Genomic DNA, 70,722 nt, shown 5'->3' with positions numbered 1-70,722 from the left:
AATTGTTTTGGTATTAAAAATAATATGACAAAGATTATATTGTTACCCGCGTGGATAACACAAAAGTTGAAAAAAGAATGATAAAGATATTCATTACTAATGTGATTTTATTATAGTGACTGTGATTTGGGTATTTTGTGTTTTGTGATGACATTTGATTTGGAAATTATATAAGTGTTTGTTTGAGAATATTTTATTTTCTACATATTCTCTTATTTAGGTTGTTTATTCTCGAACTAATATAAACTATATTATTGTCCGCGTGGATAGAAGACAAAGTTAAAAAGAACGGGAAGAATATCACTTACTATACTATATTTGGTTTTGAAATTATAAAATTATGTGTTTGAGAAAATTCTATATATATATAAATATATATATATAAATATATATATAATTCTCCTTTCATATAATAATATATGTTTGCTTGTATGAATAAATTAAACTACAAGATTTTCAATTAATTTAATAAAAAATAAATATTAAAGTTAGATTGAAACTAAATTAATTAATGTACTTAATTTAATTTAGATTAAACCAAAGTTGATTATTAGGTTGACATTTTACTTGTGGAATTTCTAGTTGTCAATTTTAAGAAATATTATTAATATGTATATGTATATATAAATTTCATTATAATAGAACAAATTATAAATGCATAAAATATATTTTAAAATAAATGGGACTTTAATTATTAAAAAAGTTAATGAATTAATAATCGGAGGGAGGATGATTATAGGCGGTTCAAACAATAAAAAAAGTATAAATATAGATCCCTCTTCCATCTCTCTTTCTTCTGCGCCAGGTTTACGCCAAGCCAATTAGGGGAAAAGCAAGCGAGGGATGATCGATCGATCAGATCCACCACCGAAACCGCATCTCTCTTCTCGGACGGTCGAATCTCTGCGCCAGTTAAGAGGAAAAGTGAAATCCACCACCCGACGATCATTCCTTCCACATCTTTGATCCTCAGCAGGTCAGTCATTCAGTCTTCTCTAATCATTTCATTTCTTGTATGAAATAATCCTAATGGCTCAAGACAAACCCTAATTTCACAAACTTTCTTATCGTTTGATCAATCAATGTATATTCATTCGTCAATCAATGTGTATTCATTAATTGATCAATGAAACTCTTTCTTGACGGAAAATGGATCAAGGTTCGTCCCATTAATGCACCTCAAAACATTATTTCACATAAGGGTTTTTATGGGTCATGCTGATATTATTTTTTGGATTATGATCCAGATTTTTTATTTTTTGTTTCTGCATCAATATCCCTTAATTCAAATTGTAGTATAATATTGTTCTGCTTCATTTGGGAATTTATCTGTATCTTTTTCATATTAAAATATATTCTGCTGCGCTAAGAGCCCCTATGAGTGCACTGTTCAGAGTTACAGTCTGTTTGATGTACTATCAGTAAAAGGCAACAATGGAGGAAGACACATTTGCCACCCAGTATGAACATTACATAGAAAAATAGTCCAATTCAGGTTCATATCTTTAATTTAATAGTCAATTTTTTGATAGATTTATGCATTGGTTTTGTATTTTAATGTGGTTTCTTTATCAAATTAGTCTTTATGTTCAACTTTTTGTTTTCTTTATTGTGTTACTATTAAAAATTAAAAAGTAGTTCAGTTTAACCATATTTTCCCCATTTGTACGACGAGATAATGTGGATTATTTATAATTTTCAATACTTCTTTTGTTAATCTATCTGACCCTTGATAAACATGAAATCAGTTTTATCTCTGTGTGAAATGTTTAGAGGGTTGGGTTATAAGACACCGATTCCTTCCTTTCTTACTTATGATGATGTGTGATGAGCATTTATATAAGAAAAATAACCTATTGAGAGACATATGATAAAGTGTTTTATTGTTTCACACTATTGAGAGACATATGATAAAGTGTTTTATTGTTGCACACTATTGAGAGACATATGATAAAGTGTTTTATTGTTGCGTGTGCATAATATTCTACTGCGTAGATGTATATATATATCGAAAATATCTTTGTCTTCCTGAAAAAGTGTCGCGAGTTATTATACTCCAAGGCCATTTTCTGTAACAGTTATTCCTACCAAGAGTAGTATATAAAGGGTAATTGGTATTATGTTATGTTAGTTGAATATTGGAGCCACATTGACAAATCCTATATCACCTTATTCATAGTCTCATTATCCATTGTGATTTAAATTGGGACATATTATTATATTGGGTTTGAAATTATAAAAACTGTGTAAGAGAATACTTCATTTCTGCATATTCTCATACTTAGATGGTTTAGTCTATAAGACTATATTATTACGGCGTTGTTAGAAACACAAAATTTTAAAAGATTGAGAATTATCCCTTACTAAATTTATTTTATAGTGATTTTGATTTGATGTTTTTAGATATGATTGACTTGTGATTTGAGACGTATAATTATATTCGGGTTGACATTATAAAACTATGAATGAGAATACTTTATTTCTGCATATTCTCTAACTTGGTTGGTTTAGTCTTACAAATAATATGATAGTGATTGTGATTTGTGATGTACAATTATATTCAGTTTGAAATTATAAAAACTCGGTGTATGAGAATACTTTATATCTTCATATTCATATACATAGTTGATTTGATCATATAAATAATATAATAAGACTATATTGTTGCCGCGTGGATAAAATCACACAAATTCTAAATTATTGAGAACAGTCGTTTACAAAGGTTGGTTTTATAGTAATTGTGATTTGGTGGATTTAGATTTGAATGACTTGTGATTTGGGACGTATAATTATATTCAGATTAAAATTATAAATACTCCGTATATGAGAATACTTTATTTTTGTATATTCTCTTATTTAGTTTATTTAATCTTACAAATAATATGATAAAACTATATTGTTATTGACTGAAAATAAACATTTTTTTTTAAAGATTGAAAACGATCACTTACTATTGTTGGTTTGTGTTAGAAAATAAACCGTTAAGTCATATCAAGTATATTAATTGGTTTAAATATAACAAGAAGGTGTTGTAGCGTAGTGATAAACACCCATGCATGTCACACATGTGACCAGGGATCAAGTCTCACCGATAGCAAATAATATTTAAAGTTTTGCTATTTCAGGGAAGCTGAGCAAAATCCGAAATTTACCTATAGGCAAGATCGGCTCGACAATGTATACCGGTTCGGTCAAGAAGTTCAAAATCCGGACAGGTTCAACCTATGTGCAGAAATCCGGACAGGTTCAAGTTCAGGACCGGTTGAGTTATAAACCGAAAGAACGGTCAAGAAATCTAACCGGTTGAATATCAATCCGGTTAACCTGAAGCTATGAAAAACCTGAAGTCATCCGGTTAACCTGAAGCTATGAAAACCTGAAGTCATCCGGAACAGATAAAGAATTCAACCGGTCAAAGAACTCAACCGGTTAAGAAACTCAACCGGTCAAGTTATCAAACCGACCAGAAACATGACCGCACAAAGAAAGACAAGATCGGTCAAAATGAAGGCCGAAAACACCAGATAGTCGGTCATCCGGTTAAGACAAATAACCGACCAGAAGCCAAAGGAATAACCGGAAGCCATCCGGTTGAGAACCGGAAGCCATTCGGTTAAGTCAAATGACCGACCAGCATAAGAAGATACTTCGGGTATCTGTTGAGAATAATACCAAAGGAACAGACTGAACATTGCCATATTCATACAAGTCTGAGGACAGTCTGCAGGCTGCAGAAGACCGTCCTACAAGATCTTTCTATTTCAGGATAAATCAGAAAGGCAATCTTCCAAGTACAGACAACTGTCTAACCAACGGTCACCATATTGAGTAAAAGACAAACCTAGCAGGTTTGTCTTACACACTGGAAGATCAGACCATCAGGTCTGAAAGGTTGACCGCCAGGTCTGAAACACTGAACCTCTGCTCAGCCAATCAAATTCAAGGAAGTGAAATATGACCGTTTGCATATTTCACCTATAAAAGGAGCAGCTGAAGAAGAGTAAATGTGGGACACAAGAGATTTCAAGGGGGACACAGTGAACAATTAATTTACAAGTGATAAGATTGTGTTCTCTCTCTAGAAAGCATAAGTGCTAAGTTGAAGTGTAATATTTACAATTTCGGTGTAAATTGTACGGGTGTTATCGAGCAGGAAATAAGTCTCGATCGGATTGTGTTTGTATTCCTTAGTGAATATCCTTCTCGTGGTTTCGAGAGGAAGGGGTGACGTAAGAGTTTTATCTCCGAACATCCATAAAAACCTGTTTTGTTATTTACTTTCTGTTGGTTCTACATTCTAACCGACCTGTACTAACCTACCTACATTACTTTAACCGATTCTACACCTAAACCGAATCACCAAGTTACAAAACCGACCCGGCAACCTCCAAACATGTCTTATCAAAAAACCGGTTCTGCCTATCCTATAAGTGTGCTGCTTCAACTTGAAACAAACATCTTCTGCGCTTGAACCTGGTTCAAGGGTTTGTGACAGTTTGTGTAGTATTGAAACCCCGGTGTTAATCTCTAACCGGATTAATCACCACCCTTTGAGTGAGACGCGCTAACCGGCCCAACCCCGGTCCTCCAGCCGCGACCTAGATCCTAACAATTGGTATCAGAGCAGTTAGTTTCAATACTCAAGCAAGCATGTCTTTCGATAGGCCACCAATGCTAGAAGGTGATGACTTTGCCAACTGGAAGGCACGCATGTACCTGCATTTAATCACCATAGATGACGAAATGCAGTTCATCATAGCCGAAGGACCGATAATCATTGACAAGGACAGAAAGGACTGGACAACTGAAGATAGGAGAAGAAATAATCTAGATAACCATGCCAGAAACCGGATCTCCAACGGTGTAGACAAAAACACGTATTGCAAGATCAGAGACTGCAAAACCGCAAAGGAAACATGGGAAACGGTTATACAGATTCATGAGGGAAATGAAAAAACCAAGGAAAACAAGTGGGAATGCAGAAAACCGAGGAGAGATGACCGGAAACCGGACAATCAAAATAACCGAAATAACTATCAACAAACCGGTGAAGGAAGTGAGGTTCAGAAAGCACTGATAGCCGATGATGGAGGAAGCTTATGGGCTCACAGTGACAGTGATGATGAACTCACATGCCTTATGGCAAATGAGGAACAGGTATTTGACTCTCCTTGTGAAGAATTTACTAAAGATGAGTTATATAATGCATTGAATGATATGGTAGAAGAGTATAAGAACCTACTAACTCTATTACCTAAGCAACCCAATTTTAGAGCCGACCTCATAGTACCCATTCTGACCGAACCAAAGATCATACAACCTGATGAAACCCCTACCTTAGAAACCGAGTCAGCACCTGAACTACCCTCTGAAACCGAACAGCTCAATGAGCCAGTTAAAGAATTGACCGAGGAAGAAAATGTCCGCCTCCAGTATAGAATGGCCGCATAGAAAAGATCTAGTGAAATGGTAAGAAAAATGTGTAGTTACAAAAGACACCCTACTTGCATGTTTGGTCTAGGTTACAAAAACAATAGATCCCAAAGCCAAAAACACTTAGACAAAGTAAGGCTCACAAAGAATGATCTTCCCTTTGTAAGTTTTATAAGAAGCTCCTTAACCGCTGAAGAGGAATTAACTGCCTATTATACGGAAGACAAATTAACCTATGTAGGTCCGACTGATTCTGAGAAATGGCTTCACCCTGAGAAAAGGAAAGCCAATCGGTTCAAAAGTAGGCAAGCCAATTCTCAACCGCATAGGATAAACCAAAGACCATCCCCAAATAAGACACTCTTAAGACAGCAGAAAGATGTCAAGTCTTGCACAGGAAAACTAATTAGAACCATAACCGGGAAAGCTATCTGATCTATTAAAGTTTGGATACCCAAGGGACTAATCAACCGCGGACCCAAAGAAAAATGGGAACCAAATTTTCTATTGTCTATGAATGTAGGTAAATCAAGACAAAGGCTTGGAAAAGACAACATTGCATTCGGACAGCCGGGTGCTGACAGACACATCACATGAAGGGAACAAGCATGAAGTGGTTAACATCCTCACAAAGCCACTTCTCGAGTCTAAGTTTTCTTCCCTTAGAAATATCTTAGAATTGTTAGATTACAAAAATTTTCATACAAAATTCTTCTTCAAATAATGTTCTCCTTAAACCAAACCGTTTTTCCAAAACCGACCAAACAAACATAAGCTTTTCTAAATCGGCCAAACAAACATAAGATTTTTAAACCGGCCTACTTCTTACTTCTTGCATGGTTTTGAATATTTATTCTAAATAATCAAAAAGGGAGAAATTGTTAGAAAAATTAAGTAAGTTAATTTTAAACCGGCCAACGATTACAAGTTTTGAATATTTATTCTAAATAATCAAAAAGGGAGAAATTGTTAGAAAATAAACTGTTAAGTCATATCAAGTATATTAATTGGTTTAAATATAACAAGAATGTGTTGTAGCGTAGTGGTAAACACTCATGCATGTCACACATGTGACCAGGGATCAAGTCTCATCGACAGCAAATAATATTTAAAGTTTTGCTATTTCAAGGAAGCTGAGCAAAATCCGAAATTTACCTATAGGCAAGATCGGCTCGACAATGTATACTGGTTCGGTCAACCGGTTCGGTCAAGAAGTTCAAAATCCGGACAGGTTCAACCTATGTGCAGAAATCCGGACAGGTTCAAGTTCAGGACCGGTTGAGTTGTAAACCGAAAGAACGGTCAAGAAATCTAACCGGTTGAATATCAATCCGGTTAACCTAAAGCTATGAAAAACCTGAAGTCATCCGGAACAGATAAAGAATTCAACCGGTCAAAGAACTCAACCGGTTAAGAAACTCAACCGGTCAAGTTATCAAACCGACCAGAAACATGACCGCACAAAGAAAGACAGGATCGGTCAAAACTGAAGGCCGAAAACACCAGATAGTCGGTCATCCAGTTAAGACAAATAACCGACCAGAAGTCAAAGGAATAACCGGAAGCCATTCGGTTAAGTCAAATGACCGACCAGTATAAGAAGATACTTCGGGTATCTGTTGAGAATGATACCAAAGGAACAGACTGAACATTGCCATATTCATACAAGTCTGATGATAGTCTGCAGGCTGTAGAAGACCGTCCTACAAGATCTTTCTACTTCAGGATAAATCAGAAAGGCAATCTTCCAAGTAGAGACAACTGTCTGACCAACAGTCACCATATTGAGTAAAAGACAAACCTAGCAGGTTTGTCTTACACACTGGAAGATCAGACCATCAGGTCTGAAAGGTTGACCGCCAGGTCTGAAACACTAAACCTCTGCTCAGCCAATCAAATTCAAGGAAGTGAAATATGACCATTAGCATATTTCACCTATAAAAGGAGCAGTTGAAGAAGAGTAAATGTGGGACACAAGAGATTTCAAGGGGACACAGTGAACAATTAATTTACAAGTGATAAGATTGTGTTCTCTCTCTAGAAAGCATAAGTGCTAAGTTGAAGTGTAATATTTACAATTTCGGTGTAAATTGTACGAGTGTTATCGAGCAGGAAATAAGTCTCGATCGGATTGTGTTTGTATTCCTTAGTGAATATCCTTCTCGTGGTTTCGAGAGGAAGGGGTGACGTAGGAGTTTTATCTCCGAACATCCATAAAAACATGTCTTGTTATTTACTTTCTGCTGGTTCTACATTCTAACCGACCTGTACTAACCTACCTACACTACTTTAACCGATTCTACACCTAAACCGAATCACCAAGTTACAAAACCGACCCGGCAACCTCCAAACCTGTCTTATCAAAAAACTGGTTCTGCCTATCTTGTAAGTGTGCTGCTTCAACCTGAAACAAACCTTTTCTGCGCTTGAATCTGGTTCAAGGGTTTGTGATAGTTTGTGTAGTATTGAAACCCAGGTGTTAATCTCTAACCGGATTAATCACCACCCTTTGAGTGAGACGCGCTAACCGGCTCAACCCCGGTTCTCCAGCCGCGACCTAGATCCTAACAGTTTGGTTGTGTTGTGATTGTGATTGTGATTGATGACTTGTGATTTGAGACATATAATTATATTCGGTTTGAATTATAAAAATTTTATGTATGAGAATACTTTATTTTTGTATATTCTCATATTTATTAGTTTAGTCTTACAAATAATATGAAAAGATTATGTTGTTTCCATGTGGATAAAAACACAAAAATTCTACAAGATTGAGAACAATCACTTATTAATGTTAGTTTGAGAACAATCACTTATTAATGTTGGTTTATGTTGATTTTGATGTCATTCACGTTTTTTCCACCAAGAACATTTTATAAAACTCTTTGACCCCAGTACATAAAATATAAATACTGAAAGAAGAGGTTGTGGCGTAAAATTATATTCGGTTTGGATTATAAAATTTTTGTATATGAGAATACTTCATTTCTGCATATTCTCCTACTTAGTTGATTTAATCTTACAAATAATATAGTAAGACTATATTGTTGTCGCATGGATAGAATTACAAAAATTATAAAAGATTGAGAATGATCATTTACAAATTTTGGTTTTATAATGATTGTGATTTCGTGACTTGTGATTTGTGGCGTAAAATTATATTATGTTTGGATTATAAAATCTCTATGTATGAGAATACTTCATTTCTGCATATTCAATCTTACAAATAATATAATAAGACTATAATGCTTCCGCATGGATAGAATCACAAAAATTCTAAAAGATTGAGAACGATCATTTACAAATATTGGTTTTATAATGATTGTGATTTGATGACTTTAGATTTGAATGACTTATGATTTGGGAGGTATATTTATATTTGGTTTGGATTATAAATATTTTGTATATGAGAATACTTTATTTATGCATATTCTCCTATTTAGTTGGTTTAGTCTTACAAATAATATGAAAAGAATATTTTGTTGCCACGTAGATAGAAACACAATTTTTTTTAAAGATTGAGAATGATCACATATTAATGTTCGTTTATGCTGATTGTGATTTGGTGACTTTTGATTTGTGACGTAAAATTAAATTCGGTTTGGATTATAAAAACTTTGTGTATGAGAATACTTCATTTCTGCATATTCTCCTACTTAGTTGATTTAACCTTATAAATAATATAATAAGACTATATTGTTGTTGCATGGACAGAATAACAAACATTATAAAAGATTGAGAACAGTCATTTACAAATATGTTAGTTTTATAATAATTGTGATTTGTGGCGTACGATTATATTCGGTTTGCAATTATAAAATCTCCGTGTATGAGAATATTTCATTTTTGCATATTCTCCTACTTTGTTGATTTAATCTTATAAATAATATGATAAGACTATATTGTTGTCGCGTGGATAGAATCACAAAAATTCTAAAATATTGGGAAAGATCATATACAAATGTTGGTTTTATAGTAATTATGATTTGGTGGATTTAGATTTGAATGACTTGTGAATTGAGACGTATAATTATATTCGGTTTAAAATTATAAATACTCCATGTATGAGAATACTTCATTTCTGTATATTCTTCTATTTAGTTGATTTAATTTACAAATAATATTTTTGTTGCGTGGAAATAAAAAAAAAATCTAAAAGATCGAGAACGATCACTTACTAATGTTAGTTTTATTGTGATTGTGATTAGTGACTTGTGATATGAGACGTATAATTATATTTGGTTTGGATTATAAAAGTTATGTGTATGAGAATACTTCATTTCTGCATATTCTCATATTTAGTTGGTTTAGTCTTACAAATAATAGGAAAAAAAATTTGTTGTTGCCATGTAGGTAGAAACACAAAAATTCTAAAAGATTGAGAACGATCACTTATTAACGTTGTTTATGTTGATTGTGATTTGTGGCGTAAAATTATATTCGTTTTGGATTATAAATAATCTGTGTATGAGAATACTTCATTTCTGTATTTTCTCCTACTTGGTTGATTTAATCTTACAAATAATATAATAAGACTCTATTGTTTCCAGGTGGATAGAATCATAAAAATTCTAAAAGATTGATAACAATCATTTACAGATATTAGGTTTATAATGATTGTGATTTGGTGACTTTAGATTTGAATGATTTGTGATTTGGGACGTCTAATTATATTCGGTTTGAAAATATAAAAATTATGTGTATGCGAATAATTTATTTCTGCATATTTTCCTACTTAGTTGGTTTAATCTAACAAATAATATGATAAGACTATATTGTTTGCTACATGGAAAGAGACACAAAAATTATAAAAGGTTAAGAACGATCATTTACTAATGTTGACTTATGATTTGAATGACTTGTGATTTGAGACGTATACTTATATTCGTTTTGAAATTATAAAAATTCAGTGTATTATAATACTTCATTTATGAATATTCTCCTACTTAGTTGATTTAATCTTACAAATATTATGATAAGACTATATTGTTGCCGCGTGGATAAAATCACAAAACTCTAAAAGATTGAGAACGATCATTTACAAATGTTGGTTTAAAGTAATTGTGATTTGTTGACTTTAGTTTTGAATGACTTGTGATTTGATACATATAATTATTTTCGGTTTATATTTATAAAAACTCTGTGCTTTAAAATACTTCATTTATGCCTATTCTCCTATTTAGTTGATTTAATCTTACAAATAATATGATAAAACTATTTTGTTTTTTTAGGAAAACAATTTAGCATAATTTTATTAAAAAACTCAAAAAGTGGGAGTGTCAAAAATCAAAATTAAACAAACTCTATCTTTGATTATAAGATGACTAACAAATGACCTTAGAGTTTCTGAATGGTAGCAATCAAACAATAGTACAAACAAAGATAACTATTAACATTCCCAATCTTTCATGGTTTTTTTATATTCGCTTTGTATGTAATGTTCTTTTTTCAATGTCCCCTTCTTCGCTCATATTTCACGAAAAGTGATTAAATTATAGAAGATAATGATGTTTGTTTTCTTCTATTGTTAAGCCACCTCTGTATGAACCTATACCGATTTGATAAAAGAATTTTTTTTTTTTAGAATTTCAGGGTTTTTTATCAATGTTTTTTTCTACTTTAAATTTTCGGGTTTGAGGATTAACAACCTTAGTTTTCTCCTCACTTTTATCCTATGTTATTTCTTTGCTTTCTTTTTTTAGTTGTTACTCTTTCTTGTCTTCAGATTTAACTTCTTCAGCATCCTCTATTTTTTCAATTTAATTACTTTTTTCCTTTTCTTATGATTCTTCCTTGCTTTTTCTTTTGTATTTTCCTTATTTTTGTCTTCTTTATCATTGTTCTTGACTTCCACAATATGCTCTTGTATTCTTGATTTCAGTTTCATTTTCCTACTCTTCCGCCTTTTAGGCTTTTAGGATTTTTTTTACTCTTTCTCAGTTGATTTTGCCATTTAGTACTAACATGTTGGAAAATATTGCAGAAAACACACCTGTTTGGCCTTCATTCATATGAGATTTCCATGACTGTGGTTTTTTCCTTCCTATTATTAATTGTTATATTCTTTGACAATGTACTTTGAGGATACACTTCAATACTTATTCTATCAAAAGTAAGACGTTCTTCTTCCTCTGTAATTGGGTCTATATATAATGATTATTCAATAGACTAGGTAAGTGATTAAGAACTTCTACATTATATGTGTGTGTTGGGATGTTCCTAAACTTGAACCATATTTGAGTTGTTTCATTTAGTTTTTTTAGAATGTTCAATTCTTCAGACCATCTCTCCAGCTTCATATAGTTGGATTCAATATAAGTATGCTCAATTTTCATAATATCATCCAAGTTCGTTACCTTTTTAAATTGTAGAAAATAGAGATCATGGATGTTTTCGAAAACCTTCTCTAGTCCATTTTGTTCCCATTGTTTCATTAGTGATTCCTTAATGATTGAGAAAGATACACAGTTCTTTTCTATGTAGTTCCCAACAATTATATTTTTTTCATTTTTTGACGCATTTCTCTTCCACTACAGTGGGAAATTTAAATTCAAAAAAAGAGTTGAGAATCTCGACTTTTGTTTTAAACTCACCCAAATAGATTTGACCTTTATTCATGATCCTCTACTTTCTTTTTTCATTCTTTTTTCTGACTTCATTTACCTTCCTACTGGAATTGCTTCAGATAGTATAGGTATTTGATTTTGGGGACTTCATTAACTTCCTCATTTCTAAATATCTTATTACTTAGTTGGTTTAATCTTAAAAATAATATTTGATAAACCTATATTGTTGTCCGCATGAATAGTAACACAAAAAATTTAAAAAATTAGAACAATATCACTTACTAATGTTCGTTTAAGTGATTGTGATATGATGGCTTGTTATTTGAATGACTTGTGATTTGGGATGTATAATTATATTCAGTTTGAAATTATAAAATCTATGTATTAAAATACTTCATTTCTTCTTATTTTCCTACTTAATTGGTTTCATTTTACATATAATATGACAAGACTATATTGTTGTCTAGGTGGATAGTAACGCAAAAGTTTAACAATATTGAGAACGATCATTTACTAATATTTGTTTTATAGTGATTTTGATTTTGGTGGATTTTGATTTAGATGAATTGTTATATGTGACGTATAATTATATTCGTTTGGAAACTATAGAAGTTTTGTGTTTGATAATACTTCATTTCTGCATATTCTATTACTTAGTTTGTTTAATCTTAAAAATAATATAAGATAAAACTATATTGTTGTATGTGTGAATAGAACCCCAAAAGTTTAAAAAATGGGAACGATATCAATTACTCTTTCCTTTTCGATCGAAACCAAAGGAATCCTAAAGAAATAACCAACATTAAATGCGCCATATCAAACCAAATCAAATAAGTCTTGAAAACTGAAATGTTCGCTTTCCAAGAAGCATGCTTAATCCGATTAGACCAGACAATCCATTACTTCCTTGAAAATTGATAAAACCTTTATGACCAGACATAAACGGTCTGATTTTTTCAAATATTCTCATTAAATGCAACCAACCGCCCACACTATAAAAGGGGCCTCATCCTTCTTCATCAAATCACACTTCAAATATTCTTTTCTCTCTCTAAGTTCGAAACTTCAAAAATATCATTCATTCATTGCTCATATTCTTTCCTAAAAAAAATGAATGCTGAGATGAGAAACACCATCATTGTCGACTTCCATGAAATGATGAATTCTCGGTTTCAAGAAACCATAGTCTCACCGATCGTAGAATCGGGGTTGCAAGGGTTTCTCGAAGGTTTGGACACTATCCTCGAAGAGGAGGTGTATGAATTCTTCAACAACGGACACATACTTGATGATGGTAGCATAAGGACCATCATTGACGGAAGATTTCTTCGGATCACCGAAGAACACTTTGCTCACTTCTTCGAACTCCCAATCGAATGATTTTCGGACTTTCTAACGCCGTATTTTCCGGCCAAGGAAGACTATGCCTTCATCTTCTCCTGCTCCATTCATCCGGTCCATGAACACGGAGAAAAGGACGACCTTGCTCCTCAATACCAAGTCTTTCATGACTTGGTCCAGCGGTCTATCATGGGCCGAATGCCTAACCAAAACTACAACCGGGAGGCTTTCGACATCATGATAGCCATCGTCAGAAAATCGCCCATAAACTGGGCTTCATATCTCTTCAATAACTTGAAGAAACTTGTCACAGCTCCCAGGGGAAGGATCGGCTTCGCTCCCCAAATCACCCGATACCTGGAAGTTCATCGTCACAACCTCGGACCCGGTGTTCCTGTCAGACCGGCCAACACCATGACTCGACCCATGTTGAACAGGTGGATATCGAGGATTGAGGAACGAACCGGCAACACTGTGGACGAGTGGGTTGACAGAATGATCGAGGGGGATTGGCTTGATCTTCTTTAAATTTCTGTAGTTTCCGGTTATCTGGTCATTTTGTTGTACGACTAGACAACCATTTAATCTCTTTTTGTTTCGGCTTAATATATAAAAATTCATATCCTTAAGTCTCCGGTTTTCACATAAGTCTCTCTCCAGTTCTGCTCTGACTAAATAAAAAGACTTCTTATTAATCAAAGCTTCCGGCTAACAAAATTTCCGGTTAATCAAAATCTCAAACCATATCTGAAAAATTTCAAAGCTTACCGCCCACGATTTACCGCCCACAATATTACCGCCCATAGTTATTCTCCGCAATTACCTCCTAAAGTTACTGCAGTAACTTTTGGAGGGAAATTTGGCGCCAAAACTCAAAACGAAGTGACGGTTCAACTTCTAACCGTTCAAAACCGCTCCCTATATAAGACTAAAACAGTTCATTATTTGCACACGCTTTCTCTCTCTAAAAACTTAAGCTTTCTCTTGCATTCCGATTTTCTCTGATCTTCATCTTCTTCATTCATAATCTCGCCATGGATCTAGATAAAGCACCATTTAAATACATCTTGCAGGTCGACTTCAACGACATTGATGAACACGCTGCAGAAGAACACAAGGTTGTGCTTCAATCGCTAAGAGATATATTTTGTAAAAGTTTTTATTTATTTATAAATATCCAAGTTATTAATTTAAATGCAATCTTGAATATTCAAATTATAATAATTTCCCCAAGTGTTGTAACTTAGACAAATTACTACCTTAACTTTATCAAGAATCCAAATTCAATTATTTTCAAAAATTCAATTGTTCTAAAAATAATCGTTTTTAAAATAAATCGTGCAATGAGCCTGTGAATGAATTCAAGAAACTTGTATAGACTCAGATTTATTAAAAGCATAAACTATAAAATTGGGGGGTGAAAAGTGAGTGTCTACAAGTGTGAATGTTGTACGGAGTAAAGATGCTTCAAAATTATGGCACAGAAGACTTGGTCATATCAGTGAAAAGGGATTGAATCTGTTGGTTAAGAAAAATGCTATTTCTGGTTTGAGTGAGACCGATTTGGAGAAATATTCTCATTGTGTTGCTGGAAAACAAACTAGAGTATCGTTCAAGCATAATCTTCCTTTAAGAAAGTCAAAAGTCTTAGAGTTGGTGCATTCAGACGTTTGTGGTCCTTTAAAGGTACAAACTATTAGTGGTGCTCTTTATTTTGTAACGTTTATTGATGATCATTCCAGGAAGCTTTGGGTATATGTTTTGAAGTCTAAAGATGAGGTCTTAGACGAGTTCAAAGAGTTTCATGCTCTTGTTGAAAGAGAGACCGGAAAGAAGATCAAGTGCATTCGTAGTGATAATAGTGGTGAATATTGTGGTCCATTTAATGCAACTACAGACAATAAGGGATCAGACATCAGAAAACACCTCCAAAGACTCCTTAGTTGAATGGCCTTGCAGAAAGGATGAACATAATAATTGTTGATAGGATTAGATGTTTACTTTTAGAAGCAAAGTTATCTCAAACGTTTTGGGGTGAAACATTACTCACAGTAGTACATGTTATTAATTTGAGTCCTACAGTAGCTTTGGACGGTGAAGTTCCAAATAAGGTATGGACTCGTAAAAATATTTCGTATGATCATTTACGAGTATTTGGATGCAAGTGCTCTGCTCATATTCCAAAGGATGAAAGATCAAAGTTGGATGTGAAGAGTCGAGAATGCATTTTCTTGGGTTATGGCCAAGATGAATTTGGTTACAGATTATACGATCCAGTTGCAAAGAAGCTTGTCAGAAGTCGTGATGTCATCTTTTATGAAGATGAGACTATTGAAAACATTGATAAAGCTAAAAATAGTGAGTTGAAGGAAAAGGTGAGTGGATAGATTCAGATCCAGTTCAATTATCTGAATTACCTAGTTCAACAAAAAATCAGCTGCAACAAGATGATTCTCAAGATGAACATGACGTTCAAGTGGAGAATATTAGTAACGAGCAAGAGGAATTATCTACAATTCCATCTAGAATATCAACAAGAGATAGAAAACTTTCTACGAAATATTCTATTAATGAATATGTTTTAGTGACTAATGGGGGAGAGCTAGAGTCATATGAAGAAGCTATGGATAGTGAATCCAAGCATAAATAGATTGATGCTATGAAAGATGAGATTCAATCTCTACATGATAATCATACTTTTGAGTTGGTAAAATTACCAAAAGGAAAAAAAGCTTTGAAGAATAGGTGGGTATACAAACTGAAGCAAAATGATCATACTTCAGCTCCACGATACAAAGCTCGTTTGGTTGTCAAAGGGTTTAGTCAAAGAAAGGGAATTTACTTTGACAAAATTTTCTCTCATGTTGTTAAGATGACTTCAATCAGAACTATATTGAGTTTGGAAGCTAGTTTTGATTTGGAAGTTGAACAGATGGACGTGAAGACGACTTTTCTTCACAGTGATTTAGAGGAAGAGATTTATATGAATCAACCTGATGGTTTTAAGGTCAAGGGTAAAGAGAATTGTGTTTGCAAGTTGAATAAGAGTTTGTATGGTTTGAAGTAGGCTCCACGACAATGGTACAAGAAGTTTGAGTTATTTATGAAGCAGCACGGATATAAAAATACTACTTTTGACCATTGTGTGTTTGTGCAAAAATTCTCTCCTGTTAATTTTGTTATTCTGTTACTTTATGTTGATGATATGCTTATTGTTGGTCAAAGTGCTGCGATAATTGATAGGTTGAAACAAGACCTATGGAAGTCCTTTGCAATGAAGGATCTTGGACAAGCAAAGTAGATTCTTGGAATTAGAATCAGTCGTGACAGAAAGATGAAAAAGTTATGGTTGTCTCAAAAAAAATATATTGAGAAAGTGTTACAAAGATTCAATATGGAGAATTCTAAAAGTGTCGGCACACCTTTAGCGGCTCATTTTAAATTGAGCTCCAAATATAGTTCTTCTAATGATGATGAGAAGGAATATATGAAGAATGTTCCCTATAGTTCAGCTGTTGGTAGTCTTATGTATGTTATGGTTAGCACGAGACTAAATTTAGCTTATGTTGTTGGTATTGTCAGCAGGTTTCTTTCAAATCTGGGAAAGAATATTGGGAAGCGGTGAAGTGGATATTGAGATATCTCAAAGGCACATCAAGTATGAGACTTTGCCTTGGAAATGAGAATTCGAATTTAGTTAGTTATACCGACTCAGATATGGCAGGTGATGCTGATTCAAGAAAATCCACTTCAGGCTATTTGATTAATTTTGGAGGGGGAGCTATTTCTTGGCAATCGAGACTACAAAGTGTGTTGCGTTATCAACCGCGGAGGCTGAACTTATTGCAGCAACGGAAACTTGTAAGGAGTTGATTTGGGTTAAGAAGTTATTATTTGAACTTGATATTGTGCAAGAAAGGTATGTGCTTCTATGTGATAGTCAAAGCGCTATTTATCTAGCGAAAAATTCAACATTTCATTCTAGATCTAAACACATTGATGTAAGGTACCATTGGATATAGGATCTATTAGATGAAAAGTTGTTGATTTTAGAAACGGTGCATACAGACGATAATGGCGCTGATATGATGACTAAGTCACTACCTCAAAGCAAGTTCAAGTTTTGTTGTTCAACCGCTGGGTTGACAACATCTTTCCCATAGTTGTGAGGGGGGAGTTTGTTGGGTTTTATTTGGGCTCCCAACAATGAAAAAGGCTCAATAGTGGTTCAAGTTCACGTTTAATTCATTAAGGGTATTATAATATTTTAAAGGGTTATGTTATAACCTAATTGCTCTAGTATTTAAAGAGCGATTTTCGTCATCAAAAAGCAGAAGTCAAAAAAAATTAAAAGAGAGGAAGAAAGAGAAAATTTTGTAGCAGATTTTCGCCTACAGCCGCGCAGGTTCATCAAACTCATGATCGAAGATTCAAACAGAGTTTTTCTAAGGCTTAAAAGTTCTTCCTAATTTGAGTTTTTTATTTGACTTGTTTGGGACCAAAAGTTGTATCTTTTTGGTTATGCCCTTTTATCTTTCTACGGTATTAAAAGGTTGTTATACCTTGTTTGTATTCCCGACTCTGATTATAATGAAGCTTGAACTGGACGTAAAGTCCCGTAGTTTTTACTCCTTGATTTTAGGAGGTTTTCCACGTAAAAATATTGTGTGTGCATTGTGTTATTTATTTCTGCTTTTACTTGTGTTTTATCTGATCCTAAGTTTTTCAATCAAGTAGGGAATAGAATATACTTTTTTTCCTAACAAAATCCTTACTTATAAAGATAGTCGACTCAAAATATTCTAAAGTAGCATGGGATACACTCGAAAAAAAAAACAAAGGAGACGAACGGGTGAAGAAAGTACGGATTCAAACCCTTAGGGGAGACCTGGAAAACATGAGGAATAAAGAATTTAAATACGTATTTAAGTTCATTATTCAGGTGGAGACCGTGGTGAACAAGCTGAATCAGAATTGTGAGTCTTTCATCAAATTGAAATGTTGAAAAGATTATGAGGTCATTGACAGATAATTTCTAGAATATTGTGTGCGCAATAGAGGATTCCAATGACCTATCAATTGATATTTAATTGTGTGCGCAATATCGTGTGCAACACTCACTCTTGAAGAGTTTGTTGGGTCTTTGGAAACTCATGAGCAGAGAAGGAAAAACAAGAAGGGAGAGTGACTTGAATAGACTCTCCAGGCGAAAGCAACAACAATAAAAGAGGAGAATGTGTTATATGTTTAGAGTATAAGAGGTAGAGGCTTAAGTGGTAGAGAAAGAAGAGGACAAGAAAATGAGTAAGTCGGCCAACAAAACTGGCATTGCTAAGGTCAAACTCGGGTGGTTGGACAAACATTAACAATTATTGATAACAAGAAGGCAAAAAGTACAAGTTGAAAGCACTTTGTTACTCTCTATATTTGTTCTTCTACATTTCAAATGGATTTGTTACAAAAAATATATATATGTAAATTATTTGTCTCTTCAAATACCAAAAATAAATCATGATGGCTATTAAATAGGTTTGTCACCCATATTTTTTGGTTATGTCACTCACGCCTAAAACCATTAATATTATTCTAGGAATACTCACTCACGCCTTAAACTATTAATATTATTCTAGAAATACTAAACAACAAAAATAAATTTCTTAATTTAAGTTTTACAATAAATCTCCCCCTTAAACTTAAATAACTTCATATCTCTCATTCCAAACAACCTTGTTCTCGTATAAAATGAAATCGGACGTCGATGTGCTTGCTCCTTCCGTGATTAACCGGGTTCTTTGCCAACTCAATCACTAACTTGTTATCAACTCGGATCACTCACAGATGCCTTAGTAATTTGAAATCAGACAAATGACACACGCTCAAAGAGGCCGTCATACACTCGGCATCGTAGGTCGACAGAGTTATAGTAGGTTCTTTCTTTGATTATAGAAGCATACATAACCCGAAGTACTTCATTTGATTAAATCATTATGGTTAAGAATACTTTTTGCATATTTTATTGCTTATTTGTTTAATTTTGATCCGAGTTTGTTGTCCGCCTGAAATACAAAAGTCAAAAAAATGGGAAATGTTAAATTTATAATATTTTTTTTTAGTTTGTGATTTGGGTCTTAGAAATCTATTGAGTCTGAAACTATAGAAATATTATGTTTGAGAATCAGTTGATCTACTCTTTTCAAAAAATATTATTTAAGCATGTTTTTTTTCTAATGCGATTAGATACAATAATAACATTTCGAAAATTATGAGGTGATATTATTTTATTATTGTTCTCCTTATAATATAGAGATTTTGTGACTTGTTATTTTGGACATGAGAAATATATCAAGTATCAAATGATTAATTATTATGATGGAGAATACTTAATTTTTATATATTCTTTTGGCCTATTATGATCACTTAACTTGTGATTTTGGATGCCTATTATGATTACTTAACTTGTGATTTTGGATTTGAGGAGTGTTAAGTATTAAATGATTAAATCACTATGGTTGAGCATACTTCATTTCAGCATATTCTTTTGTTTAGTGACTTTAGTCTTAAAAATAATATGATAAGATTATTTTGTTGCCTCGCGTGGATGAAAACACAAAAGTTAAAAAAAAATGGAACAATATGACTTACAAATGTTGGTTTTATAGTGATTGGTATTTTTGTGCCTTGTGTTTTTTTGGGACGTAGATTCGATTTGAAAGTATAAAAGCACTGTGTTTGAGAATATTCATTTTCTACCTATTCTTTTGATTAGTTGGTTTACTCTTATTAAAAGAATTAAATAGTCTTAAAAATAATATGAATGTGAATATAACAAGTTTTCTTGATAATGTGTTTGGGCAAAGGTACACTCATGTACAACTATCCTTAATTATCATACAAAAATATATTTTCAAATAAAGTTTATTTTTAAAATTTTAAAATTATAATTTTTTATAATTAAACAACCAATAAAAATAATGTTTAAGAACTCACCAAGGTAGCACAGTAGTAAGAGTCAGTTTAAAATATCAAGAGGTAATGAATTCGATTCCATCTGGAAATACTTTGAGTTGAAGCGGAAGGTCATAATTGTGGGGTGTCATGTTAGTTCTCTTTAATTAAAAAAAAAAATGTTGTGAAAAATGATGAAAAAAAAATCTTACAATTTTATCAACAAAAGAGTTCAAATTTGGTTGAACAAACAAATAAAACATTATCAAATAAAAAACTTTTCAGACCAAATAGTAGAAGATTACTATTATCATCCAAATGAGTATAACCAAATTTAAGTTCTTTTAGTAACAAGCAAATAAGACTTGATATGAAATGGTGATTGATGGGTGGATCATTAGTAGTATTTAGGATAATTATGTTAGTTTTTTAAGCTTATTTAGCTTAGTAATGTAAATAGGATCAAAGTCCCTTAATATGAAGAAGGGAAGTTTATCCAATTATGTCTCCCCCTTTTGAAAATGTAATTCTACAAACCCTATGAACACATTAAATTAGACTGAATGACACGTTAACCTAATTATAGAACACCTGTATGGAAATATCTCAATTTTGTATTTTAATTAAAACCTTGATAATAATAATAATAATAAATATATATATGGTATAAAATGGAGTGAATGGCTGTAGATTTTCGTGTCCGAAGTTTCCGTAGGAAAATGATGATGGCCTGCAAGAATTAGCTTTGTTGTTTGTTGTGATATTCTGGGTTCATAATATCTCGCATTATCTTTCTCTCCTTTCTCCTCTGCATGCATGCGGGTTAAACCTAATAAACCCATGCATGCCTGCTGATGCCAATGGACGCCTCAATGAACCCCTCAATGGACTTATATCAGCCTCCATTTTTCTTCCGTGCTCCAGGCGACAACCGTATCTGTTCAGGGAACCCCAATATTATTCATTCGCCGGCCATTTGGGATCAGAATGGAGCCAAACACTTTCTCGCCTTTGCCCTACCTCGCCTACAGCTTCAATTGGCAATCATCTTCGTTTTCACCTTCGCCCTTCACAACGTTTTTAAGCGCTTCAATCTTCCTCGTATCGTAGCCGAAATGATGTGCGGTTTCATCATAGGACCAACCTTTTTGGGTAGGTATTTCCCCACTGTCTGGAAATCTATATTCTCTTCGGATGGAAATCTATACATCGGTACCCTAGCTAAAGTAGGTTACATGTACTTAATGTTCTTGATTGGAGTCAAGATGGATCCTAGTAAGATTAAGGCATCTCAAAAGAAGGCTTGGATTATTGGAATTGTATCCACCGTTTTACCCGTGACAGTTGGTTTACATATATCTCCGTTTGTGGCGGCTAAGGTAGGTTGGATTAGAAATCCGGCTATTCGCTTCATTATCGGAACCCAAACTATAGCTCAGTTCCCTGTTGTAGTCGGTCTACTCACGGATCTTAAGATCATGAACACAGAACTCGGCCATCTTGCTTTGACCGTTGCTTTGATTCGGACCCTTCTCAGCATTTTACTCTCAATGCAGACCACTTATTTAAGAGTCACTGCACAAGGCTCCGCTGCCGTGGGTGCCCAATCCGCTGCCATTTATTTTACTTGGTTTCTTTTTACGCTCTATGTTCTGCGCCCAATTTTCCGATGGATGATACGCAGGACGCCCGAAGGGAAACAGGTTAGAGACGAGTACATTGCCTTCATTTGTTGTATGGTTTTGGCATCCGCAGTTATCAGTGACAACGTCGGAGTTCTCTATCATTTCGGCCCCATATGTCTCGGCTTGATCGTACCCGTCGGCCCGCCTTTAGGGTCGACACTAGTTGACAGGTTGGACACCATGGTCACCGGCTGGTTGGCGCCTTTGCTGTTCACTTTTTGTTCGCTTCAATCCGACCTCTTCGAGATTTACGATATGAAATTCCAGAAGCTGTTGATTGTGGTCCTTGTCCTCTCCAACTTCTTTAAGTTTGCCATAGTTTTTATACCCACAGTAATCTGCAAGGTACCTTTGAAAGATTCAATTGCCCTGTCCTTGATTCTCAGCGCTGAAGGCAACGTTGAACTGGCAGGATACCTGGCGTACAGGGAGAATGATACGTTAGATCTCCAGACATTTTCCACCGTGACAGGTTCGGTGCTGGTTTGCGCCATAATAATACCCATTCTTGTGAGGACTTGCTACGACCATGCCATAATCTATAGAGGGTACAACCAAAGAAACTTGGTACACAGTTCGGAAGAAACGGAGCTTAAGGTGCTGGTGAGCGCTCACAGGATAGACGACGCCATAGCGGCGGGAAACCTGTTAGAAGGCATGCACCCGACAAAGGGCAGCAACGAGCTGGGAGTGTACGTGATTCATCTGTTGGAGCTGGCAGGTCGGGCCTCTCCCCTTCTGATTAACCATCAGCTCGGGCAGAAGTCGTCCAGTAGGAGCGGTTCTCGGTCGCAAGAGATAATCGACCTGTTCCGTTCCTACGAGAGCAAGTTTCCTCACGGAGCCTTCTCGACTCAGATGTTCACGGCTCTGTCCCTTCCCAAGTTCATGCACGACGACATATGCTTGATGGCGTTTGAGAAACAGGCGTGTTTCATTATTCTCCCCTTTCACAGGAAATGGAGTGCCCAGGGCAGGTTGATACTGGATAACACGGTTGTTCGTAGCATAAACCAGAACGTTCTGAATATGGCCCCGTGTTCGGTCGGAATTCTGATAGACAGGAGGAAAATACTGGAGTTGGAAACGAAAGAGAGACACAGGATGGCGATAATCTTCATGGGGGGTAAGGACGACAGGGAGGCGTTGGCGGTGGCAAAGCGGTTGGCGAGGACGCCGGACTCTCAACTGACCATAATTCGTTTTATAGCGATGGAAGAATGGGAAAACAAGAATGCTTGGGACGCGGTTCTGGACATGGAATTTTTGAAGGATGTGAAGTTGAAAGCGTTGCATCAGGGACTTAGGATATCGTACAAGGAGGAAAACGTGAAAGATGGGGCGGATTTGGCTTCACTTGTTCACACAATTGCAGAGGTTTATGATCTCATCATTGTGGGGAGGCACGGCATTGCTTCAGAGTCTTCACCCATGTTAAATGGTTTAAGTGAATGGATGGATTTGCCTGAGCTTGGCCCTATTGGAGATATGCTTGCTTCTTCTGATATTCGCAGACCCGTCTCTGCCTTGATCGTACAACATCAATCACACCTTCACAATAAGTAAGTAAATAACACTTTCACACATTTTCCTTCTTTTCTCTTTTCTCTTTTCTTTTTCACTAGTTGATGATTCTCAGCAGAATCTCTACACCAAATTAAATATTGTTTCCATGTAATTAATTACATTTAGATTTGTAAAATAAGTGATATGCAGACCACAAATGTTGTGTTTCAAAAAAAAAATAATAATAATATTATAATATATTTTGGAACCACAATATTTATTGTAAGAAGTAGGAACTATATATTGTTTTATAACATAAGGAAGATGTGTGTTAAAACACAATCACACCCATATTTAAAGACGTGGATTAAGAAAATGATGTTACAACAAAAAGAGCTTCAACTGCCACATGCCATGCAATCTTCTCGGTTGGTCAAGGAACATACCATCTGTGACTTCTGGGTATCGAGATCATCATCTTCTTCTTCTTTCACCTTGGTCTTTCCCTGCATTACATTGCATTGCCAGATAGAACAGGGACATAATGATTATCTATAATTGCATTCTAAACTCAAAATGTATATATAAATATATTATTATTACTTGGAGAATGGTTGTATCAACTGTGAATTTTATTGCATCAGCAGCAGCACGGGTTCTCAAGTAATACATCCCTGTTTTCAAACCCTTCGCCAACCCCCAAAACAAACACATATTAGCACAACAGGATTTCCTACCAATCATTCTATTTATTTAGCTGTCATAATAATGTCAAAGTTAAACATTTACCTTTGACCAAGTATGGAAATGCAAGGAAGTCAGTTTTCCAAAATTTGGCTCGTCCATGTGGATATTAAGGCTTTGGCTTTGGTCTATGTAGCATCCACGATCAACTGACATATCAACTAATGTCTTCTGCTTAATCTCCCAAACAGTTCTGGAATGGAAACATATGTAATAGTTCAAATATGCAAACAGAATTGGGATGGGTACATTAATTAAAGGTCGAGATAATTTGCATACTTGTAAATTGGCTTTATCTCTTCAGAAATTTGACGAATTTTCTGAACAGAACCATTTTCATATATAATCTGATTCTTCAGAGCAGGAGACCATAGCCCCATCTCAGTTAAATCGTGAAGAAGATGCTTATTCACCACAACAAATTCCCCACTGGCATAAATAACCAAGATTAGCATGCAACAAAAAATACACGCCAAGGAACAACGAAAAAAAGCCAATGAAGAAATACCTTAAAACTCTGCGGCTGTAAATATTTGATGTGTAAGGTTCAAAGCATTCATTATTTCCAAGAATTTGGCTGGTTGAAGCAGTGGGCATGGGTGCTACAAGAAGTGAATTCCTCACACCATCCTTTGCTATCATAGCTCTAAGGGCATCCCAATCCCAGCGTTTTGAAGGTGTAACACCCCACATATCTGGCTGGAGTATACCCTGAAAAGAAGAATGCATCTAAGAAGCTACTAGGGGAAGGCCTTACTAAAAATATACTTATGAAAAGTTAACACAAAAAATTCACATACCTGGCTAACGGGACTTCCATTATATGTCTCATAAGCACCTACCTTTGCTGCCAATTCAGAAGAATCTTTGAGAGCATGGTAATATATTGTCTCAAAGATGTCTTTGTTAAGCTGTTGTGCCTGCATTTCATAACCAAGCCAACAATCAAAACATGAGTGTAATCATCAATAGCTTAAGAGAAAGGCCTTATGAGATTCAGCTTCTTGCCTCTGGTGACTCAAATGGCATGCCTAGTAAGATGAAAGTATCTGCGAGGCCCTGAACTCCTATACCAATTGGCCTATGACGCATGTTTGACCTTTCAGCAGTCTCAATAGGGTAGTAATTAACATCAATTATTTTGTTGAGATTTGTAGTCACTGTAGCTGTAACCTATCAAAAAGATAATAGTATTCAACTCAGTATAACTCAACCCCATATATCATTAAGATGTGGTGATTAGGAATAGACTGGAGACAAACCTCTGCTAGTTTGTCAAAATCAAAATAGCGGTTTCTAGAACCTTTGCTGCCAACAAGTTTAGATGGATGTGATTCCAGTGGAACACCCTACAAAAGGCAGACCAATACAATGGAGATGTATAGAACAGACTAAAAATTGGGAGCATAATAAAACAAAAGCTGCTTAATCAAATAAACACCTTCTCTCTAACAAATCGTGGTAAAGCTATTGATGCTAGATTGCACACAGCAGTTTCTGTTGGACTTGTGTATTCAATTATCTCCGTGCACAAGTTTGAAGATTTAATAGTTCCCAGATTCTGTTGGTTGCTCTTTTTGTTGCAAGTGTCCTGAAATCAAAATAAATGCTTAGAAAATTATCAAATAAGCACAGTCAAGGTAGAGGAATGTCAGAGATAGGATACCTTATATAACATGTATGGAGTCCCAGTTTCTACTTGGGATTTCAATATCTCAAACCAAATATGTTGTGCTTTCACAACTTTCTTTGCCTTCCCCTGAGAATATAGGATGTTATTATCATATAGACTAAAAAAAATCAATAACAAAACATGACTTAAATCAACAAAGATGAGCCAAGTTCACCTCTCTCTCGTACTTGGTGTACAGGGTCACGAATTCTTCACCCCAACAATCAGCCAAACCTGGTGCCTCGTTTGGACAGAACAGTGACCAGTTCTCGTTATTTTGGACTCTTTCCATGAAGAGATCAGGTACCCATAGAGCAAAAAACAAATCTCTAGCTCTGTGCTCTTCCTGCAAGTTGGTTTAGTTAGTTCTCATTCCCCAATCTCGAAGAAAATACCTTGGTTAAGAAAGCCAAAACAAAACCTGAAGACACATTCATACACTAAAGAAGCATGGAAAACAAATAGAAGCAATCTGCAAGAATAGATAAGCCTTCTTTTTCTTTTTTTGAATCATTGCATAGAAAGGTAGTGTAAAAAACAACAGAGTCAAAACAATGAAAAGAGAGGGAAAAAAATAACAAGCATAAAGAAAAAAGAGGTAAAGGATAAAAAAAATAAAGGGGGAGAAGCAGGGAGCCCCAACAAACTCCGAGGTCCTCTAAATGGGTCAATAATGCCTAGAGAGAATAGATTAGTATACCATACCTTTCCATGATTTTTCCTCAAATCAAGAAATTCAAATATATCAGCATGCCATGGCTCAAGATATACAGCAAAAGCACCTAGAAATAATAAAATCAATATAAGAACTAAACATAAAATCAAAGGCATGTCTTAAAACAACACATAGTAGCAATGATGATACCTTTCCTCTTTCCACCCCCTTGATCAACATAACGAGCTGTGTCATTAAACACTCGTAGCATTGGGACAATTCCATTGGATGTGCCATTCGTTCCACGGATATAACTTCCAGTAGCGCGGATGTTATGGACAGAAACACCAATTCCTCCAGCTGACTTACTGATAATAGCACACTCTTTCAAAGTATCATAAATTCCTTCAATGCTATCATCTTTCATACATATCAAGAAGCAGCTGCTCAACTGCAAAAAGTCAATCTCACTTCTTAGTTCTTACAAGGAATTCAAGCACCAAATTTCATAGACTGTCATTCCATGTAACAATACAAAGAACATAAATTATTGACAGAAACGCTGTTGATGTAGAATACCTGAGGTCTTGGAGTCCCTGCATTGAAAAGGGTAGGTGATGCATGTGTAAACCATCTCTGGGACATCAAATGGTAAGTCTTTATTGCAGAATCAATATCTTCTTTATGGATACCAACAGCAACCCTCATCAACATATGTTGAGGCCTCTCAACTACCCGTCCCTGAATCTTCAGAAGATAGGATCTCTCAAGGGTTTTGAAACCAAAATAATCATAGTCAAAATCTCGATCGTAAATGATCTCACTGTCCAGTCTTGCAGCATTCTGAAACAAACAAGGATCTTTATAACTTAATAATGATATACAACCCTACATAATCTGAAGTAAGGGAATACAATCTTAAATAATCTGCATGTCGAGTACAAGAGAGATGGATAGAGGGAGTGTTATTGAACATGATGGGGCAATTATAAACAATGACAGAGATCATCTATCATAAAACTATTATACTGTTCCATCTTAAGAAAACAAAGTACCATGTATGAAGACATTATTGCTGCTAATATAAAGTATGAAATTACAATTTTCTTTGGGAAATAATGCTGAGGTATATAGACTCGGATCAGTAGTTGTAATAGTAAATTTATAACAAAATTGATCATGTGTATACATATCCAAACAAATAAAATATCCAAGTGCAGATAAAACCTTCACCTTTATTATTATTTGATAGACATCATCAGCTATCAAAGGAGCCTCTTGACCAGATCTTTCATTGACATTATTATACATATCCTTAATCCTGCAGACATCACACCAATGCCCAACACAATATCAAAATAAAATATGCAGACCTTTAAACATTGATCTAGTTAACATTTTTATAAGCACTTACGTGTCTGAAAACAACTTCTTGGTGTTTTTGTGCAAATTGGAGACAACGATTCTTGCAGCCAACTGCAACGTAAGTAGATGAGATGAACGCAATACATTACAAATGGGATAAAGACTCAGTACGGTGAGTAATTCAATATAAAAATCGGCAATCCATTCAATTATTCATAAGAGAATAACTCACAGAAGCATAATCTGGATGATTAGCAGTCATGGCAGCAGCAGTTTCAGCCGCCAATTCATCGAGTTGACTTGTGGTGACACCCTTGTATACACCGGCACATACCTTCTGAGAGACTAGAACTGGATCACAGTGGTCAGTGCTAAGACCATAACTCAACTTCTTTAGACGAGCTGTGATCTTGTCAAAGTGAACAGATTCCTTACGCCCATCTCTCTTCACCACATACATCTTCAAGAAACCAAATTAGAATATCACCTTCTGACTGAAGCCCTTTCGTCAAATAGGTCTATTGAAAGAGAGGTCTTGGAACGAGGGTTTGCATTTTGCCCTATTTATTCGTTGTGATTTTCCCGCCAAATAAGTAGCCTTTTGTAAGAGTTGTGGCGGGTAAATTGGACGGGAAGCGGGAGCGACCAAATAGATAGCTACACGTTCCTCACTCAAATTTCAAATCAGGGATCAATCTTTATACAAAAATACAAATTGCTTCCATACTCAAAAATTTATTTTCAAACTTGTGTAATTCTTAGAAATTAAGTCAATCCATTAAATAATGGATCATCTTTTGGTGGAAGTTAGGACTTATGAGTTTTATAGAGGTGAAGAATAATCTCTATAAATATTATTTTGGATAGTTCAAATTAAATTTTCTTATAAGGAAATTATTATTTTTTAGTTTATATAAGAAATTAATTAGTAAATAGTATAATATAATATCTACAAAATATCAAATATAAACAATTAATGATTTAAATGTTAAATTATATAAACAGAATATAATCAGTAAATGACCAAACAACATTGAACATATTATTCGGATTACAAAAAATTAAAAAAAAAATCGATTCAACCAAACAGAACGCGTCGAATCAAACAAAATGCACCACATACTCAAATTTGAGTAATAAAAAAACATTTTCTTATATTAAAAAAGTCATGCATAAAAAGGTATAACTTTAAAATTATTATGTATATTATAGAATGATAAAATGTATAGCATTATTCAAACTATTAAATTTTTTTAATTATAAGCTTCCTATGTATATATTTCTTTACTGTGGATGTAATAATTATAGTGGAAATTTGTTTCTTATTATAAATATCAAATTGAAATTCATTCTAAATATATTTAAATGGTTAGTTAGATTCACAAATTGTGTGATCAAGCAACTAGATAGATAAATCAAGTCTTCTGATATTGTTGTTCATTATTTGTATTTTGACAACTTTAATTTATTATTACAAATATATGTAATTTTCTATGAATTGTAAAGTTTTTGACCAAATGTATCATAGGAAAATCATCAATGAAATATTTATATAATTTTATATTTTAATTTGAGACAATATTTTAAGGAGAATTTAGATTATACATTGATATGAGAATATATATATAATGATGCTTAATTTTTAAAGTGTCCAGATTGTCGGTAGTTAATTTGGATATATATGTGAGAGTAAATGGATAATTGGGTTGGATTGTGGGCCGACCCGCTCATAAATTTAAAGCGGTTAAAAATAAAATTAAAAATGTTATTTGTATGTTTCGAATTTGCAACCTAACAAAATAAGTATAACCTCTTAACCAACTAGACTAACAACATATTATATTTTAGATTCAACACTAAATTTGATGAACGCGAGACATTTTAACAATAAAAGTTCAAATTTTTAACTAACTAATCTCTATATATATAATGATGCTTAATTTTTAAAGTGTTCGGATTGCCGGGTCGAGAGTTGTGGTTAATTTGGATATATATGTGAGATAAATGAATACTTGAGTCGGATTGTGGGTTGACCCGCCCATAAATTTAAAGCGGTTAAAAATAAAATTAAAAATCCTATTTGTATGTTTCGAACTTGCAACATAACAAAACAAGTACAACCTTTTAACCAAGTGTGATTGAGATGTGGTTTGTCGAGGGATAATAGGCCGGTATCAATTGAAAGTGGTGAAACAGATATGAATCTAATATTTGATTGACCAAAGTGTGAGGTCACGATTCTAATTATTAAAAAATATGAATCAAATATTTGATTGACAAAGTGAAAGTGTAAAGTCACGAGATGAAAGGTTCATTCGGAAAAATATGTGATGAAACGTATGAGAAAATAAGTTGTTGTACCGAAATGAATAAAATGTGGAATGAAAACGTTCTATTTTTTATTTTAATATATTATTCGTGATTTATTAAGAATTTTACATATTAATATATATTATTATAATTTTTTAAATTTATTTTGTTTTTATTTTTATCCGTGTGCATTGCAAGGAAATTTTCCTAGTTTCAATAAAGATGACGGAGATATGTCTACTCCAACTAGAAGGTTGAATAATAAACTATAGTAATAGACTCTATTAAAGATCTTTGGATGGCGCGTTATTCATGGGGAAATTCTAATAGATGATATGTGCATGAAAAAATGTTATATTATGGCTAATCGTTGTCGTATGACTTGTATGTGTTAAGAAAATGTTGAATCGACAACTCACTTACTTTTACATTGTCGAAGAGTGACTAATATTTGAAGTCTTTTGTGCAGTATTACTAGAATTCATTGGATGTCCGAGTCTTTAGGTAGTTGGTGTAAAGTTTGGATTGATACAACTAACTGACAAACCTACATATTTAGGTTACCATCCCAATTATTATTGGGTGGACTATCTGATTGGAGGAAAATCATCGAATTTTTAATGATCGTAGTATCATTCATAATACTATTATTATGATATTTTATGAGATTCGTTTAGGAAACCAGTAGAGTTTGTCAGAAAGTTAATCGTTCTTCTCAAAGATTTACTAGCTCGATAACTTATTATGTACTTTTTTTTATTTGTTATTTTCATAATGATTTTTTTTTTCATTTTTAAAATACATGTACTTTTTTTTTTATAAAATAAAATAAAAATAAACTATAGTAGTAGAAATATAAATATGATAAAATCCATTAGGTTTAGGGTTGATTTTTAAAATTAAATACTTTAAGGTTGAATTGCAAAATCCTATCATACTTTTAAGGTCGAATATACGAGTTCTCTCTCTAAAAAAAATACTACTAAAGTTGCATAGGCAAACGTAATAGCTGATGCCCTTTGTAACTAACAAACCCTAACATCGCAAAAGCACTGAACTGCGTCTGTCACCGAAGCTATAGAGGAGTGAATCGAATCGAAGCGAACGATGACGGATGATGGAATTTTCGAAGAAAACGGGGACGCTCTAGACAATAACTACGGATCTTCTCCTCCTCCCAAAGACAGCAGTCGCGGCACTGACGGAAAGGATTCCTCAGACCACCCCAGGTCTCAGGTATAAAATATAGTTGTTCATCCATTCACAGCTTTACTTTTTTTCTGTTATATGTGTCTTAGCCTTAATTTTGCATGCTTTCAATGAGCCTGGGATAGGGTTAGGATATTGACTAGCTTAGGGTTTCTGTACTCGTGCTAAGATCAGATTGGTTACTTTTCTCGCATAAACCGATTAAATTGTCCGTAACAAGATTCTAGGTCATAATTAAATATTTGACACCTCGTTGTTACTACTGTCTCCCTCAATGTAGTATCTTTGTCCAAAATCCTGCACAATGTTAATAATACATGGAGAATCCAATAGTCATCACATGACCAATTAAAAGAGTGGAATTTGTTACCTTCCATTGCACAACCTATAATTTTTTGCGTGTAGGTTTCCGATGTTTTGGAATCTGTCTGTCTATGCATATTGCAGATGAAAAAGGTCACATGGTCTTTTGCCAAGTGGAGCAAAAACCATCCTTTAAGTACATCAGAACAAATGTTTTGTATATAAGCAATATACTATGCTCTCTATAAATGATTGTAAATGGTTATCATATAAAAAAAGTTGATTTCGAATGTCATCTATGTTTGGCCTAGAAGAATTATGTGGTTCTATAATGATAATTTGACTTTGTGTGGTTGTCTTGCAGCGTTCCCGAGATCATGAGAGAGAATCATCCAAGAGTAGGGAGAAAGGGCGGGACAAGGACCGTGTTAGGGAGAGGGATAGAGACAGAGATGTGGAACGAGATAGGGGTAAGGAGAGGGAGAAATATAGAGAAAGAGATGGGGATAGGGATCGCCATCACCGAGAAAGGGATGCTGATCGTGATCGGGATCGGGGCCGCAGGGAAAGAGGTGAGAGAAGAGATAGGGGAAGAGACAGGGATGATGGTGATTATCATAGAAGTAGGGATGAGAGGTAAGAAATGCGATATCATTCTTTTTTGTACTGCTTTTTGCAGTTTAGGAGACCTTAGATGTCTATCTTCTAATGAAACATTTTATTGGAATTTGTTATTTTTGATTTATCTTCAACATGAAAACTTTGCTAGTGAAAAGTGGTTTGTGAAACATGGTTACACCATACCACAAAGTGAACAAATGGTTTAAAGTTTAAACTATTGATGGACAACCTAAGGCGAGCATCTCTTCCTTTAAATAAAAATAAGTAAGGCTGCGGGGGGAGCTAAGATTATTGAGAAAAAGCCAGTCTAATTTGCTTACTTTAGGCATTTCTAGCCCTTGAAATCCAATACCAGCACCCTAGGACCAAGTGAGCAGGCTTTTCTTGAATCAGTTGCATTTGATTTGGGAAGGTGGCTTGATTTGGTTCAGTGCCAGATTAGAGTTCTTGAGGTTCATATATAAAGTAAAATACTCTACCTTTAATTGTCAATATCTGAATTAGCTACTGCTTCAGGCGCAGAGACCATAACGAGGACAGGGAAGAAAGACGTAGACATCGCTCTCGCTCCAAGGGGAGATCAGATCATAGGTCAAGGTCACGATCCCGCTCTCGCTCCAAGAGGTTAGGCTATGAGCCTCATATTGTTTTTAGATAACCAGTTCCATTAATCTACATGGATTAGTTTTAATAATCTTAAACGTTTTAACTTTTCTACTGCATATTGATTTTCAGCTTATGAATTTGCCTGATTCATTTTATCTCTGAAACACTGGATAGCTGACAGCCTTTACTGTTATTTTTCCTTTTGCTGAACTGATTATATGCTTTAGATAATCACATATAGGCAAATTATAAGAAGTGTGATTTGTTTGTTCTGCTTTATTCAAATTTCATTCTCTTTAGTGTGCATGCTTTTTGATCTATATCTTGTTATACTTTTTACTTACAATTGGTCCTTACAGTAAAAGGATCAGTGGCTTTGATATGGCACCCCCTTCAGCAACCTTATTAACTGCTGCTGCTATTGCTCCTACAGGTATTTGACTAGTTTATGAACTGTTTACTTGTTAATATCTTGCTGTTGTTCACAATGCCAGACTGTCAATTTTCTACTGTATGGTCATGGCTTGCACTTCTTATGTTAATACTTTGTAAGACAATGGAAAATTAATATTTGGTTGTGTATGTACATACTGAGTTCTACACTAACTGAGTTATATTAAGAATAGAACAGTAATACATTTAAGAGATTAGATATTATAGAAATAGGAGGGAAAAGATGGTCTAGTCTTAAAGACGAGGCATTTTCATTGTATTCCAAAACTTATTTCCAACAATTTCAGTACAAAGTAGGAATATTGTTTTCTCCCCTGGGTAGTTATGAACTATACGAGTAGATAATTTGTTAAAGGACATTTGAGGCAGTTCCATAGTTAGGAATTGTGTTCTCTCCCCCCTGGCTAATAATCAACTGTATGAGTAGATAATTTGTTAAAAGGACACTGAGTATTTTTGCACAGACGAAACTCCTTGGGGACATTTTTCCATTGTTAAAGTACTGCTTGTTGATCAACTAATTGTAAGATAATTATAATGCAAACATAATAAACTGTACCCAGAAAGAGACCAATCAGCCTAGTTGCTGAACAACAGTATTCATGGGAAATGCTGCCGAATATGTAGCAAATTTACTAATGCTTAAAACTTTGGTCATTGATGCATATATTTGTTTTAGAAAAATTCTCAGTTTTGTAATATAGATTCTTTAATAGCTTGCTTCCTTGAATAATGCAAAAACTGAGAGGCTTTTTGGTTGTTTCTGTTGTTTGTTGTTTGTTTTGTTGTTTGTGTCTTTTGTTTTGGTATAAGAAGGCAATTATGGGCTACTAGTCCCTCTGGGCTGGTAATGGGCGTGAGGAACAAATGCACCAGTTTGACGGTCTTGTTCATCTTCATCCGGGAACTATTGCCTCTGGGCTTGGTAGTTTCACATAGTTTTTACTAGTCCATGAATATGCTGTATTACCTTTCTCATTTCTGTTGGTATATCTAATGCTCTAATGTAGAACTTAGGGCGAGGAACCATGACTGTGGGGGTCGTGCTAGCTTTTTAAAATAAATAAAAAAGGCCTAATGTAGAACTTAGGATCTGTTGAAGATTTGAGTTTGCAAAGATAATTTTGCAGCCCACCCAAACTCTTTTACAAAATTATTGAGTTTAATACAAAATGATTTCCTACTAATTTGGTAATGATCTCTTCTTTTTTTTGAGAGAATTCTTATAGCCTTTGCAGGTCAGATTACTTCGGCCACCCCAAACTTAACCGGCATGTATCCAAACATGTTCCAATTGGGAGCTGGTCAGGTAAGTGTCTCCCTTATACACACACTCATATATATATATATATATATAGAGAGAGAGAGAGAGAGAGACCTTATATTTAACCTTTTGAAAATATATAGTGAAAAATATGTAAGATCTGGGTGTTGTCAGGTTGAACTTACTATTTATTTCCTTTTGCTTTTGCCATTACAGCTTGGAGCTCTTCCTCTTATGCCTGTTCAGGCGATGACCCAACAGGTATCCTTGTCCATACCATGTTTGCATGTTAAACTTGAATTATTCGACTTTAAGATTATCTGTGTTTGATTGTTGAAGTTTCATCCTGGCAGGCTACCAGGCATGCTCGTCGTGTGTACGTTGGTGGTCTTTCTCCTACTGCAAATGAACAGGTTTTATTCTTTTAGTCAATGTCAGCTTCACCATTATGTGAATTGTTTGAAACCAGTCTATTTGGCTTTCCTGCTCTTTAAGTTTCATTCTTCCAAATTTGGGAGGCACATAAATTTTGCTAGCTAGTTTAGTGAAAGTTTGGCCATATTTGTGAATTTATGCGCCTTTTCTATTTGTCTTCTTGTGACTTCTAAATGTGGTTGATATCATGAATATTTTGCAGTCTGTGGCGACATATTTTAGTTATGTCATGTCTGCGATTGGAGGAAATACTGCTGGTCCAGGTCTGAAATGTTTATTACATTCTCTTCAAATGTTGACTGTGGACAGGTGGTAATGTGTTTACTAATGTTCAGGAGATGCTGTTGTTAATGTTTATATCAATCATGAGAAGAAATTTGCTTTTGTGGAAATGAGATCTGTGGAGGAAGCTAGTAATGCCATGGCTTTGGACGGCATTATCTTTGAGGTAATTCTATTTCCCTTGGCTAGTATGTTCTGTTCTCTCTTATGCTATGTTTGGAAAATCATAGAATTGTAACTCTTATGATATTTATTTAACATTTTTTTATGTATATTTAATGTTCTATTTTATTCTACAAATCACAAAATTAATAAAATATTTATAAATGGCAGGACCAGCTTTGATAAAAAAATATAAAATAAAATTGTTGGCCCAACTTGTGGCTCGGTGGTTCAGACTTTAATGGGTTGTCGTAATTATTCTGAAATAATGAAATATTAGGCATGTGATCTAGGTCACCTAAACTTAACGAAACTACGTGTCCCCGACGCATGGCCAGTGAAGCATGCTGCGGCAATATTAATTTATTCCTGATCAAATAAATGATTAACTTTAATAAAAAACATTTTACTTTTTATAATCATATATAGTTGGGTATCGGGTTTTGGTTTCGCACTCTCCATCCCCGACCCCGAGTTAAAATACCCAAACCCGACTATCGGGTACCCATCGCCATCCCTAATTAACTCAACAAGAAACTATTTGCATAAATAATAGAAAATATTATTTATGTATTCTATCAAATTACTTTGGACTTTGAAAAGAATTTGGACTTTTTGTTTTTCAAGTCAAGAGCAATAGAAGCTGAAAAGGTTTCCCCCACATGGTGGCGATCCAACTAAAGATTTTGGGAATCGGAGATTAGAAAATTACATACATTATAAATTCAATTCTTTACTTGTATTGTTCAAATAAGCCATTAAACTGGAATTGGACCCCCACAATTACAATTTTACCCTAACCAATTTGATAGACTTGCAGACTTTTATACTACCCATGGTATCTATTCCATGGCTTGCTTATCCTACTCATTCTATGCCTTGTAACTCTCATATTCAGGGTGCCCCAGTGAAGGTGAGAAGACCTAGCGACTACAATCCTTCTCTGGCTGCAACACTTGGTCCAAGCCAGCCCAATCCAAATCTTAATTTAGGTGCTGTTGGGCTTTCACCCGGATCTGCTGGTGGTCTTGAAGGCCCTGATCGTGTTTTTGTGGGTGGGCTTCCATATTATTTCACCGAGTCTCAGATACGGGAGCTACTGGAATCTTTTGGGCCTCTTCGAGGTTTTGACTTGGTGAAGGACAGAGAAACTGGGAACTCAAAGGGATACGCATTCTGTGTTTACCACGATCTTTCAGTTACTGATATTGCATGTGCAGCCCTTAATGGAATTAAAATGGGTGACAAAACCCTGACAGTTAGGCGAGCAAACCAGGGTACTGTCCAACCTAAACCTGAGCAGGAGAGTGTCTTATTGCATGCACAGCAACAAATCGCTCTACAAGTAAACACTCTTTCTCTTGAGCAATTCATGCTTTGCTTGTTGCTAGGAAGCTACTAATTGATTCTGACCAAAACCATGTTCATGCAGAAGCTTATGTTGCAACCTGTTGGATTGACCACAAAGGTTATATGCTTAACTCAAGTGGTTGATCCAGATGAGCTTAAAGAGGATCAAGACTATGAAGATATATTGGAAGATATGAAAATGGAGTGTGAAAAATATGGTATACATTCTTTCCTCCTATAGTTCACTACTTTGATTTATTGTCATTTTCTGTGATTAACATATTATAGTCAATTATTATTTCACCATTTTACATCCTAACCCTATGTTACTATATATACAAACTGGGGATTCTTTTGCAGGTTCACTGGTGAATATTATTATTCCACGCCCAAACCCAAATGGCGAACCAACCCCAGGACTTGGGAAGGTTAGAATTGACAATTCTGATTAAAAAAAAACTTAATTTTATCTGCTTATGAAAATGTTGACATTAGCATGAGAAGGTCTATTATTGAAGACCTTTGAAAATGAACCATATATGAGAATGTTTAGATAGATTATTATTATTATTATGAGAAATGATAGAAAGCCATAAAAATATTGACAAGAAAGTTGTTGGGAATTATGTGTCATTTTTAAGTGGATTGAAAATCTGAAAATTTATTCTCTATTAAATTTTCAATACACTTAAGAAATGACAAATCATTTCTTACAACTTTCTTGTTAATATTTTTCCCTCTATTATTTCTATCTAACTAGAGGTTGTTCTAAGAATTAGCTTTCACATTGGTTTAGGTTTTCTTGGAATATACTGATATTGAAGGGGCGGCGAAAGCTCGACAAAGTTTGCATGGAAGAAAATTTGGAGGGAACCAAGTTGTGGCAGTCTGTTACCCAGAGGACAAGTTTTCGCAGGGCGATTATGAGGGATAATTGAGTTGTTCCTCCTGCATTTGTTTTTCCTTTCTTTTTTTGCGTAGAGCATGGGCACAAATGTTGATCTTTCTGTTGGACTTTTAAGATATAGCTAGGGTTTGCGCTTTTTTTTCTTCTTTCTATTAGGCACTGTATTGCCACTTGATTGATTTTGTTTGTATCTGGTTGAAACAAGAAATTATATTATGCAATTTTATTAGTTATTTAGAGCTCATTTGTTATAAATGTTGTTAACATTTGTTGTTTGATCAATTATCAATGAAATGTCCAATTCAAAAGTGATTGTAATTTTTGTTTTATGCCACATTAATATACAATGATGAAGAATAATATATATTAGATATAGTAATAGTAATAGTAGTGCTAGGCATGTTTACTTGCTAATCATAATATCCACTTCTTCTCCCAATTAATATTTTTCTATCTATTATAATTTTTTTTTATATACAATTTAAATAATTTTATTATTATTTAACAAAATTAACCTATAAATAACGTTTAATATAATATTGCAGGCTTACCACCAGCATTGCGGTGGCCCACCTATCGTAAACGATAATCCATCACCCTCCTCCTCCGATCGTCTTCCTCGAAACAAAGAGCGGTTTCTCTCTCTCTCTCTCTCCTTCATTGCATCCAAATCGGAGATTGATTTCCAAGAACATTCGAGATTCAGCTTCCTTTGCAACGGAAGCTCACTCACACGCTGAGATTGCGTCCGCGAAATGAAGGACGACGATGATCTACCCGTATCGACACCAACGTCACATGCATCATCAACGGTGACATTGAAGAAAGATACATCAGATTCGAGCGCATTCTCTAGAGGTCGTTACAAGTTTTGGGCCTTGGCTGCAATTTTGCTCCTCGCTTTTTGGTCGATGCTTACTGGAACCGTCACTCTTCGTTGGTCTGCTGGCAATCTTAATCGTTTCTCCGACCAATTTGATATGCCTAACTTTGACGATCTCGATGTCCTCGTATGTTCTCTTTCTATCTCGATCCTTATATTCATATTTTAGCTGGCTGGATCTGGCCGAACTCATTATCAACTTAAAAAAACTGTATGTGTGAGTAGGAAATGGAGGACAGAGAAAAAGTTGTTAGGCATATGTGGGACGTGTATACGAGTGGCCGCCGGATCAGATTGCCGCGATTTTGGCAGGAAGCTTTCGAGGCTGCATATGAAGATTTGGTCAATGATGATTCTGGCGTACGCGAGGTTGCAATATCAGAGATAGCCAAGATGTCCTTGGGCTCCATTGATCTTGATCCACAGCCCGTTCAATCATCTGTTAGTTTCTCTCTCACTCACTCAATCTCTGTTTGTTTGTTTGTTTGTTTGTTTGTGTGTGCATGCGTTGATTTAACTTTACTACATCTCTAATCCATCAGTATCTAGTGACCCTAAAATCAAGATTCAAGAGAATTCCCTTCAATGCGCACATTATATCTATCTTCCTATTCTTTGATCACATTTCGCTTTATTTTGAATGCACATTATTAGAGTATCAGATTTTCATTTGCATTGTTCTTGTTTTGTATATTAAGCTTTCGCACCCATGAAAAGTGTATTATTAGAGTTTCAGTGCAGCCATTATCATGTAGTAGAAGCCTTAGTTAGCTCTCGATCTGTATAAATATATCAATACACATCTTGATCCCTTTAACATGCGATCTAATCCATACTTTGTAGCTAGCTGGGTTTAGTTTCAACTAGTTTTTGAGTTATTCAATCATGAATTCTACTTCACTCTTTTGGACTTTAAATATTATGGAATAAATGGCTTTTTTTAGGGATCATAATCCCAGGTTGTTAATTGATATATATTTATATAGCTATCAGTTTAGAATGCTGCTCTAGCAATACTAGAGTCATGCATGTTGGTCAATCAATCCTGCCCAATATGATTACTTCTTCTTTATGAACCAGGGCAGCTTACTAAATTCTCATATTTTGAAGTGATCTAGTGTTTCCTTGTTCTAGCCTGCAAAGCTGCATCAACCCATCATTAAAACTATAAGGGAAAAGGGACAAATCTACTACTATATGTTATTGAAATGAAAATGACATGAGAATTTGAGGTTGCTAAATCCTTGAAACTACAAATTTCAAGTCTTTATAGAAAAGTTTGACTTGATACACACACACACACACTTTGATTGAATCTGTGTTGTTTATTTATTAGTGGCATTCTGTAGGAGAAGTTGAGGTAGTGGTCTGACCACTATTTTGTGAATGTATGTATTGTTGTCAGAGCACACAAGCAGTGAATCATCATAAGCAAGATGTGAAAGGGAACAACAGCAGCAGCAGCAAGCAGGCAGCAGCATTAACATCATCTAGAGGAGCGAACAAACAGCAGCAACAGCAAGCAGGCAGCAGCATTAAAATCATCTAGAACGAGCAAGCAGCAGCAGCAGCAGCAGCGGCATCAGTCCAATCAGCAAAAGTTTTGATTTGCAGTTGTTTCATTGACAATGCAATATGGATTCTGCTTCCCATAATCAATCGGTGGACAAATAGTAGTTAAATTCATGTGAAAGTTATACACAGAAGAATATGACATGTTTTTCTTTTGTTGGTGTCTGTAACAGTACTTGAGATGATGGTGTTAATTCTTTCTTTCTTTTTTTTTTTCATATTATAATGAGATTGATTGATTGTTCATTAAATGATGGGGGAGGGAAACCACATTATTATTATTATTATTATTACCTGATATTCTGCCAAACTAGCTTAATTTTATTTCAACTTGTAATTAATTTAAAGTACATATCAATCAATATATTCCCATTTGTCAAATAAGAATAGATGCCAAAAGGGTTTTCAAATATTGTTAAGTTGTCCTAAATCAAGTTATCATAAACTAAATAATATATGGTATGAAATTTTTATTTTTTATTTTTTTTAATTAAGGACACTCCGATGACATTTTTAGTATTTTGGTTAAATATTAAAATCATTTGTATTATCAAATAAATAATGATTTTGATAAATAATAATAATATTATAGTTGTCGAATTAATTCTCAGTGCTAAAGAAGCATGAGTGAGTGTTATTCTTACTTAAATTAGAAAAAAAGAAAGAGAGAGAAAGAGAATGAAGCGGCATGGAAGAAGGAAAGAGTGTAGAACTGAATTAAAGATAGCCAAGACATGACAAAAAGAAAGGAAGAAGACATGACTTTTTCATTGTAAGAAAATAAGAAGAAGAGGAAGAAGATATGGGAGGTTGGAAGAAGAACTTCTCTCTTCCTCTCATTCCAATATGGAAACTTATTCACAATGCCATTCTTTCTCTCTCTTCTTCTTTTGAGAATCACCTCCTCCTCCTCCTCTCTTTTCTTCTTCTTCTTCCTTTCCTCCTCTTGCTTCTGGTAATTCATTCATTCATTCATTCATTAATAATGGCTGTTGTTGTTCTTCATTTCCTTAATCTGTTTTTGTTGTTATTGTTATTGTTATTATATAGGGTCCTGAGTTGTTGTTGTTGTTTACGCCGTCGTCGTCGAGAGCAGTTACGGGGAACAAGTGTGAAGTTTCCGGCGGCTAACTTGAAGCTAAACAAATCTTGGCCGGGATTTCTCAAATGGCAACCGTGACTGCTCCCTCCCCTGAATCATCTTCTCAGCAGCCACCTCCAGACGACGACAGCCCACCTTCTGATTCAACAACCCCACCACCTCCCAACCAAACATCACCCCCACCTGCCCCCGTCGTCGCCTCATCTCCTCCACCCCCACCTGCCCCCGTTGCCGCCTCGTCTCCTCCACCACCTGCTCCCGTCGCCTCATCTCCACCTCCACCAACACCTCCACCCCCAGAAGCATCATCAGAGCCTCCGCCGGCTTCTTCACCTCCTTCCCCTGAAAAGCATAAATCACCACCCTCCAATACTCCTGTTCCCGTCTTTAATCCGTCTCAACCACCTCCCACCGTCGTAAACTCCCCTCCTACCAAGTCCTCCGGGCACAATGGCAAGACACTCACTCCGCCATCTGGTAAACCCAAATCAAAGGAGTCTTCGTCGGATAACAGTACAGGCATTGCTGTGGGAGTTACCGTAGCCGGAATCGTCATCATTTCCATGGTTATCATTTGTCTTGTTTGTTTGTCAAGGAAGAAGAAGAAAAGACCCTACTATGATCCTTCTCCGCGCGGTGGTGGTGGCGGTGGCGTTGCAGGTGTTTAATTTAACTATTAATTCATTTTCCTCAAAACAAAATTAACAATGGTCTTTGTCCGATTAATTTTAGGGGGCGGGGGCATGAAGAAGAAGGGGAATAAAGGAAACGCGGATCATCATCATCATCATCACGTAATGAAGCTTCCTCCGCCACCGGGGCAATCGATGCCTAGCAGTGATTTCAGCACTGTGTTCTCCGGTGGGGCATTAAACGCCAACGCTAGTCCTCTGTCACCGAACATGGGGGCCTTTGGCGGTCTAAACACGAGCAGCTTCAACTATGAGGAGCTGGTAGCGGCTACGAACGGGTTCTCTCAGGCGAACCTACTCGGTCAAGGAGGTTTTGGGTACGTGCACAAGGGAGTGCTGCCCAATGGGAAGGTAGTGGCTGTGAAGAGCCTTAAGAGTGGCAGCGGACAGGGAGAAAGAGAGTTCCAAGCAGAGGTAGAGATCATCAGCCGCGTCCACCACCGCCACCTTGTATCCCTCGTCGGTTACTGCATCACCGATGGACAACGGATGTTGGTCTATGAGTTTGTTTCAAACAATACCTTAGAGTATCATCTTCACGGTACATAATTCATTCATTCATTGATCCAGCTCCAACCCACTAATAATAATAATGATAATTGGTTCTAGGAAATGATCTGCCCACAATGGAGTGGGGATCCAGGATGCGGATTGCTTTGGGGTCAGCCAAAGGCCTTGCTTACCTTCATGAAGATTGTATGCCGCCGCCCGCCTCCGCCATTATTATCTCCTCTGTTTCTGTTTCTGTTTCTGTTTCTGTTTCTCACCTTAAGAGTATATAAAATAATGCAGGCCATCCTCGGATTATCCACCGTGACATTAAGGCAGCCAACATTCTCCTCGATGACAACTTTGAAGCAATGGTATGCTAACTTTTAATTAACTTATTAGGAATGCATGCATGAATAATGCTCATCTTTAATTAGGTGGCGGATTTCGGATTGGCTAAGCTCACTACTGATAACTTCACTCACGTTTCAACTCGTGTGATGGGTACTTTCGGGTAAATGTTTATATTGATTTGATTGCTCTGTTCATGATTTGGTAAAGTAAAGTAAACTAGTATCATATGATTTTGCAGATACTTGGCTCCTGAGTATGCTTCGAGTGGCAAGCTAAGTGATAAGTCTGATGTCTTCTCATTTGGGGTGATGCTTTTGGAACTGATTACAGGGAAGCGACCTGTTGATCCTACCAGTAGATTAATGGAAGACAGTTTGGTCGATTGGGTGAGACATTGCTCGCATTCTCTTCATAATCATATATAATAATAACTAATCCATTCTGTTTTAAATTTGAATTCAAAACAGGCTAGGCCACTTCTTTCTAAAGCTTTAGATGATGGAAACTACGATGACCTCGCGGATCCTCGACTCGAGGGAAACTTTGATCGCAACGAGATGGCGCGTATTGCGGCGTGTACCTCTACGAGCATTCGTCACTCTGCTCGCAGACGCCCCAAGATGAGCCAGGTCATTTGGAAACACTTTTTTTTTATTTATTTATGAACTGTATTTCTTACTCATGGATCTATATATTTGTGGTTTGGTAGGTGGTGCGTGCTTTAGAAGGGTCGTCATCCTTGGACGATCTAATTGACGGGCCCAAGGCTATGAGCCAAACCTCTCGCGGATCAAGTAGTGTGACCGAGAGCTCGATGTATGACACGGGGGCTTACAACGCGGACATGATGAAGTTTAGGAAGATGATCCTCATGGACGAGAGCAAAGAGTACACGAGCGATGATCAATAAAAGGCTTGATTTTCAACTACACAATTATTAATGGCATGGCACCCAAGCCACCATGCATTCATTGCATGCTATATATATCATCAATGGCCTGTTTTTTTGGCCTAGACACATATTTATTGCCAAATATTTCAATTATCAATACCTTTTTTCTTATTTTGTTGTGTTGTTTCTTGCATTGCCCTCATCATAATCCATTATTCAATACAAATTTTGTTTCTCTCCATCTTTCTCTATTACAATATTATCAACAATATCTTATCACTTAAGTAAACCGAGCGAGTTTCATCAAGTTTCAAATTCGGTTCAGTTTAGGGAAGATTGAACATCAATCATACTTTGGAGCGGTGATGATACTCTGAGCTGCTGCTCATTGTCTCTTAGAACTTATTTGATAATGAGTTTTATTGAGATTTGGATCAAACCATTTTTTGATTTAATATAATTTTTTTAAAGTGTATTGACCACCTGTTTCTAAACAAATGAAATTGAAAGATGAGAAAAAATATATTAAATAAAATATATTTTAATATTTTGATAATTAAAAGAGTGATGGAATAGATGTAGATGGAATAGCAACAAAACCCATTCAAACAAAGCTTAAAATAACGTGGACTTTTGCTTTAATAATTTGTCTTAAATACCAAACAAAGCTTAAACTAACGTGGACTTTTGTTTTAATAATTTGTCGGGGTTGGGTTGGATTTAAATTTGTTAACATATAATAATAATAAATTAATATTATTTTATCTAAATCAATACCATAATAAAATAATAAAAAAATATTTAAATAAATTTTTATTTTTCCAAACCCAATTCCACTGTACTCCAAACAGGTTTGACTGCATATTGCTCTTTTATTTATTTTATTTATTTTTATTATTATATATATATATATTTTAAGGTGGACATTTTTTTAGGGATTACAAACCGAGTCACTAGTAAAAAAGGGGTCTATGACGACTATTTCCACTACCGATAACATCGATTGGTTTGAAAATCAATCAATATTATGTTCATAATACCGATTGGTGTTTAGACAAATCGGTGAAAGACCATATGTAACACCGATTAGTTTGAAAACAAATCGGTGTACCCCAATAGTAAAATCCCACGAAAAATATAGCACTATCTTTTGGGGCGTTTATGAAGCATTAATATTGATTGATTGCTTAACTAATCGGTGAAAGCCCCCTTAATACCGATTGATTGATGTTCCAATCGGTGATACCTGTAGTTATAGTACCGATTGGTACATCTACCAATCGACGATTCTTTTAAAATTATCAAAACAACCCGAAAGCTTTCCCTAATCCCGAGATTTTCTTCTTTCCACCGTCCCTTTCTGTCCAAGATTCCGATCCGTAAGATCTTCCTCCTTCCCTTTCCTTCTTCTTCGTTTAGATCCGTCCAAGATTCATTTGGTCTTTTCTTTTAGATCTACATATCGGCGCTCTCCGCCATCTCCTCCAAATCTTCGTTGCAAATCTTCGCCTCAAGTCTCCAAGTAAGATCTTCTTCGCCGCAAATTGATATATACATATATAGGTTTATGTTTAATTAGATTTTGATATGCTTTTAGGTTTTGATAGGAATTAGATTTTGGTATGAAATAGCTTTAATTAAACTAGACTATGATGAGCTACATGATTAATGTAATGGATAATTTGCTCATATTTCTAATTTCATGACTTAGTTGTAAAAGATGTTCATTTCCAATGCAATGTGATGAGTTTTGATTAGGGAATAATGCCAATTTCATCACTTAACTATAATAGAATATTCACGTATATCACTGAACTAATTTTTGTTCGCTTATACCACTAAAGTTGAGATTAATATTCATCTATGTCACTACTCCACCAAATCTCTAACCCCGTTAAGTTTCTGTTAAATGAAACGACATGTGGAATTGACATGTCATCTTTTTTAATTAATATATATTATATATTTATTTATTTATTTAAAATTCTAAATAATAAAACATATAATTTCTCTCTCATGCCCTAATTAACTAAACCCACCATTCTTCTTCTCTGATTCACCTAATCAATCAGATAGATTCACCTTTTTAAAATAGAGATAAGTAAATGCTATCCTGATAATGCATTCTTGTTGATAATAAAAACTCTAATCAATCAGATAGGTTCATCTTTTTAAAACAGAACAATAATCCAGAAATATAGGAAGAGAAAGGAGAACAAACGTTGAAGAGATAAGGAAGCATATAGGAAGAGAACAAGAACAATAATCCAGAAATAAGCTTTCAACAGAAAGAAGAAGATTTGTAAACTTCATTACTTGTCATCATTGTTCATTGTGAACTTTGTTTGAGACTGGTGGAAGTAAGAAGAAAAAGTTGAGGTCTAAGGCTCAGCTAAATGTCAAAGTTCGTCGTGGTAGGGTTCTGAAATCAAAATCTCATCTCACATTGCCCTCAATTATCTCGCTAACTCGTCAGTCTCCCTTCGGTTCCTTTATTTGAGAAATCGAATCCTTTGAAGAACAAGAATCGGAGAGGAAGAATGGTGGGTTTAATTAATTAGGGCAGGAGAATGAAATTATTAATGACTTTGTAAATGTTTTATTATTTAGAATTTTATATAAATAAAAATATATATAATATATATTAATTAAAAAATATGACATGTCAATATATTAATTAAAAAAGATGACATGTTAATTCTACCTGTGGTCTCATTTAACAGAAACTTAACGGGGTTAGAGGTTTGGTGGAGTAGTTACATAGATGAATATTAATCTCAACTTCAGTGGTATGAGCGAACAAAAATTAGTTCAGTGATATACGTGAATATTCCATTATAGTTCAGTGATAAAATTGGCATTCTTCCCGTTTTGATTATAGAATTTCATTACTTATTGTGTAAAATTTCATGATTTATTGTGTAAAATTGATTGAAGTTAATCAAGATGAATTGAGAATCGTTTTAAAATGAACTTAAGTGTGCAAACTTCTTTTCTCTTCATAAAATAATTTAAATGCTTTTTCTCTTAAATTGAAAGGTAGAGTTCTCACTCGAGATCCCACTAAAATGGAAAATGTGAATCATCAAAGTCAGGGTGACAATTGGAATAAGATGATTATTTTCTTTGAATTACCTTATTGGGAAGATTTATTGCTAAAACATAATTTAGACGTGATGCATATTGAGAAAAATAAATGTGATAATGCTCTTGGAACCATCATGGATCTAAAAGGAAAGACCAAAATAATTTAAAAGCACAACAAGATTTGGAGCTCATTAATATACGTCATCATTTACATGCAGTTGATGTGAAGGGTGTTTCTTCAATATCGACCCGGTCCTTATACATTGCCTCATGAAAAAAAATTGAAGTTATGTCAATTTTTAAAAGACTTAGAAATGCCAGAATGGTTTTGCTCGAACATTGGAGGATGTATTAATGTCAAAGATTTAAAGATTTTCGGATTAAAAAGTCACGATTGCCATATTTTAATAGAGTATCTTATTCTGCTTGGGACACATGGATTTCTTGAGGATGAAGTATATGAAGCTCTTACGGGTCTTTCAAAATTCTTTCAGATGTTGTGTTCGAAATCACTATTGAAAGTCGAATTGGAACAACTTTAGAATGATATTGTTGTAACACTATGCAAGTTAGAAAAAATATTGTTGCCTGCATTTTTTGACATTATGATACATTTTCCTGTTCATTTAGCATTGGGGGCTTTGATTGGAGGTCCGGTTCAATATAGATGGATGTATCTGATAAAACAATATATGAGAACTTTGAAAGATTATGTTCGAAATAAATGTCATCATGAAGCATTAATTAGTGAGAGTTATCTGGTAAATGAAAATATTAGTTTATGTGCTACGTATTTTTAAGATTCCTTAGTGCACATGTCACCCCATCCACCGAGTTCTCTTGCCATATTTTCATCTGTTGAGAAATTATCATTAAGGAGAACATACATTTACAAATCAGATGATCAATAATTGACTCATTCATATGTGTTAACAAATTGTGAAAAATCGAAGCCATTTTAATGGTATGAATGTTCTCAAGTTATTATATATGTATGAATGTTATAAAAAATTGATTATGTGTTCAATTTGAATATGTAGCGAGTATATCCAAGAATGCTCAAGTGATCGATGTGATGAAGAATATAACAAATGGTTCAAAAATAGAGTGATCTAACTATTGTGAAATTTTCTTTGACAATTTTTTCTTAAGACGATTCTATATCGTTATCTGTAAATTTTAAAGGTTTAGCAACTTTCAGACGAAAGCGAAAGAAGTATAGAACTACAAACGTTAGGAACCGGTCCCACACAATATGCGTCAACTTTTATTTGGTGTAAAGTAATGAATATAAATTCACCACTAGAAGACATGACCGTAAATTGAATAATGGGATTGGTTGTCATGACACGGAAATACAAAATTATTATGATGTGCTTACAGTAATTGAAATGCAATACCTTAGTGGTAAAAAAATTGTCGTATTTAAGTGCATTTAATATGATGTGCATTCCGGAGCTACAAGACTTTAAATTGATAAATACAAATTTGTTAGAATAAATCGTAAACGGAAGTCTCAATATCAAAATGAGCCGTTTATATTGGCAACCCAAGCAAAACTATATGCCAAAGACATTGGTAATAAATTCGGTTGGAATATTGTAACAAAGACAAATCCTAAACAGTCAAATGTATGATATTACTATTGTTCAATATCGTTCAAATGTTTAAATATTTCTTTCAGGTATAAATGACACATCCGAAGAGCTTTCAGTCAGGACTTTTGCAGTATTATATGCCAAAGAAAATAGTACTTGTTTTCAAGCAAAACAAGTACTATATGCCAAAGACATTGGTAATAAATTCGGTTGGGATATTGTAACAAAGACAAATCCTAAACAGTCAAATGTATGATATTACTATTGTTCAATATTGTTCAAATGTTTAAATATTTCTTTCAGGTATAAATGACACCTCCAAAGAGCTTTCAGTCAGGACTTTTGCAGTCACAACTCAAGTTCTTTAGAAATAAAAAATAAATACGTGTGACTCTTCATCGCATACTCTAGTATTGGAGGATCTTCCTAAGGATGTGAAAAATCTTGCTAAGTCTACACCAACCACTAATGAGGATGTGTAAAATCTTGATGAGCCCACACCATCCACTAATGAAGGCACAAATACAATATCTTCCAGCTCCTAGAGAAGACGAGGAAGCAACACGAACTTTGAATTGGCCAAATTGACGGCTAATGGAGAAAAAGTTAGGGTCAAATTCGACCAAATTGAAAGGAAGTCGTGTTGTAAAAATGGGGGTTTAAGGAGTCGACATTTGGGGGCCGTTGTTCGAGAGAATAATATTATTCCACATTGCACTGTCCATTGGCACTACCTCACCCCCACCACCTTAGATAATCTGTGACAGTCTGTCATCGTAAGTTAATCGTTTTTAATAGACATTTTCGTTTGAAATTAATCATTTGTATATTATAAACCGTTTTATTCAAGATAAATTTAATTCAGATGATATTGAGAGTTATCGAGACGAAGCCTTGCGACACATGAAGACGAGGTGAGAGGATTGTAGGTACGAATTAAATGCCAACAAGATAAGGAAGCACGATGAAAATGTGGACGCAATTAGGGCAGATAAGCCTAATAAAATGACCCAACAAGATTGAGAGTGACTGCTTAAAAACTATTATTTTACCGATAAATTTCAGGTTTCTTCTTTCAAATTTTGTACTTAATATAACATTTTTAATCTAACATTATATATTAATTGCAGAAACGAAGCGCTACTAGCATAGAAAACAAAATAAAATCAAAATATGCACATCGATCTACTATCAAATCATTTATACAACTGCATCGAGAAATGATAAAACTTATTTTTTAACTATTCTTTCAAATGAATTAAAATTGAACTTTACAATTTTAGAAAGTACAAGAAGGATCAACTCCAAGCTATGAAGATTTCTTTTTGGCGATTAAAACTAAAAAAGATAAAACTATTGATCCGCACGTACTGGAAAAAGTGGTAAGTATAAAATATGTTAATTTACATTTTATCTATTATTTGCATTAACATATTTTGTTGTAGGATGAACTAAGACATATGCGAGCTGAATGACTCGGCATTTCTAATGTAGATTTAGTTGAAGGAGTTTTTTGCCCTTAAGACAAGAGAAAAAATATTAGGATGGGATCAGTTTTAGCTTCCCAAGTTCGAGGCCAACACAGTCCAAAAAACAACTACGTTGGGAAAATGTGACAATGTAAGGAAGACTCGATGATATGGAAGAGAGGATGAGGGTGGAGAGAGTTGATATGGAAAACAGGTTGATGCGCAATGAAAGAGAGGATGAGGGTGCATCAATATATCCTACATTGTTTGTACAATTTACTAATATTGGCGATCAATCATTGGGTCAAGGGTCATCCACGACAATTCCACCCGTGCAGCCCCAACAACAAGACGACGATGATTCTGGGGAAGAAGCAAATTAAATAAGAAGTTCTGTTATGATTTTGGTTCAATTTCAAATGTTGGTGTAGTACTTTGATTATGTGTTTGTTTAAGAACTTTTGTTATAATTTTGGTTCAATTTCAAATGTTTGTGTATACTTTGATTATATGTTTGTTTAGGAACATTTGTTATGATTTTGGTTCAATTTAGGGGTTGGTTTATGGTTTAATTTTGGTTATGGTTTAATTTCGGTTTTATATTAGGTATTGTATTATTATTTAAATTTATATTTTTTATTATATAGTTATTATTGATTGGTTAATCAACTAATCAGTGCTTCTCCATAAGCTTATACCGATTGATTGAGTAACCAATCACTATAGACTTATGGAGAAACACCAATTGGTTGATTAACCAATCGATATATGCTTTTGTAGAATCACCGATTGGTTGAGTAGTCAATCAGTGCTTCTCTATAAGTCTGTATCGATTGGTTATTCCACCAATCGGTAAATTCTTATGGAGAAGCACCGATTGATCATTAACCAATCGGCGTTACTTAATAAGGTAACACCGAGAGAGCTTCTACCGATCAAGGCCGATTTGATTAAAACCAATCGGTATTAGCTTTATACCGATTGGTAATCAAGTTAATATTGATCGATATATGTTGTTTTTTACTAGTGAGTAACTTATCTGTCGAGTAGTGAAGTATCCATTCCTGAACTCGATTTTTATTCTACTACCTGACTCCGACCCTAAACCCGACTGGTTTCTCCATTTGTATTATTATCAATACCTTTAAAATGGTAATATTAAAATTTTAAAAATGTAAATAAAAATATTACTTCTTGTATAGTTAAGTTGTAAAATTTGAAAAATATAACATTTTATTGTTATTAGAGATTTGAAGTTGAACAAAAGTTAGAGAGAAGATTGAAGAAAGTTGAAATAAGGTTGAACTTGAAAACAAAAAATAAGAAAAGAGAAAAAACATTTTGTTATTAAAGAGAGTAAAGATTAAGAATCTTGAGAAAAATAAATAAAAATTGATGTTTGAAAGTGAAGTGTAAGTAAGTGTAAAATAAATAATATACTTAAATTATAATAACTGTCATAAAATTTGAAAAGTCATTTTAAACATTAAATATATAGATTGTGATTGTGGCAACCACGGCCTACGTGGAAAAAAAATAAAAAAATTAAACGCGCGCCTCTTCCTTTCAAACCCCAAGTCATTCTCCTTTTCTCCATTACGCTTCCCTAGCGCGATTATCTTCGTTCTACTTCAGCCTTCTAATCAAACCCTAACAGCCTTTAGTCCTTCTTCCTTCCTTCTACCTTCAGTTCGTCTTCCTTTCGCTTTTAGTTTGTCTTCCTTCCGTCTTTAGTTCTGACTTCTCCATCGCCCGCAAGCTCCGTTCTCGGTTCTCCATTCTCCTTTCTTCCCATTCGATTTTTGTTCCTCGTTCCGTGCACTTCAAAATGGTAAAGTCATCATTCTTTACTTCAGTGCTGAAAACCTAGGATTCAATGGTAGTCTAACTTGCGATTCTGTTATTGTAGGATTTATAAACAAATGGTCATCTATGATGCTGAGAAGAACAAAACTAATATAACTGCAAAGAAAAATAAATCGAAGAAGACATGAGAGAAGAATAAGACAGTTTCGCAAGTTGAAAGGTAGCAACTTATAATTCCTCTTATTGTTATGATTTCATATTAAACTGAATGCTAAAATATTTTTTGTTTGCAGTGTTAAGATATATAAGAGAAAGACAGTGAATAGGAAGTCAATCAATGTTGAAAGGTAATTGTGTTGTCATATTTTCTAACCATGTTGTCACATTATATAAACTACGTTGTTATAAACATGAAAATTTGACTTACTCTATTTTTAAAATAATATTATTATGTTTAATAATATTAAAATAACATTTTGGATTTTTATATTCAAAATAACTTAAGGAAGGATTAAAACATAATTAAGTATTAATTATTGTGATAATTAAACTTTAATTAAGAAAATTTTCCAAAATTTCAAAAATAATTCGAGGATAAAATATTGTATGTATTTTACCCAAATTAGACCAAGGAAGGGCTAAAAAATATTTAACTATGATTTATATGTTTAATTCATACTTAAACCAATTAAATAAAATAGCCCCAAAATACCAAAATACCAAAAATAAAATAAAATATGATCATAATTGTTATTATAATTCTAAAATATTTTTTGTGGAGTTTTTGGTGAAGAAACGAATTTAAAAGGAGTTAAAAATCGATTTTTTATAAACTTTTAAATAAAAATAAAATCTGATAATCATATATAGCTGAAATTATGTGTAATCTCTACAACAGGATTCTAGACCATCAGATGAGTTTAGACGCTCTCATATAGTCGGATGTGGCGGAGCCACGTGCGCGCGCTCACATTGAATCAACTAACGGGACAAACTAACCTCATTAGTCTAACCGCTGACGGAACTCGGCGTCCCGTTACCCGAAACAACGTTGTTTGGCTCGTCTCCTTCACTGAAATCGCGACCTCGCCGACGTCCAACCTTCCAAAAGCTCTAGCTTCCTCCATAGACGATCAAATCTATTGATTTTTTTGGCCACGTGACCCCCTCGCCAGCGCCTACGTTTCCCTCTTATCCTCCAGCCTGATCCCGCTGTAGATAAGGCAACCAACTGTCGAATAGGATTTTAGGGATAAGCTCGCCGAAGGTTAAAATTATCTCAAATTAACACTCCTCAACCGACCTTCTCATACTATAAATACCCCTACCATTTCACTACCAAATCATCAAACAATAACCATCAATCACCGGATTTCATCACCTGAAATCAAGCTTTGAAGATTCCGGCGAACTGATTTTTGTCAAAAACCTGTTTCGACTATCCAAGCTTCAATCCAGGCTCTTGAATAGTTTCCAACACACCCAAGAGTGTTCTCCCACTGTTGGTATGCATCCATATCGTTTGTATCACGATTTGTGAGTGAAAATTTTATTTATTTTTTCAATTTTTCTTGTTTATTCGGTTTGATCTTGTTCTTAACGTTGATTATAGAATTTCTTTATTGAGAGTCATTCTATACATCACATATGCTTTCTATTGAAAGAAATTGGATCAAATCCATATGAATCAAAATTTTCAGAAAATCAAACTTGAAAACTGGATTTTTTTTTAAAATCTTATGTTCTTGAGTTTAATTCGAATTTTTTGATTCAATTAGTTGTTATGCATGTTTGTAAATATGTTTGAATGATTTCCAAACATCTTTAATCATGTTTTGATCAAACTGAAATTTTAGAAAAAAACATAAAAATTTGGATTTTTGAAATTTTGTGTTCTTACTTTTAGTATGGATTTGTTGATCCAATTAGTTATTATACATGATTTTTTATATGTTAGAATGAATTCTAAGCAACTGTTTCATCACTTTGATCATATTTGATCAAATTGAGTTTTTGAAAAAAAAATTGAATTTTGATTTAATATTTAAAAAATATTTTAATGATCTATGATGTTCTTGTTTTGGTTTAGATCAACTATATTCATTATTTCAAAGCTAATGAAACAAAAATCAGGCCTTGAAATGGCCTAATTTAAAAAGATCCTAAAATTTGACCTAGAAATGCTGTTTTAAAATTGATCATTATAAGGGCTTCAGAATCGTAATTTATATTAGGCTTTTGTTCTTCATGATCATATGAACTTACTGTAGTTTATGAATCATGATTTCATGATCCCAATCAAAAGTTATGGATTTCTAAAATTTTGGACCAAAATAAGAACACCCGATCCTAACATTTTAGCCTAGGACCGAAAAAACAGAGCAAGGACCGTGGGTTAGGACCGGTGATTCTCTACCAGGACCGTAGAACAGGACCGATGATTTTCTTCCAGGACCGTAGAGCACGACCGGTGTTCTTCAGCTAGGACCGTGGAGCAGGACCGACGTTCTTCAGCTAGGACCGTGGGGCAAGATCGGTGCTCTTCAACTAGGACCGTGGAGTAGGACCAATGTTCTTCCGCCAGGACCGATGGCTAGTGTTATGCCCATGTGCATCTTTTCATGTTATAGGAGGCTAATTAGTGGCAATGACATATTATTTGAGTTTTTCACCCTTATTTGATCACAAATAAATTATACTTAGAGTTTTTTATTGAAACAAATAATTAATGGATCTGATATTACAATTAGGATCACGAATATAAATTTTACTTGTCAATTATATGTGTGAAACAACATGTAGAAGGGACTCACCATAGAATTAGGATATATAATGATTAAATCCATTAGAAGTATTCCCTCTCTTGGTCAATAAGAATTAAACCCACACTTGGCAGCTAATAACAAAAACACTTTGCACTTTAATAACTCTCCACTACACACTCACTTGCACAGATTGCATGCCCTCCACCTAGCATACTGGCTCATTAGACCACCTTACACCCCATTACCATTATTCATTAGAAAAATTCAGTTCCCTCTCAGAAAGACTTAGAAGAAATTCTCTAAAGAAGTCTTTTAAAACAGCCAACAATTAGGAATCCTTGAAGAACAACGAGGCCTAGCAGCCTTGATGGAAAACAAGCATCTAGCAGCTTAGGAAGGACAAACAGCCTTAGCAAAGACCATTTTTTTAGCCAATTTCGAAATTAAGGAAAACTCTTTCCAAACCCAATTTTAAAACCCACATACAATTATGTATTTAATGTATTTTCTGTATAATCTGCATATATATTTGAATAGCATGATTTTATGACATAACATGGTTTTATTGACAAGCATGAATGATAAACAAACTATTTTTCTCAAATATGATAATGTTTACCAAATGATGAATCCCAAACCCTTATGATTTATACATATATGGTGACCTATTATTGATGAACAAGAATTGACGGAAATGAGAGGAGGCTGGCCATGATGAGCTCTAGTCAGCTGAATCAAAAATACTGGCTGATTATTATGGGACCAGAGTTTATAAGATAGCTTTAGTTACTACTGTCCAAACTGAAAGATGGTCCAAATAGGTCAAGGGCTTTTAGGAATGGACTCCTAATTGTGCTTAGCCAAATTACGGCTCAAAAAGATTCCTTGTATTCAGGTTCACTCTAAATGGTCTAGGGTCAAAATACGGCTCAAGATTTAACTGTACAGACACCATGATATCATTTCTCTAAACATGTCTTTGATGTTTATAAACATATTATTTTCTTTTTAAATGATGAACATTTTTTATGCACATGTACCCTTTTAAAAGCAAAGCATTCCAACATGTTTTAAATACTTATTTGTTTGCTGAGTCACTAGACTCACTATGCTTGTGTGGTGTATGTACACATCCATAGATAGTATGCATTTGAAGGATTGAGTCTTGGAGGGGAGTAATTTGATAGAAATGAGTGTGGAAGGAGAGACCAAGACTGATGGGCTTAACTTGTCTTTTTGTATATTCACTTAGCTTATATTTTTGGATCTTTACTTGAATGTCTAATGGAGAATGTATATAAGACTTGCATGGTATCATGCCAGAAATGATGTGGTTCTGTGTATGTTTTGGGCTGTCAAATGAAGTCTGCACATAATAGACTTGTATAGTAAGAATGATCTATCTTCTTTTGGTTGTTAAAGTGAAGCATGTGCATAAGACTTGTATAGAATCATGATAGTTGTGATGGAATTTAGCTTATCTTGTTATTGCTTTTTTTTGGCTGTATTGAGAAGCATGTATATATGAATTATATGTTAAACATGACCAGTATTATATGGCTTCCGCTAATGATATCAATGTTAATAGATCTAACTGTTTGAGTATGTATATGTTCCTTTTCATACCTATTAGTAGTTATAATATATGAGTAGGGATGTTTCAATGTAGTTATAATATATTAGTAAAGATGTTTCAGCTAGGACCGCGCACTCTAACCTTAGGACCGAGGGCTAGGACCGAGCACTCTAACCTTAGAACCGAGGACTAGGACCGATAAACCTAACCATAGGACCGAGGACTAGGACCGAGCTTCTTAACCCTAGACCTCACTTAGCCTAGGACTGATAAACTTAACCCTAGGACCGAGCCCTCACTTGACTTAGGACCGATAAACTTGACCCTAACCCTATACCTAGGACCGATAGCTACATAACCCTAGGACCGAGCACCTAGACCAGTAGACTTGACCTAGGATCGAGCCTCCTAGTCTCTAACCGAGCCACCCGAGTTGGGGACCAAGCCTCCCGAGCCCAAGACCGAGCTCTCCATTCCCTTGACCCATAAGACCGAGCTAGGGTCCGAACCCCACTTGTCTTGACCAAGCCTGACCGAGCCTAGATCGGTCAAACTGAACCCATACCCTAAGATTCCGGTCCTAAGGCTTGTTTAGTTCCACTTTTCAAAATCCAAAATTATTTTTGTAATTTTGCAATCCAAACTTATTTTCAAATAATCCCGAAAGGTCAGAAAATGATATTTTATATTTTCAGAATATTTCCTAAAACCAATGTTTTGGATAAATGACCCGTTTTGAATTTTTTTTAAATTCTGACATTCTCCTATGATATTTTCAGGTTTTGTTAAATCTGAACATCGACACAACAAATACACACCTCTTTTAAATAATTTTGTACAATTATTTAAAGCGTATTCTCATTTAGGACCCCTGGACTACTAATTAAAGATAAAGAATATTATAATTAGATTTATAGAAGCCAACTCTGTTTATTTTAGAAGAATTTTAAAAACCGTCCTTAGGCAGACGTAGATGACTTAGCGCGAAATCCCTTTCCCGAGCGTAAACAGACAACGGACCACTTTTTTTCAGAAACTCTGGTATAAATACGTTTGCACACGTATCATTTTATTGATTTTCATAAAATCTTTTGGCGACTTTAATTTTCAAATAAATAATCTTTAAATTGATTATGTTTAATTAATTTAAATCGGATTCAGGTTAAATTGTCATTTAGCCTCCTAAATTATTTAAAATTTGAACAAATGATTAATTATTTTTACATATTAATTTCTTACCGTTCTAGGTATTTTCAAAAATCTTTTAAAAACTAAATGTTTTATTTTAAAAGATGTCTATCACGCAAACCAAGGTTGAAACGCATCGAACTTCGAGCTTTCTCGCTGTAGTCCCTCCATATTTCCACGTGTCTCTTGACACGTGATAAGATATGAAACGGGATATAGACCTGGGGTTACCTTTACAGTTGTCATATTTTGTCACAGTTTTGTCATGTTTATAATATATATTCATTGTTTTTTCATAATTACAAGTTTGACAAGAGGAAGTGTGAACCTTGTCAGACTTCCTTTTGTTAGATTCCTTGACACGACAAAATATAAGTATAATTATGACAAATAATGGATACAACATGAGCTGAATTATAAACATGACAATGCTCTAATAGAATATGACAACGCAGTTCATATAATATGACAATGCAATTAAAAAAATATGACAGCACAATTACCTTTCAATATTGTCTCAATATTGTCTGACTTCCTCTTCATTGTCTTCCTCTTATATACCTTAACACTGTAAACAAAAGAGATTCCAATATTCAGTTTAATTAAAAGTTATAACATTAAGAGGAATCATAATTTGCTACCTTTCAACTTGCGAAACTTTCTTATTCTTCTTCGCTGTCTTCTTCGATTCGTTTTTCTTTGCATTAACTTTGTTCTTCTCTACATCATAGATGACCATTTGTTTATCTGAATCCTAAAATAATAGAGTCGGAAGTTAGACTACAATGTCACATTGAATTGTAGGTGTTCAGTACTCAAGTAAAAAATGATGAGTTTACCATTTTGAAGTGCGTGAACATAGAACGAAAATCGAAAGGAGAGAAAGGAGAACCAAGAACCGAGAACGGAGTTTGCGGGCGACGGAGAAGTCGAAATTGAAGGCTGGAGGAAGGAAGATAAACGGAAGCTTGCGGGCGACGAAGAAGTCGAAACTCAAGGCGGAAGGAAGACGAACTAAAGGCGGAAGGAACAAAGACTGAAGGCTGTTAGGGTTTGATCGCGCGACTGAAGCGGAACGAAGATAATCGCGCTAGGACGGAAGTTGAAGCGACAAGAATAAGGGCGTAATGGAGAAAGGGGAATGACTTAGGGTTTGAAAGGAAGAAGCGCACGTTTAATTTTTTTTCCACGCTATCGTGCCATGTAGGCAGTCGCTGCCCCAGTCGCGATCTGTATCATTTCTCTTATTATTAATATATTCATATTTCAAGTTTTAGTCTATTACATTCTCGAACTTGAACGAACTACGAACTAAATAACCATTTTTATTCTCTTTGTCAACCCGAAAATAAAACTTGAACCTCGGGTATCCATATCCATCCTATCCTAACCTTTTAAAAAGTAATAATATATACATTTCAGGTCGTTAAGATAAAAGACATTTCGAAAAGTATCTTAAGAAAGAATGAAGTTCATTTAATTTCAAAACGACACACCAGAAAGTGTTCAACTAAAAAGTAAAAAAATATATAAAAAAAAAGAGAGAACAAGAAAACCCTAAATGCTAGATCCTGGTTTCATATTTTAAGCGAGCTTCTTCTTCTCTCCAGTCCTCCCGTTGAAGCCGCGATCTGTGGAGGTCCATGAGATCCTCTCCGTCCGACGTCTTTCCTACCGATTAACAAGTCAAGAAGAAGAAGAAGAAGCTGAACTACTCCTAATATCGAAAACATGGAAGGCTACGCCGGCGCGCCAGTCCGCCCCAAGGTGCAGAACCGCACAAATGTCATGCAGCTAAAACTGGTAATTCTCCCCAACTCTTTCCGTATTATAATTTGTGTGTGCTCCATCTCTTTACATACGCTCTTTGCTTCTTGTTCGATTTCTTGTTCGATTTCTTGTATGGAGTATGCTGGTTTAGCTGATATGTAATATCATTTGAGCAGTTTGATTCTGTTGAATGATACACGGTAGCTTATCTTACACTGTTATGACAAAAATACACACCTGTTACATTCGTTGATAGTTGCTGGCCATGATATTCTCGATATCTTGCTAAAGCCACTAAAATGTTAGGATTACTTTCCATGTGCACTGGACCATCAAGGAATTTTCAATGAAACTGAACAAATTTGTCTAAATGCAGATTGGACAAACTCATCCTACTGGTTTGACACCAAATATCTTGAAATTGTTCGAGGCTCGACCACCATTGGATTATAAGCCACCTCCAGAGAAGAGAAAATGTCTCCCTTACACTGGTGTTTATCTTCCTAAGCTGGATTAACATCTATTTGATCTTCTTTCTTATCTTCGTGATAATTCTGATATGCATACTTTGGTGTAAGGAATGGCTCAATTTGTGTGTCTCTTTGCTGAGAAAGATGATCCAGAGTATCAACCTCCCATCGAGAAGTCCGAGACTCCTGTAAGTTGCATTATTTGTTTGATTGTATAGGCCTTTGGTTTTGACTTACTGTTAACCTGTATTATTTACATTTTAGGGTCTTATTCATTGCATGCCTTGAGAGTTCATGTGCTTCGTCCTGATATTATTCTATTTACACAAATTGTTGGGTCCACCTTCCCTGTGCGGATGGGGGAGTTTGTTAGAAGATAGCAGCATCCTTATTTACTTCTAAAAAAAATCTCTGCAGTTCCTACTTTCTTAACAAATTGATAGGCCTCCCATTGTGATCATGGAGGTCATTCCCATTGAACTTCGTACTTATTAGAATTGGGGCTATTTTCATTAGTATTTATTAGTTTTGAGATGTTGACATTCTTATACATTTCTTATAAGTTATATGTATTGCATCACCAAATAACCTGGTAGGCACAAAGTTGTGGTGGGGGTCATATCCTAAAGAAATAACGTTTGAAATGGGACAACTGGTATCTAATGTTAGATAGAGATCTTGTGAAGGAAAGATGTAATGCTGTATTAAATCTTCTGAGGGTTTTCTTGTTCGGGACTTTGTTTTGGGTTGTTTGATCTGAATTTGTTAGTTGAGCAAGTTGATTATTTATATGAAGTTTACTTGAATGCTCCTATTTTATATGACATTTTAGTTGATAATATTGTTGATATGGATAACTTTACAGTGATTCAGTTCCTGAAAATGCTAAAAATGGTTAGCCAGTGTGGCCTATTTATTCTTGGAATATCTTGGATGCTAATGTCCGCTCTTAAATACATATGTATATTGAAACTTTTGTTGAAACATAATATTTCAGGCCCAACGAAAGGACAGAATTCACAAGTTACGGCTAGAGGAAGGTGCAAGAAAGGCTACAGAGGAATTTGAGAAATGTGGGATCACTCTATTTTTTTGAAAGAATGATATGAGATACTACGAGTATAATATTCTCTTACTCAATACTGAATTATTTGTAGATGATCCACAAAATGACCCAAATATTTCTGGCGATCCATACAAGACATTATTTGTTGCTAAGCTGGTTGGTGATGTTGCCTATGTGTTCATAATTTTTTTAAGTTTGTGTGTACACGCTGACAAGATTATGTATATTTCTTCTTGTAGAACTATGATACAACTGAGCGTAATCTGAAAAGGGAATTTGAGGCTTATGGGTCCATCAAGCGGGTAGGTACTAGAAAATCCCAGGGGGTGGTCCTATTATTGACTTTTGGTTTTGTCAGGGATCTGTTGCCAGTACATCCACTCTGTTTCCTTTCTTTTCTTCTTAAAGTAATAAAATTAGCTTCATGCTTTGGAGTGTTTCTTCTATCCATGTATTCTTTTAATAGGAAAATGCAAATTCTTGCTAGCCAACCTTCAGTTATGCCTGAATGAATTATCATACAGGTTGTTATTATAATTTTACATGAAGATATTTTATATCCTGAAGTAGCATCACTAGATCATGTTTGAGCTGAAAGGTTTTCTTGTACATGACATTGTTCCTTTTCCAACTTATTTCACCCTCGTCATTTCTTTTAAATAGTGCACGAATTATGTTTTCACAAGGTAAAAACATAAGTTCAAATAAGAAAATCACTTTATAACTATTATAATCCAAATTGAAAATAAACCTCTTAGTTTAGGTGCTGTTAGGAGTATCAATTTGCAAGCAATATGCCTGGTAAGGGGACATTTATTTTGTTCCAAAGTAATTTTCACTTGACTTTACTTTTCTGTGCAACCTATAACTGTTGAATGACTGCTTCATCTTGTGTGGCACTATCAAAAGAATATTAAGATTCAGCCTTGATCCATTGAGCTTTTGGCCTTTATTTTCGAGCAAGAAAAGCAGATGGACAACCTTTTACTGCAATAGGTAAATTGATAGGGAGTATTGGTACCACTTTCTCTTTTATTTATTTTGTCTTAAAGGGCTGTCAAGTGTTTCTTCTGTTGAAAAAGGTACATTGTATACCATTTTTCCCTCAGAAAACTGTTTCCATATTGGATGTATATGAAAATCCCTATTGGTAAGGGGAGTTTAGTGTGTTCCACAATGGCTAATTGCCCTTGAACATCAGTTTTCTGCAAACCTAGCTGTAGTTGGTGATGCGTCTGGCCTATGGAGCTCTATGATTTAAGGTGAGCATGGCTTAACAGGCATAGTGCCTAAATGCCGTGCCATTTGGGATTCTTTTACTGTAGTTTGACTAAATTCTTCACGATGATATATTGAAGTATCATTCGCAAGTTTATGTTGCTTGCTAATATAACTGATATTTGTAGGTAGCCTTATGATTTATTGTTTCTATTTCAGGTTCGACTAGTTGCAGACAAAGTAACAAATAAACCTAGGGGATATGCATTCATAGAGTATGTGCACACAAGAGACATGAAAGGTCTGCCTGTAATTTGTATAGATCGATGTTATATTTTATATGTGCGTGTTTATTTCTTTTCCTGACTCCTAGCCCTACATGTGTTTCCTATAGCTGCATATAAACAAGCTGATGGAACAAAGATTGATAACAGAAGAGTGCTTGTCGATGTTGAACGAGGTAGAACAGTTCCAAACTGGAAGCCTCGTCGACTTGGTGGGGGTCTAGGAACCACCAGGATTGGAGGTGAAGATGTAAATCACAAACAATTGGGGAGGTAATTGATTAGGATGCCTTTTACTTTCACAAGCCTCTTTAGAAACTCTATGTGAATTTTAGTAGTTCCTTATATGTTTCCTTCTCAATGTATTTGCTGAACAACTTTAGTTAAATTTTGAAGAGGGAAGAATGCAATGATGGTTGTATATCTAATAGAGTTTGCATCCACTACCTATAACATGTAGACAATAGGAGATCTTTTAATCTGCATAACTTTTATAATTTTCTTCACTCTCATTTTCTGAAATTTTACTAGGCTCCCCCTAATTTCATTGTGTTAGCTGAACTGCTATTAAACATGCAATCATGCATATATGATGAATGATTTTGAAATATGTCCTGTATCAGAAGATTCATTACATTTTTTTTTCTTGCTTTGTTTTCCCCTTCCCCCTTCCCCCTTTCTAATCCTTTTAATAAAAAAGTTGGCCTTTTTCAGAAAAAGAAAAGATGTGAATTAGGAACTTGTGATGTGAATTTTAACTATTTAATGAATAGGAGTTCTTATCCAGCAATACACTTCCCTTTGATTGATTACTGATTACTTTCAATGTGAATAAAAATCTTAGCATTGACTAAAATATGAGCTACATGGCTCTCTTTTTTCCATGAACTCAGGGAGCACTTGACATCTTCAGATTTCTTTTGTTTGTTACTTTACTATAGATCAATGCATAGGTTCTGGATGGAATACCTTTTATCCTGTTTCTCGATTGTATACTTTTACTACATCGGATATTGTGAGTTTTTAGAGAGAGAGATATGGTGAGGGATTTTAAAGTCCTCTGATCTTTTTTATATAAATTAAGAGAGTACGTTTATATACTAAAAAATACTAAATACTAGTGGGTTGTTACCATTGTCTAGTTTAGTTTGACTATTTCCACCGATATTGTATTGTTTTTCTGGTTAATTGCTATATTTATGAACAGTTTTACTGATTTGCCTGTTTCTCACAATATCAGAGAGCAACTGCAATCTGGAGGGCCACCAAGATCAGAGGAGCCACCAAGGGCACGCGATGATCGTCATGCAGACCGGTAATACTACATACACCTTTGGTGCTTTCATTTGAATTCTTAGTTTTGAATTGTTAAACAAACAAAAGAATTGGAATTATACCTCTCCCAAACACAGTTAGTGTTTTTTGAATCTGAATTTCAGTTGAATGATTGTGATGTTCACCCCATCATGTGTAGGGAAAAATCCCGTGAAAAGGGAAGAGATAGAGAGGGTGATAGGGAGAAATCTCGTGAGCGATCTTATGAGAAGCCAAAGGATCGTGATCATAGGGGGGAGGAAAAGCATCGCAGAGATCGCGATACGACAAGAGAAAGAGAAAGAGGCCGTGATCGTGACCGAGATGGCCGCCACCGAGACAGGGGTAGGGACAGGGAACGAGATAGACGAAGTTACGAAGTTGAAGATCCGAACGGTGACAGAAGAGGGCGTTCACGTGACAGGGAGTATGACTACAATAATAATAATCATCAAGATGATGAACCAGATAGGCATCGCTACAAGGAAAGAAGCTATGATCGTGATGAACCGGAGGAAGAAGTGGATGGATTGTATGAACGTGAACGTCGTCGACGACACCATAGGCACTACGAAGAAGACGACTATGAAAAATCAGACAATCATAATGATGAGCGTGGTGGTGCGCGATATGAACAACAACAAGAACAAATTGACGAGGACAAATACCAAAATGGAGGAAGCTATGGCCACCGTTCTGAGAGGCCAACTACTCGCCAATATGACGATTAGGTGAATGAGAATAATTCTACATTTCCATAATAGACTACCAATATCCAAAGAAAAGACATATCTTGTTATTTGTTCAAATAATAACTAGACTGGTCCTCCTTCATTTTTGTTTTTTTATAGCTATATATATATATATATGATAACTCTCAAGTCTAGTTTGAAACTTCTTGTTGTTGAGTATGAATGATAAAAACATTCTATTTTGGTGAGTATTGTCTTAAATTTTTATCCCAAATTGTAAACAATAAAAATATGTTTTTCATTTGATTTCTTTAGGTGACAGAATGAAAGTACAATATTACATTATTAATTAGAAGGAAGCTTCATATATATATATATATCTGATTATAAGACAAAAGAAATGAAGCTTCCTTCTAATTAGAGAATCTGTGGAAATCATACACAATCCATGAATTGGAATTGCAGATCTTAGACTTATTAAGAAGAAGATTGTCCTCATTCTTTCTCTTTCCTCAGGAACAGAAATTCTCCAAATACAAAATAGTTTGAAAAATATAATTTATTATCTTATCATCATCATCATCCCCCCAAAAGGAATAATAATGTGAGTCAGTTTCTTTAGGAAGTTTCTAAGTTGAAGACAAAAGAAATAATGTATAATTCTCATGAAAGCTCATCATTTTGATCTTGAAGAAGAAGATAGCAGCAGCTGGGCAATCTAATTTTCTTACTAAAATAAAATTAAAGAAGAAGAAGAAAACAAGAGAGGAAGCAAAAGCAGGGAATGTTTTTGTACATTAGTGTTACCCATTTTTGTTAGTGTTATTATAAATGTACAGAAAATGGAAAGAAAGCTTCATGATTCTCTATCCCTTCCACCATTAATTAGTTTCTCTATCTTTTGGGATTCACTCCCAAAAGAGAAACAATCTTTAATTTGTTTGAGATAATAGTGAATCTCAAAGGATGGCCAAAACTATTGCAGCAGCAGCAGCATCAGCATTTCTTGTCTGCTGTTTTCTCTTGATTCAAAGCTGTTTAGGTGGGACAGATAGACTCAAAAGCCTAGAACATGACCAGATTCATGTTGACAAGGAAATGGAACCAGGATTTGGAGTGAAGCTGTTACATTTCTTTTGGCAGATTGGAAAATCTTCTTACCAACCTGTCTGGCCTGTAAGTAGAAAATATTTTAGCATATACAAATTTCAATCTTTAACTCCAATCTTTATGATCAGGAAATTGAGTTCAGTTGGAGATTAGTTGTCGGATCGCTAGTGGGATTTCTTGGCGCAGCCTTAGGGAGTGTTGGTGGGGTTGGAGGCGGTGGAATTTTTGTTCCTATGCTTGCTCTAATCATTGGCTTTGATCCCAAGTCTTCAACAGCCATTTCCAAATGTTAGTTATTTAATTAAATTCTTCCAACAGCTATTTCCCAATGTTACTCTTGACAAGTTTTTATTATAGGTATGATCATGGGAGCTGCAGGATCAACAGTTTATTACAATCTAAGGCTAAGGCACCCGACACTTGATATCCCACTCATAGACTACGATCTCGCTTTGCTTTTCCAACCCATGCTTATGTTGGGTATAAGCATCGGAGTCGCCTTTAATGTCATGTTTGCCGATTGGATGGTCACCGTTCTGCTTATATTCCTATTTGTGGGTGAGGAATATAAAAAATACTCATATCACTCCAATGAAAATTTATATATACTCTTCCATAACTAAATGAATCTAAATTGATAGCAACATCAACCAAGGCTATATTAAGGGGAGTTGATACATGGAAGAAAGAGACCAAGACTATGAAGGTTCTTCTTTCAGCTTAAAACTAGTAGTTAAATCTTCTCTTCAATTTACAATTTTTTACATTTCATATTTCAGGAAGCAGAGAAGCTACTGTACTCTGAATCAAAACCATTAGGTGGGTGTTTCTGAATTTGAAGCTCACTTTACAAATAAATTGATTACTGACATGGAAAAATGCATCATTATGATAATAGATGGTTCTGAAGTGGAATACAAGCCATTGCCAAGTGGCCCAATTGCCACAACAGACAAGGTAATTGTTTTTGGTTTTGAAATCATTTGCTCAAAGGTAAAAAGAATTAACCAAATCTCTTGAATTAGGTTCATATGTTCCAGAATATTTACTGGAAAGAGGTGTCATTACTTGTCTACGTCTGGATAGGTTTCCTTGCTGTTCAGATTATGAAGGTAACCAATTAGAACTAGAATAGGGAGAATAATCTTGTTTCATCATAACTAACATTTAAAAAATCTGGTGCAGACATACACACCCACATGCTCGACCAAGTATTGGATCCTAAATGCATTGCAGGTGCCTATTGCTGCTTCTGTAACATTCTACGAGGCATCGAGTCTGTACAAAGGGAAAAGGGTAATTGCGTCAAAGGGAAAGGAAATCACGACATGGAAGCCCCATCTTCTGTTTCTATACTGTTGCATTGGGATGCTAGCAGGAGTTGTAGGTGGTTTGCTTGGATTGGGAGGAGGCTTCATTTTAGGGCCACTTTTTCTTGAATTGGGAATCCCTCCTCAAGTGGCAAGTGCCACTTCAACTTTTGCCATGGTCTTCTCTTCCTCTATGTCCGTTGTGCAATACTACATTCTCAAGCGTTTTCCAGTTCCTTACGGTAATTAAGCGTGCCATTGCAATAATAAAAGGGTCTATCTGTCTTGTTAATTAATTCAAAAATGAAACTTGCAGCTGGTTACTTTGTTGCGGTGGCTACGGTTGCTGCTTTCACCGGTCAGTATGTAGTCAGGAAGATCATAGCAGTACTGGGAAGAACATCCATAATCATCTTCATCCTTGCCTTCACAATCCTCGTGAGCGCTGTTTGTTTAGGTAAGTACTAATTAACATAACACATTCATTCTATCATGACCAAACAAAGAAATCTTAAATCTTTTGTGAATTCATTCTCCTCAGGGGGAGTGGGTATAAAAGACATGGTGGAGAAGCTGCAAAACCAAGAGTACATGGGCTTCGAGGATCTCTGCAACTACTCCTAGATCTCTTTCAAACAAAAAGAATAAGCTTTTCCAAAGTATCTTGCTGATTTTTTTTCCCTTCTGTATTGTTCGTTCAATTCATTGTACCAAAATGTTCAAAAACATTAAAGTTGTTGTCTTTCGGCAGGGGGATTCGGTTAATGTACAAAAGTTTGGCATAAAATTAACTTCTGCAATGTATTGGCAGACATTCCATAGGATTTTTCTTTTTTATGTGGGGGCTTGTCCTCACAGTTCACCGTCAATCCTCTTCTTAATAATAATTAACTTACAATATTGAAGTCTGCATAAGATTTTTCTTCTGGTTTCATTTTGGATTGGTAAAAAACAGTGGAAAATGAATCATTGATGACTTACCTCAGTACAGAGTTAAATTGTGCATGTTTGTAGATACAATTATGGGCATGAATGGAAGCAGACTTTTAAAGAAATCAGGAGAATTTGCACTAACATTTGCCATCTATTAATTATTTTTAATGAAACATCTACATGTATGGAGAGGAACATAGACTAAAAACAGGTAATTTCTAAAGAGTTAATTTGAGAAGGAGAAGTTTTGTATTAATGGAAATTTAACAACTAAGAGAAATTAGCATATTCTTACAAACTGGAGATAATAGTTTTGTTGAAGTTTAAGTGAAACTTCGGTTATTTTTCCTTATTTTTAGCGTAGTAAGGTGGTTTCTAAAAGAATTTTTAGTAGATCATGTCCATATATTTTCTTATTTTTTAGTTTCACTATCTAGTCATTTAGTAGTATTTGAATGATTTCAGCATAATAAAAAATATCACGTTTTCCTTTCCATCTCTTTTCTATTTTAAGAAAGTATTATAGTTTAAAATAACCAACAAAATTGGTATCAGAGCACCACCTGTGTTCAATGGTAACAATTACCATGTATGGGTTACTCAAATGGAGGCTCATCGGAGACAATTGATCTCTAGAAAGTTGTTGAAGAGGAGTTTGTAGTGCCGGAATTACAGTTAATCCAACATTTGCATAGATAAAGAATCACAAGGAGAATAAGACAGGGAAGTCGAAGGCAAGGGCTACTCTGTTTGATGATGTGTCAACTGAAATTTTCATCAGGATAAAACCATAAGTCAGCATTTAAGGTCTAACATTTAAATGGATGTAGGTCCTTAATTTAATTAGAGAATTCAAGATGGTGAAGATGAAGGATTCAGAGACCATCAAGGAGTACTCTAACAAGTGTTGGTCGGTTACTCGAAAAAGGTTTAAAAGTGATCTTTGAGAGCAATTAGTGCCTAATCAAAGATGCAGATGGGGTGAATGTGTTCAAAGTCAGCATTAAAGGTAAAAACTTTGAGCTAGATCCACTAAAGGAGGAGTAATCAGCCTATTCAGCTACAATATCTCAAGCTGAGATTTGGCATAAAAGGTTGGGCCATTTCCATCATAATGTAGTGCTGAATTTGCAGAAGGAAGAGTTTGTAAAGGGCTGCCTCATTTAGAAGCTAACTTGCCAAAATGCAAGGCTTGTCAATTAGGAAAACAATCAAGACTTCCTTTCAAGAAAGCAACCTGGAGAACAACTGAGAGACTAAAATTGATCCACACAAATTTTGTTGGGCCTCACAGAACTCCTTAATTGGGAGTAAGTACTACATAGTTTTCATTGATGACTATACAAGGATGTGTTGGATCTATTTTCTCAAGTTTAAGTATGAAGTTGCTAGTATATTTTTGAGATTCAAACAGTGGTTAGAAGCTCAAAGTGGATGCAAGATTCAGGTCTGAAGCGAGTGATCTTGTTAAACCCTTAGTTGCACTCCCTTGGCTAAAAGTTTGCTACTGCATGCGACCTACTTCTGCTTTTTATACTAAAAAAGTGTTTGAGTTTATAGAGTTTGTTGATCCCCAAAAACCTATGAAGAGAATTTGAATGAAACAAATTGGACAACCCAGATCGGTAGAATTATAAAGTGCTCCCCGTGGTCTAAGACAAGAGATTTTTCTTCATTTTTGGACACCTAAAGCGTCAAAATTTCTAAGCTTCTTCGTTAAATTATCCTTGAGGTCTGATAATGGCAAGAAGTACACCTCGCAAAAATTCAATCAGTTATGTGAAAAAACTATGATTCAAAACCAAGTGACAACCTCATACACTCCTCAGTAGAATGGAGTGAAAAGAAGAATTGCACCATCATGAAGATGGAAAGGTGTATGCTTAATGAGAAAGACTTGCCAAAGAAGTACTGGGCAGATGCTGCAAACACTACAATATTTCTACTCAATAGGCTACCAACTAAGGCTACGGAAGGAAGGACACCCTTTGAGGCATGGATGGTTACAAGCCTTTTGTGAAAAATCTTAAGATATTTGGGTGTTTGTGTTTTTCTTATGTTCCATAGATCAAGAGAGATAAGCTAAACAAAAAGGATGAAGCTGGAATCTTTGTGGGGTACAACACAATTTCAAAGGCTTATCAAAATTTTCAGCCTCAAACCAGAAACATTCTAATAAGTTGAGATGTGCACTTCATTGAGAATGACCAATGAAATTGGGCAGAAGTAAAACCAACTCCATATCCTCAACTGATTGAAGAAGAGTTGGTGGATGATTGTTTTTTGAAAAAGATCAAATTTTTATTGAAAGTAAAACGCAAAATGCGTTTAGTGAGTTACAAATGAGAGGGAGAAGAGTTGGTTGATGATGAACTAGTGAGGGGTACAAGATTACTCTCTGATATCTACAAGAGTGCAGATTATTGGGAAGCTGAAAGGAATCTAAAATGGAAAACTACAATGAAAGAGGAGATCACTATGATCGAGAAGAATTATACTTGAAAGCTTGTAAAGAGGCCAAGTGACAGAAATGTGATAGGAGTGAAGTGAGTGTTCAGAATCAAGCTGAATGCAAATGACTCCATTAATAAGCACAAAGCAAGGCTTGTTGTTAAAAGGTATGATCAAATCTTTGGTTGATCTCCTGTAGCTTATTTATACCATTAGATTTTTACTTACTTTGGCTGCTCAAAAGGGCTGGAAAGTGTATCAGCTAGATATTAAATTTGTATTTCTGAATGGAGTCCTGAAGAGGAGATTTATGTTGAACAACCTTAAGGGTTTGTTGTGAAAGGGCATGTAGATGAAGTCTACTTGCTCAAAAAAGCCTTGTATGGACTAAACAGACTTCAAGAGCCAGTATCAAAACTTACACTTCAGCTCATTAGATATTACACTTCATTCAGTTCATCAAACATTACACTTCAATTTATCAGACATTACACTTTAGTTTATTAAACATTAAATTTTAGTTTATCAGACATTATATTTGAGTAAACATTGATAATTAAAATAAAATTAGAGTATATAAATTTAAACACATTAAAACGACAATTATTAAGTCCTTATTTATTTGCACTATGCATTTTGTATTGTCCACAAAAAACTAGAGACCACATATACAACAAAATCACACTTGAAGTCGTTTTCTGCGTCTTTATTTGCTATTATTCTCTCTAGCATGGATAAACTTGTAGGAGCTCCTCAATTATCATTCTCCATCCATATTCTCCTCCAAATCCTCAACATTTGGAAATACTCGACTCCA

At 34.9% G+C, this 70,722-nt stretch overlaps 9 protein-coding genes across 12 annotated transcripts in view; 7 read left to right on the top strand and 2 right to left on the bottom strand.

The window, feature by feature from the left end:
- The window catches only part of LOC124921079 (protein kinase and PP2C-like domain-containing protein), a 2,945-nt gene extending 1,960 nt beyond the window's left edge, over nt 1-985 (bottom strand). The window contains exon 1 of the mRNA XM_047461687.1: nt 812-985. Coding sequence (XP_047317643.1) covers nt 812-985 — 174 coding nt within the window. The remainder of the gene's footprint in view (nt 1-811) is intronic.
- Nucleotides 986-21,145: 20,160 nt separating this feature from the next.
- On the top strand, nt 21,146-23,536 carry LOC124921056 (cation/H(+) antiporter 4-like). Its single transcript, XM_047461655.1, has one exon. The coding sequence runs from the start codon at nt 21,146-21,148 to the stop codon at nt 23,534-23,536; it is 2,391 nt and encodes a 796-aa protein (XP_047317611.1).
- Nucleotides 23,537-23,746: 210 nt separating this feature from the next.
- LOC124920576 (ribonucleoside-diphosphate reductase large subunit) lies at nt 23,747-28,473 on the bottom strand. The gene is made up of 17 exons (XM_047461083.1): nt 28,145-28,473; nt 27,962-28,023; nt 27,781-27,868; nt 27,127-27,390; nt 26,758-26,998; nt 26,598-26,674; nt 26,068-26,238; nt 25,887-25,979; nt 25,662-25,811; nt 25,483-25,569; nt 25,229-25,393; nt 25,021-25,140; nt 24,729-24,931; nt 24,500-24,649; nt 24,266-24,413; nt 24,080-24,163; nt 23,747-23,982 (listed from the first exon to the last, which is right to left on the bottom strand). Exons 1-17 carry the CDS (start codon nt 28,370-28,372, stop codon nt 23,875-23,877), a joined length of 2,439 nt encoding a protein of 812 aa, XP_047317039.1. The 5' UTR covers nt 28,373-28,473; the 3' UTR covers nt 23,747-23,874.
- A 2,754-nt stretch (nt 28,474-31,227) lies between these two features.
- LOC124918845 (splicing factor U2af large subunit B-like) lies at nt 31,228-38,050 on the top strand. Of its 4 annotated transcripts, none has more exons than XM_047458905.1 (13): nt 31,228-31,458; nt 32,099-32,370; nt 32,872-32,979; nt 33,321-33,394; nt 34,653-34,723; nt 34,895-34,939; nt 35,032-35,091; nt 35,316-35,376; nt 35,449-35,561; nt 36,456-36,902; nt 36,990-37,125; nt 37,268-37,335; nt 37,704-38,050. In XM_047458905.1, the coding sequence occupies exons 1-13, from the start codon at nt 31,330-31,332 to the stop codon at nt 37,839-37,841; spliced, it is 1,722 nt and encodes a 573-aa protein (XP_047314861.1). In that variant the 5' UTR covers nt 31,228-31,329; the 3' UTR covers nt 37,842-38,050. The 4 variants fall into 4 exon arrangements, with proteins under 4 accessions (XP_047314861.1, XP_047314860.1, XP_047314863.1 ...); XM_047458904.1 differs by having other exon boundaries at nt 34,644-34,723; XM_047458907.1 differs by lacking the exons at nt 31,228-31,458; nt 32,099-32,370 and adding an exon at nt 34,228-34,339 and having other exon boundaries at nt 32,929-32,979; nt 34,644-34,723.
- Nucleotides 38,051-38,391: 341 nt separating this feature from the next.
- Nucleotides 38,392-40,396, top strand: LOC124921401. Its single transcript, XM_047462063.1, has 3 exons — nt 38,392-38,824; nt 38,923-39,138; nt 40,103-40,396. Exons 1-3 carry the CDS (start codon nt 38,570-38,572, stop codon nt 40,244-40,246), a joined length of 615 nt encoding a protein of 204 aa, XP_047318019.1. The 5' UTR covers nt 38,392-38,569; the 3' UTR covers nt 40,247-40,396.
- Nucleotides 40,397-41,436: 1,040 nt separating this feature from the next.
- On the top strand, nt 41,437-42,039 carry LOC124921043 (proline-rich receptor-like protein kinase PERK9). The gene has a single exon (XM_047461643.1). It carries the CDS (start codon nt 41,437-41,439, stop codon nt 42,037-42,039), a length of 603 nt encoding a protein of 200 aa, XP_047317599.1.
- Nucleotides 42,040-42,127: 88 nt separating this feature from the next.
- On the top strand, nt 42,128-43,929 carry LOC124921141 (proline-rich receptor-like protein kinase PERK4). The gene is made up of 7 exons (XM_047461758.1): nt 42,128-42,604; nt 42,673-42,759; nt 42,856-42,926; nt 42,990-43,066; nt 43,145-43,292; nt 43,374-43,535; nt 43,616-43,929. The coding sequence occupies exons 1-7, from the start codon at nt 42,169-42,171 to the stop codon at nt 43,814-43,816; spliced, it is 1,182 nt and encodes a 393-aa protein (XP_047317714.1). The 5' UTR covers nt 42,128-42,168; the 3' UTR covers nt 43,817-43,929.
- Nucleotides 43,930-58,838: 14,909 nt separating this feature from the next.
- On the top strand, nt 58,839-64,407 carry LOC124920775 (U1 small nuclear ribonucleoprotein 70 kDa-like). The gene is made up of 10 exons (XM_047461328.1): nt 58,839-59,090; nt 59,434-59,548; nt 59,636-59,715; nt 60,525-60,600; nt 60,685-60,749; nt 60,833-60,895; nt 62,031-62,112; nt 62,206-62,368; nt 63,336-63,410; nt 63,570-64,407. The coding sequence occupies exons 1-10, from the start codon at nt 59,019-59,021 to the stop codon at nt 64,138-64,140; spliced, it is 1,362 nt and encodes a 453-aa protein (XP_047317284.1). The 5' UTR covers nt 58,839-59,018; the 3' UTR covers nt 64,141-64,407.
- Nucleotides 64,408-64,954: 547 nt separating this feature from the next.
- LOC124921865 (sulfite exporter TauE/SafE family protein 3-like) lies at nt 64,955-67,421 on the top strand. The gene is made up of 10 exons (XM_047462563.1): nt 64,955-65,277; nt 65,340-65,499; nt 65,569-65,769; nt 65,853-65,917; nt 65,991-66,030; nt 66,110-66,168; nt 66,237-66,323; nt 66,397-66,763; nt 66,838-66,978; nt 67,063-67,421. Exons 1-10 carry the CDS (start codon nt 65,068-65,070, stop codon nt 67,143-67,145), a joined length of 1,413 nt encoding a protein of 470 aa, XP_047318519.1. The 5' UTR covers nt 64,955-65,067; the 3' UTR covers nt 67,146-67,421.
- Nucleotides 67,422-70,722: the final 3,301 nt, after the last annotated feature.

The sequence above is a fragment of the Impatiens glandulifera genome, chromosome 1 (genome assembly GCF_907164915.1).
Source record: "Impatiens glandulifera chromosome 1, dImpGla2.1, whole genome shotgun sequence".
Classification (NCBI taxonomy): domain Eukaryota; kingdom Viridiplantae; phylum Streptophyta; class Magnoliopsida; order Ericales; family Balsaminaceae; genus Impatiens; species Impatiens glandulifera.
The sequence above is the reverse complement of the archived record's forward strand: the minus strand, read 5'-3'. Positions and strand labels throughout refer to the sequence as shown.

Coding starts and splice junctions, on each gene's coding strand:
- LOC124921056 (XM_047461655.1), top strand. CDS start 21,146: ATGGACGCCTCAATGAACCCCTCAATGGACTTATATCAGCCTCCATTT.
- LOC124920576 (XM_047461083.1), bottom strand. CDS start 28,372: ATGTATGTGGTGAAGAGAGATGGGCGTAAGGAATCTGTTCACTTTGAC. Junction 28,024..28,144: donor ATCATCCAGATTATGCTTCT/GTGAGTTATTCT, acceptor CTTACGTTGCAG/TTGGCTGCAAGAATCGTTGT. Junction 24,414..24,499: donor GAGATAAAGCCAATTTACAA/GTATGCAAATTA, acceptor TTTCCATTCCAG/AACTGTTTGGGAGATTAAGC.
- LOC124918845 (XM_047458904.1), top strand. CDS start 31,330: ATGACGGATGATGGAATTTTCGAAGAAAACGGGGACGCTCTAGACAAT. Junction 34,940..35,031: donor TTCAGGCGATGACCCAACAG/GTATCCTTGTCC, acceptor TCATCCTGGCAG/GCTACCAGGCATGCTCGTCG. Junction 35,562..36,455: donor TGGACGGCATTATCTTTGAG/GTAATTCTATTT, acceptor TCTCATATTCAG/GGTGCCCCAGTGAAGGTGAG.
- LOC124921401 (XM_047462063.1), top strand. CDS start 38,570: ATGAAGGACGACGATGATCTACCCGTATCGACACCAACGTCACATGCA. Junction 38,825..38,922: donor TTGACGATCTCGATGTCCTC/GTATGTTCTCTT, acceptor ATGTGTGAGTAG/GAAATGGAGGACAGAGAAAA. Junction 39,139..40,102: donor CACAGCCCGTTCAATCATCT/GTTAGTTTCTCT, acceptor TATTGTTGTCAG/AGCACACAAGCAGTGAATCA.
- LOC124921043 (XM_047461643.1), top strand. CDS start 41,437: ATGGCAACCGTGACTGCTCCCTCCCCTGAATCATCTTCTCAGCAGCCA.
- LOC124921141 (XM_047461758.1), top strand. CDS start 42,169: ATGAAGCTTCCTCCGCCACCGGGGCAATCGATGCCTAGCAGTGATTTC. Junction 42,760..42,855: donor TGCTTACCTTCATGAAGATT/GTATGCCGCCGC, acceptor AAAATAATGCAG/GCCATCCTCGGATTATCCAC. Junction 42,927..42,989: donor ATGACAACTTTGAAGCAATG/GTATGCTAACTT, acceptor ATCTTTAATTAG/GTGGCGGATTTCGGATTGGC.
- LOC124920775 (XM_047461328.1), top strand. CDS start 59,019: ATGGAAGGCTACGCCGGCGCGCCAGTCCGCCCCAAGGTGCAGAACCGC. Junction 60,750..60,832: donor CATTATTTGTTGCTAAGCTG/GTTGGTGATGTT, acceptor TTCTTCTTGTAG/AACTATGATACAACTGAGCG. Junction 62,113..62,205: donor GCACACAAGAGACATGAAAG/GTCTGCCTGTAA, acceptor TGTTTCCTATAG/CTGCATATAAACAAGCTGAT.
- LOC124921865 (XM_047462563.1), top strand. CDS start 65,068: ATGGCCAAAACTATTGCAGCAGCAGCAGCATCAGCATTTCTTGTCTGC. Junction 65,918..65,990: donor AAGAGACCAAGACTATGAAG/GTTCTTCTTTCA, acceptor TTCATATTTCAG/GAAGCAGAGAAGCTACTGTA. Junction 66,169..66,236: donor CAATTGCCACAACAGACAAG/GTAATTGTTTTT, acceptor CTCTTGAATTAG/GTTCATATGTTCCAGAATAT.